This window comes from Amblyomma americanum, chromosome 10 (genome assembly GCF_052857255.1).
Source record: "Amblyomma americanum isolate KBUSLIRL-KWMA chromosome 10, ASM5285725v1, whole genome shotgun sequence".
Lineage (NCBI taxonomy): Eukaryota > Metazoa > Arthropoda > Arachnida > Ixodida > Ixodidae > Amblyomma > Amblyomma americanum.
In genome coordinates this window covers 66216006-66288094 of record NC_135506.1, presented here as the reverse complement: position 1 = coordinate 66288094, position 72089 = coordinate 66216006, and the positions used below count along the sequence as shown (strand labels likewise).

At 47.2% G+C, this 72089-nt stretch overlaps 1 long non-coding RNA gene across 1 annotated transcript; it reads right to left on the bottom strand.

Moving 5' to 3' along the window:
* Positions 1-37112: 37112 nt before the first annotated feature.
* Positions 37113-55050, bottom strand: LOC144108791 (uncharacterized). The gene is made up of 3 exons (XR_013309507.1): positions 55031-55050; positions 51787-51813; positions 37113-37168 (listed from the first exon to the last, which is right to left on the bottom strand). It is a non-coding gene; the product is annotated as an uncharacterized LOC144108791 (long non-coding RNA).
* Between the last annotated feature and the right edge of the window lie 17039 nt (positions 55051-72089).

Here is a 72089-nt window from a genome sequence, read left to right as displayed (position 1 = left end):
GTCGAAGAAACAGCAGAAGCAATGCATATTTCTACGATGTAAAATGCGAGCGTATTTATCTTGATTGATCGCATCCAGGCAGAGCTGATTCTACGTTGTTCCAGTATAGTCTAGTAACTTCCCTCGTTTTATCTAGAAAGTTCGCTATCAGCTTTAAACTGAGCACGGCCGACAGCGGCGGGCATTCTGTTTGACGACCCCCGACAACACTTGTTGCTATGCCGCCGCCGAGTGATGCAGAACATTGTGGGCGCAAGTTAGCCCAAATTAATAGTTTTGATTGGAAACCATTTTCGCAGCCTTTTTGCTTTAGGATTGCAGTCACCACTTCATGACATCTGGTGGAGGTTCTGCGTAGGATTCCATGTACAGGACACCCCTTTCAAGCCGTTTCGCCAGCCCTCTGCGCATCGCATCTCAGGACGAGCCAGCAGCTCACCGAGCCAACCGACGTCTCCAGGAAGAGCAGCCCGAGTTCAGCACCCTGCCGGACCGCACCAGAGAGTGAAAAGACTCTGCTACGAGCACCGCAACCTCGCCAAAGATGTCGACACCGATCGTACTGCAACAGACGCGGGTACCGCCTACTTTCAACGGATCCCTACGCGAAGACCCCGAAGAAAACTTGGACCACATTGAGCGCGTGGCATTATTCAACAAGTGGGATCATTCGGCAACAATCGCACACGTATTTTGCTCACTTCAGGCCTCAGCATGTACGTGGCACAAAAACCACGAGTCGTCCCTAAAGACAAGAGAGGTACTCAAGAGGAAACGTTTAAAGGTATTCACCAGTGTCGTGAGGAAAGAAAGAGCTGAACGACTCCTCGAGTCCAGGATCAAGCTTCCAAAGGAGCCCGTCCGCGGTTACGTGGAAGAGATGAAGCGCCTCTTTCGCCGCGCCGACCACCACATGACCGACGTAAAGAAAGTTCAGATTTTAATGCGTGGCGTAAAAGACCAACTCCTTCTCAGCCTCGTCCGCAAGCCGCCAAAAACCGTCGACGATTTCATGCAAGTGGCCTGCATGATCGAGGAGACCCTCGACGTCCGGGCTCGGCAGTACAACCACCCTTCCTATGTCTGTGCAATCCTTCCAGACACGACGACCACAACCAGCGACAACTTGCGGGACGTTATCCGCGTAATCGTCCGCCAGGAGCTACGACGACTGCTGCCATCCTCTGCACAGCCAAAAGCAGCGACTCTCATAGATGTGGTACGGGAAAAAGTGCAACAGGCACTTTGCACCCCGGCGGCCACAGAAGCCCAGGCCATGACCTACGCCGCTGCAGTACGCACTCCTCGTCCCCAAAGACACCCCCTACGCCCTCTCAGAGATGAGCCACTTGTTCAAGAACGCCGCCTTCCTTCCCCCGCCTTCTAACGACGCTCATCATCATCATCATCACAACCTGACTGCACCCACTTCAGGGCAAAGGCCTCTCCCATGTCCCTCCATTTATCCCTGTCCTTTGCCAGCTGCGCCCACCCTATGCCAGCGAACTTTTTAATCTCATCCGCCGACATAACCTTCTGCTGCTCCCTGCTACACTTGCCTTCTCTTGTAATCCACTCCATTACACTTAAGAACCAGCGGTTATCTTGCCTTAGCATCATCTGCCATTCCCAAGCCCATTTCTTCCCATTGATTTCGGCCAGGATGTCATTAACCCGCCTTTGTTTCCTCACCCATTCTGCCTGCTTCCGGTCTTTTAACATCACACATATCATTTTTCTTTCCATGGCTCGCTGCGTTGTCCTTAAAGGGACACTGAGGAGAAATTGAAGTTGGCTTGTATCGATAGAATACCAGCTCCTGATCGCAAAAGCACCGCTCTTACTGAAAACAAAGCTCTTGTAAGGTACAAAATAGCAAGAACCAAAATACAGGTATCGCCACCACAGGCCAATCTCGCAAGTACAAGCGCGGTGACGCCATAGGACGAGAGACGCCACGTTGGAGGAATTTTCCATCCTCCTTGGTTTCGCGAATCTCTGAGGCCGACAAAGGTAGGTTGCGCAGATCAATATTGAAGTAAGTTTTGTTTGAAAACCAATTGTGCACTTTTATCACACAAGGAAGGCAGGCAAAAGACAACCTGAATGTTGGAAGCAAAGAAAACGGATGCTTGGCGGCGCCACGCGGCCAGGAGAGTTTCGATTTGTTATGTCGCTTCGCGTCTATGAGCATTGCGTGCCCCGTGGTTTTGTTTTTGACGCGCTTCGATTTACAAGCGCCGAACAGCAGAGGAACTCCAAGTGCCGCTTCAAGTGCTAGTTAACCTTTGAAGGAGCCTGTTAAGGCTTGTCAGATGATCGCCACGGTCGATGAAAAGCTTTGATGACACGGCGGTCGGTGATCGTACAAGGCAGCACTTGTGTATTCGCACGCTTGCCCGGCGAAACATTCCCGGCTGTGCCAGTCAACTTCAAACTACTTAACGGAAATCGTTTATTAGGGACGGGAGACAAGGTACAAGGCAGTTCAGAAAAATTGCTGATGGCCTAGCTCTCTTAGGCCAGGATATACCTAGCGAAAGCGTGGAGAGTTCTGCATCAGAAGAGTGCATTCACTAGATGCGCCTTTATTGACTGCTGCAACTTGAGCTGTCGTGGCGGAGCGGCAGCGTTTCCGCCTCAAACGCCGAAGGCTCTGGTTCGATTCCGAACCTCGGCACCGGACTTCTTTTATTCAGTGAGTGGGCGGGGGGTTTCAGTGGCTCCCATGGATGCCGCCGCTGAATACGTTGGTTGTGCAGGCTCTGTTAAGGCGCGTTTATGCTGCGGCGAGGCGCGCGCGCACGCTGCACGGCGAAGTCACGTCGGTCAAAGCGAGACCCTCCATACTCCAACTACGCTTGACCGCCGAAGCGTTCGGCGGCTTCGGCGCACTCTGACCGCACTGGCGGGGAGATTGGAGCATATATCTATTTCGCGCCGAGTGCGCCAGCCGCCGCCGGCCCGGCCAGACTGATTTGGCTCTGAGGCGAGGTGCGCGTTATATTCAATAGCTGCGGCAGTTGGGCGGAGCTGTTCTTTTCGAGCTCGGCTATTTTAATCCATTCACAGTACATATCTGAAGGTACATGCAAGTTGGCGAGAGAGCCAGATCCAGTGGCCCCGTTGGATCTAGCGGAATCCGTTGAAGTGTCGTGCGCCGGCTTTGGTTTCAATCCGCAGACTTTAAACGCGACCGCCCTCGAGCACCCATTTGTTTTTTGTGGCAAAAAATGAAGAACTTGGCCCTAGCAACCGTAGGAGACCTCGACGCCACTTGCTGCGCCGTGCAACCGCGCCGTTCAAGGAATCACAATACGTTGGCCCCAAAGCCCCGGCCAGCCTCCGATGGGCGCAAGGCGCCGACCTTGTCCTGGCCCCTTGCGACTCCCCGCACTGGGGTTATGATACTTAGTTTGCAACGGCTGCTCTCTGAGGAAGCGGGAAACCACCCGCCGGCGCCTAACCTAACCGTGCTCCCTCAAAAGCATCGCACGCTCTGTGGGGCTGAGGTCGCTGAAATGCAGGCCAGAGTTTTTGCGAGAACAACGTCGTCGGGTTCGGGAACGGGATCCATCGTATCGCTGGCAAGACGCCGGTGCAAACGTAAACGAAGCGACGGTGGCGACCCCCGATAGATGCCTTCAACGTGCGGCGGCGGTAGCTTTCATTTCAGCAGCTGCTAGACCGCACCGCTAGCGGCCAGAAATCACGGAGTCTCCGTTTACGTCACGCTTCACGTCACTCCGTTCTGTGTCGTCATAAGAGTTCTCCGTGTCGTCATAAGAGTTCTCGAGTTTGAATCGGAGCGGCGCGAAAAAAGTTTTCAAACTTCTGAATCCAAATTTCTTCGAAATAAATGCATCTTTCGCTCCCGGACAAGTGTCAACAAAGCCTTGAGATGCCGAACTATCAGATATTGCTAACAAAAAAAAAATTTGATAGAGTTCTCCTCAGTGTCCCTTTAAATATTTTTCATGGAATATGACTTCGATGCTGGGAAGTTACGTTGGACGATTTGGCGGCAGAGAAAGGCGAAAATTCCTCACTGCGCCGCGAAGTACGTAGGAGGATCTACAATGCGACTAATTAAACGACCATTGGCCGTCACCTTTGCAATACACTCTAGTTTTGATCCAAACCAAGCAGCCTTCTGGGGCTACTTTGAGGCGTCCGGTACCATCGACATTCGCAACACCACACCGCCGCTTTGAATAGTGGTGGCGTGCCTCCGCTCTTCACAGGCTCACATTACGGAGCCCTCACCCGCCAACATTTTCTGGAGAGTTTTACAAACGCGCGTGAGTTTTTCAAAGACTTTCATAGTACAGCTCTCGCTGAGACGTTGTACCTATTGTGGGTGAAAGAGCGACCGTTGTATCCGCCAATTCTTCACATTTTGGGAAAGCGAGAGTACTGGGTGTACTCTCTCTCTATGGTTAAAATTCACCTTATGTTTTTCTGTGCCCTTATAAGTTCGCACATTTCTTAAAGTGCCCTCTCCATGTGCAATCAGTTATATCTGTTTACTTTAGTTCGGAGACTTAAGCTGGCAAGAAACACCATGTGTATAGTCTGGTGAGGGGATTTCATCTGAGTAAGTTGCCTAGGTGTCGTGTTAGGTCGAAATTGAACATTACAGCGTTCCGCTACTTGACACTGAGAATACTCCTCAGATAAAAAATAGCCGTGAATGATACGCAAGTAGGGCTGGAGCTGCTTTCGAGAAGCTCTCAGGCATACATATGTTAACTAGGCGTTTCTGGTGGCCGGCGCACTCATCACATCGACGGCTGGGCAGCAGGGGCATTTCCTGACCTCAAGCAAGAGAGAAAAGGAATGGTAGAAGCATGGGAAGGTTTCCCAATCTGGCTAAATTTGGCCGTGCCCAAGTAAGACTACAAGAAAGATCCTGACATGCGCGGCGGAGAGCGAAACTTAGTAATACCCAGCGCGATACACCAGTGTTCGTTTTTTTTTGTTTGCTGAGCTGTGGAGCAGTTACCAAAATCAGAGCCTAAGTGAAAAAAACATCCAGTTCAGTAGGTGGCCATTTAAATATTTCCACAGCTGTAACGCTCGTAGCACTACGTGCAAATATCTCTGTGCATCACAAAGAAACAGCAAGGCGTTGAATCCCACCTCGTCGCCGGGGAACGGTCCCAGGTCAGCGTCTCCGGCACCTCCTGCTCCCCCACTCATCGCCGAAGGAGCGGGAGGATGTGCTCCGCGCCGGCGAGCACTGCTGCCATCATCTTCCTTCGGCAATGTTGCCGCTGTTTCCTTGGAGGTTTCTTCTATTAGAAAAATCTGGCCACGGTAGAAAACGTAAACTGCTGTGCACACATGAAGATTTGGGTAAAGTGCGCACATTAAACAAAGAAGCTTCTCGTCAATGAACAAGAGAGGAACAGGAACCATCTTCACATGCAGGTTCAAAGCTAGACACATTCGAAGGACAACTGAGACTAATTGGTGTTTGGATGTAAAAAGGAAAAGCAATGTGCGAAATGTGAGGCAGCTTAGAGGAGGAGCAGAAATTTGGGCACTTCTTCTTCAAATGATAATGAATGAACTCGGATGTGCCCTCATTAACAAACTGCGCTTTCTCAGGCAGCCTGGAGTCACGTCCAATAGGATCTACGGACGCTTATATTCCCCCGCCGGTTGTAATATCGTGATGAGCTTTGAGTCTCACGGCCTTCAGTCAAATCTAGCAAACAGGGTCTAAAACGAAGCCGATTCGACAAAACAAGCGGAAATTTGCGCTTTTTGAATAATCTTAACAAATTTTGTCGCGGATAATTTTGCCAGAAAAGGTAATGAGACAATTTTCGCTAAACAATTCTTTAGAAGAGGGTTCCTCTAATTTTAAAATTACTGTCGGTTAGTTAGAGTAACTGCGTGTGAGCCTCCTTTAGTCTTATCTTCGCTGAGTAAACCAGCTCTTTAAAACATTATTCTCACTTTGACCAACCTTGACATGTGTGCATACATGCCCAATTTCTTTCACTGAAGGCAGTATTAATAATAAGATATATTTTCTATTGCACAATCTTTTGACTCGGAATGATGTTTTCACCGGTGGCAGATGTTAAAACGTTAAAAACCGTTTATATGGGTAAACAAGCAAATTGGTACAGTAAAATATAACACTTAATTTTAACCTGCTGCAATTTAGGGCGAAATTTGAGTTTTAATTTCACTTTTAGAATTTTCTAAAATACTTATGTTCATTGAAACGCAAGAAATTTTGTTTCTCCTTAAGCTCAACACCAAAACCTGTCAGCCGAAGCGTTCACAAAGCCGCAACCAATCCGCATATTATGAGATGGCATGGTTGTCACGTGACCTTTGGTCACCTGGGTTCTACCATCCTACGCCGGACGCTTCTCATGCTCATATATGACAGGCTCTTTGTTAGCTTGGTACACGTTGCAAAGTTTTGGCTGGCGTGAAAAGTGGACAACTTGAATGTTGCTTTCACTTAAGTTGTGATGGATATTGCCAAAGAGTAAGTCTGCACACGGTAGTTTTTTCAGAATATGCTATGTTCACAAAAACAGCGATCTTACGCCATGCACGTACTTAAAAAAATTCAACATATGATAACAAAATTTTAGGTTGAAAGTTAAAAACTTGAAAATGTGTACAGTTACCGGCATCGGCCGACTATTTTGTAAATGAGGTTGATAGCCTGGACTGGTGCGTGAAATTGTCATTTGTATTGATTGGTATTTTTAAGTTCTTTTTTGTTTCGTAGCTGCCTATTCTCATCAACATCGCGACGTCCGAAATTTGTGAGCCCTGACACCGTGCTTTTTGGCGCGCGTTCCTGCTTCCGTGCGCCGGTTCCTCGCTACGTGTGCCACCCGGCTGGTGCCACACCCACCGATTTGATGCCAGCCAAGATGTTTTGGGCGCCTGGAACAGAAAGCACTGAAGCGGCAGCGCTTGCTATCTGCTCGGTCCCGATGAGGGCAGCTGGGCTCGTTGCGTCGCTCGATAAAACCTCAGTGCTCACTGGGCTTCCTTCGGGCTGCAGGGGAAGACGCGAAGGGCATCACTGAATTGCACACGTCGAGCTGTAAAATGCGCTGCACCTACTTCATTCCTTCCTATCATTTTCCCTTAGCGTGGAGTGGCAGACTACGGTCGCGTTCCCCACCGCCGTCCTCGCCACATTTCCTGCAATTAAAGATTGATTTCTCCGTTCGTAACGGATGTATAATTCATGTTTCCGTGGACGTATTCTCATTTAGAGCATGAAACAAGTGATCACTGATGGCTCCCTTGTGTCAGGGAGGAGAACCAACAGAAACTTCGGTCTTCACCATGCGGCTTGGAAACTGCCTTAACTAAGGACTCGTGACTAATTTCAGTTGCTGAATAAGCGTTACAGACAATACTTGGTCCACAAAAAAGTGCAAACATCTAATTATCAAACACTTCTGTTTGCTGCAGCAGCGATAGATTGCACGTATTTAGGTGGATGGAGGGCGGCGAGCTGTAAAGACTTAAATTCGACCTTTACTTTATGAACCGATGCCTGAGCAGCCCTTAAAGTAGAAAATTAAAAGGTACTAATAAATAAAAAAAATTGCACACTCAAGGGCGCACACTTAATAATACAGGCACCTTTTCTACAGGATTAAGTTTTTCTTGTTATTGGGAAAAGCGTGCGCTAAGCACGCCGACACCGCTAGTGCACCTATGCACCCTTCAAGGGTGCATGAAAGGTAGGGTGTTGTAGCTCCATACATTGCAATGTCGTGTGGGAAGTCTTAGAATTTTGAAATAGTTTTTCCATTGTTCATAAAGCCCGCTTTTAATATTATGTGAGCTAGTCTTGTTTCTCAAAAAAAGATATCACAAGTTTTGATGCGTGCAACTATGACTGACACTTTCAGCATTGTAATTTAGGAGTTAACTGACTTATTTTAGCACGAGGGCTAAGCGTCGCTTATTGAAAATGAGGGCTTTCTAACAGCGAGCACACTGAGCGGAGAAACCACGCCGGGCAAGTGGAGGCCACGTGGCCGCGGTGTCACCTCACTACCATTGTATCACTGCGGATAGTGAGGCTTTAACCTGGCTGTATTCTTTCGGCAGTAATTATTTGGTATATGCAGTACGCGAGATGGGGCGCCTTTTTTTCTCCGAATATATAAGTAATCCAAAACATGCCCTGACCATTAGGCTGACCTGAGAAGTGTAAGTTCACTGCAAACACGTGCAGACACGCTGGGAAAGACTTCTGGGTATCACAATGTTACTAGTGGATGCCACTATTGTATTGCGTATAAGGACAGGTCATCGGGAGCTATTCGTATGAACTGCGCAGCTTTCCTCTCAGATTGCACTCATAACCGAAAGAAACCAGTGAGTTTAGACGCAGGAGGCACTTGTTCAACTGTAAAGCAATCAAAATACGTAACGCGGCAAAGCAGGCGGCAAAGGGTGCAACTATAGCTACCACATGGTACAGAATGTGTCAAGCAGCCCTACATTATATTCATTTTGCAGGGTGCAATGTGCCAGTTATAGAAGAAACGCACCCTTAAGGGTAAGACTGCAAATTTCTGTACAAAGTCAGATAGTTCGGTTTGAGCAAGTCCCACTAATACCGCTAACTGAATTCATGCACTCCCCCCCCCCCCCCCCCCTGCCGCTTAGAGGGCACGAAATCGGATTCATCAGCCCGCGCTTGATTCAGTTTACCTTATACATTGTGAATACTGATTGTGTGTTATGAACAGTCTCACTACGGTCATTTTCAGCTCAAAGGCCAAATGATAATTTATCCCCTTCATCACGCACGGCTTGCTTCCCACAAGGAGCACTGAGCAGGCATTCAAAGTTCGCTCCTATCGACAGATTCCCGCGTTCTAATCACACAAAGATGACTCTCAGCCAAAACGGAGCATTTATAAGTAGGAAAAGACCGAAAGAATAAATAAAGGTGTCGCCATAACCGGCCAATTTCGGTATAAACTGCGTACGTCGGCATCTAATTTTTGCACGTATGCCAAACGCTACGCCACACCCTCAAATGCGAATACACCTATATGGGAGTAAGAAGGGGAAAAGCTGTCATCTAGCACACTCAGTTTTATAAACTTTAGTGCACTAGAGGACAGCTTGCTTCTTTTTACTTCTTTATTTTTTTTTACTTTACACCACGAATCACTTGAACACTGCGATAGACAGTCCTCGGGGTAGTTCACACGAGTTCCAATACAGGGCCAGGAAATGTTGTAGTGCGCTAGCACTAGAACTCTCAGTCCTGAAAAAACCGGTTGTCTGTTTTTGTGAAGCCAGCTAGACGTGCAGAAATGAAATAAACATTGATCCCGACTTCGCCAAGGCCGGGTGTCGACCCCACGGCGAGGCGAACGGATCTGCGTCATTGGCCACTGCACGAGAGCACACTACACTATCGCTGCAACCGATCGCGCCTCATGTTTAACTGCCACACTCCCGCGCAGTTCATTGGACGTCGTCGCCTTCATCAACAATACAATAGGTTCAGAGCACACCGCTATCGCAGTGCCCTCTTAAGTTCCGTTAAGCAGCCCCAATATATTCTTAGGCGCTGCCAGTAAGCCCCCCCCCCCCCCCCCCCTCAGTCGCTGATTTCGCCTTTATTTACCACAATTCTGACCTTGAAACCCAATTCGAACCGAAAGCAAAATGAAACGCGACGTACTAGCACACATACCTCACATTCCGCCAAGTAAATTAAATAGGCTGAACTTTTTTAATTCAAACTTCTTAGCCATAAATAGCTTTTTTTCCCAGCCGGAGAAACGCTAACTCACCAAGAAAAGGCTGGAAAATCGTTATTTACTTGCCACAATAATTTTGTGGCGTTGCGCTCTGTGCCGCATTAGTACTCGTTGTAGGGCTAGTTGGTTCACGCTATAAATATGAAAGGCGCGAAGGACACGATCACAGGAGTACAGGGGAAACAGGAAGCCGTTCTTTCTTTTTCCCTGTATTTCCTGTGATCGTGTCCTTCGCGCCTTTCATATTTATTGCCTGAATACGCCTCTAGTGTCCGGGCCCCAACACGTTTTAAGGCTGCCATAGTTATACTGTTTTCGTGATGCCGTCTGCGTCTCCAAAACGCGCTAAAAGATTCTTTCGCGTGCTCCTGTATTGTTGTTTAATATAAACAACAATACAGAAGGATGGAAATCTTGAGAAAGCTCTCGGAAGGAGACAGCCCTAGCAGAAGCCTTCCGACGCGCCGCATAAGCGCTTCTCGAATATGACCGCCCCTCAGGGCCGACGTGCCACAAGGCCATGGAGATATTCACAGTTTGAGAGGTCATAGTAGTAGCGCTAAAAACAAGGACGAAAGGATATAAGAAGACAACACAGTCCTTTCGTCTCTGTTTTTTGCGCTACTACTACGTCCTCTCGATCTAAACACTCACTAGCCCAGGTTTCTGCCTTAGACATTTGCATTCCATGTTGGAGCGATTGCGCCGCGTTACAAATATACACATGGATAAAGATTTGCGAAAGCCATCAACGTTTGTCAGTTTGGAACTATTCATTGCACGTTACTTGAGACAGCACGAGTAACTGCTGCGTTATTCACAAACCGTGTTAAGAATAGCGCCGAATGAAATTCAATTTTTGTTCTCCACATTCTGCACGCTACCGTTCTCTAAGCTCGCATGATGACCATTTCGTCCTCAATGATGTGGCGGTAAAAATGTGCAAGGCGGCAAAGGATATTTTTGTGAGTTCGCTTGTGCAAGCTTTACTTCACTTTTTGCATGCTTGGCAACTCAGCTAGCATCGCACTCACCGACGCGCTGAAGCTGCCTTCCATGACAGCCGCTCCTACGGCATCACCACCCTTGCTAAGACCCCCTCTCCTGGACGGCGCGTTGGCGGTGCGTGGCATCCGCCGGTGTCCGGGAAGAGTCGCCGTCGTCACAGTGTTGCTTTGCACGTGCTCTGAGTTTTCTGAGCTATGGTCGATGTCGCCACTCCGCCCAGACTGTGGGGAAAGGTTAAAAAAATGTGGCAGGTGTTAGCACCGCCGCTTCTTGCTTTCCCCTCCATTCCTCAATTTCATGAGCTGAAATAATCACACCCACGAAGCTAATTACCGTTCCCTGCAGGACAAAGGCCCCTACATTTCCAAGTAACGCTGCCCAGTTCCAGGTGCGACAACCTTATCCCCGCAAAACTTCCTGAACAGAACCATCCAGATGACTCTCCTGCGCCCTTCTACGCTTGACTTCTCTTGTAATCTATTCCGTACTGTAAAGGACCGATGATTGTCTCATTCGCATTACATGACCCTTCCCATATCCATTTCTTCTTTTTGATTTCCGTTAAAATATTAACTCGCGTTTGTTCTCTGGATAATTCTGCTGCCTTCCTACCTCTAATTCTTACACCTTTAAATTTCCTTCCCACAGCACGCTACAATATCCTCAACTGAACTTTATTTCTTTTGGTTAGCCTTCACGTTTCTTCTCCATAGCTTAGTAGCGGTAGGATACAAGTGTTATATACTTTCCTGAAAAGAAGTGAGGGAGGAGGAGGGCGGCGGGGGGCATTAGTGAACTGCCTTTCGTCACCTCAGACTGCCTGCCAACTTCGCTCCACCCCGTTCTTATTCTACTAGCCACTTCCCTCTCGCGGTTCTCTGCTGTCGTTATCTGCCCTAAGTAGAAGTACTTCCTTACAACTTCGAAAGTTTCGCAGCCAATTTTAAAATATTGTTATCTTCTGAGACGTTAGAATGTTGATACCCAGCAAATTCTGGACAGTAGCATTTTTGAGCGGGAATTCGTTCATGAACACAATTTTTTCATATAGTATAAGATGTCACTATAACAATCAATACATCCACAAGTCACCCGACGGCAGTCATTTTCAGCGTAATTGGTAAGCTGCTGTACAGTATAAGCACCGCATTGCATTAGGTTCAGAAAAGAACCGCAAATATTCGAGTCCTACCATAACTAAGGAGTCTGAATATTTGCAAAGGACACCATAGCGTGTGCTTATCCGGCGTTTTAAACTAAACGCGCGGGCTCGAGCAACATGGACAACATGGCGTCGTTAAGGAGCATGAAAGAAAGAGATTATTTTAACGATAGGACGCTATATTTGTCACCTTTAATGTATCAAGTGAGGCATGTCCTGTATACAACGCCACAACATGATCCAATAAATTTTCTTGCAGAGTCACAATTTCTAAAGTATACGGTCCACAGGCTGACTGTAAAGAGGAATATTGGCGCTTCCACAGTATTCCTAGTACACCTAAGATTGATATTCGAGTTTTATATCAACTTTGAGAGCTATGTAGGTAAGGGTGTGAAGGGCTGCACATATTAATCCCAAAATGTGTAGGCTAAGTGTTGTGAAGGCAGCAAACAGACGCATTTTTAAAGAAGAAAACACGCAGCAATAAGGTAAATCAAGCTCAGATATGGACCCTGCAGTTGTCACTTTAAAAGTTTTTATATCATGACATTTCTAACCGCTTGGCAAACACGTTGTCGTTATCAGCTAATATACTTCGGACGTATTTTTCAAAAGCATCCCTTAGAACGTCCAGGTAGACAACAGCATGAAAGGTTTAGCCAACAGCACTGAGTTATAAGCATATCCACCCAGAAGCATGCTATAGGGTGTGCTCTTCTCCGAGGTTTTTTGCGTGTTCGAAGCTTAGGACCATACAAACAGTTATGCAAAATCTGCCATGCTTCAAAGTGGCACCCTCATGACCTCTGCCTCTCCCGTGTCAGGCGGTAGGACATGCCTTCGTTCCGCACGTGCTCTGTCTCTTCTGATCTTTGTTACCTATCCTTCATTCTTTCAACCTGCTCTAAGCAGTGGGAGATAGCCCTTCAACGTTCTGGGCCATACTTCGACCTTCTAGTGCATTCAGGCAACTTCGGTCGCTCGCACAATGACTAGTGCTGGGGTCATCGAACAGGAGGAGTGTGCTACTCAGCAAAAAGGATCTGGCAATATCATCCAGTTCCTAGATTTTACGTCACGGACCACCATATTCATTTAACCAGTAAAGATTTAACTGATCACTCCTCCTGGAACTCTACCACCCCTAAATACGCGTTCAGTCTTTGTTATCGACCTATATTGCGATAGACCGGTGGTTATATTTCGGCGCGTTACATGCCCGCCCGTACAATTTACGGACTGCTTAAGGAGCTAATGTGCTGAAACCCTGACGTCGGCTGCCGTCCTGCGTCAGTCGGAAAAAATCCCAAAGGTTTCCAATGAAAGCAATCAGCCGGCAATGGGGTTCGAACCGAGATCCCCTCCTGCGTGCCAGGCGGGCACGCAGAGCATAAGGACATGAAGGGTCGTTTTTTAGCGAGTGTTGAACGGGCACTCAATGAAGGCGTTATGCTGTTTATGCCTTAGTAATATGTGAATGTGTGTTGGGAGTGTGTACTGGTGTTGGAGTAATTTAAAAATAAAACCAAAATAAATATGGTAATTAGGGGTCAGAAATTGCGTGGAATGAAAAAGCGGTGTTATGGTGCTTAATTGATTGTACGGAAACAAATTGTGTGTATGTGTATGAGTATCCAGCGCGTATTATTGCATCATGCAGTTCAACCTAAATAGTGACTGATAATTGATAATCGATACTTTTGATTGGTGATTGCGTTTGTAATCGATGACATTGATCAGTAATGTTATTGTGGATTGGTAATTTGTGATAAATTTAAAATTAAATAAATAAAAGAGGACGAGGATGAGAAGGCGCTATCGCGTCTTTTCTTAAGATGAATATTAAGCCCCCTGCTATATTTTTGCATCAGTTTTATATATATAATCTTAAGTCGGTTTTCATAAGTCCAAGAAGTTTTTTTTGTCTATCTCACTGTAAGGATACACACAATTTTTCTTTCCTTGGTTCGCTGGGTCCTTCACCTACTCTTTTGATCTCCCTTTTTTAACCAGCTAGCTTCGACGCCCAAGTTGTTCCTGGCAAGGTTTCTTGTTTATAAAGGATGTTCTACTATGATGGTTTAGAAGTTTTAAAACTAGCCTTTTTAGTTAGAAGAGCGCTTTAATGGGCATAGCAGTGTGAGCGGCATAGTGCACAAAACTACGGCTAAGCAATGCTACTAGCTGACTTGTAAACTGATATTGAATAGTTACCTTTTAATTATTACTGTTAGGCGGCTTATTTATTCTGAGGCGTGTAGCCAGTTGTAAATGACATACATGTCAGTTTCTAACATTTCAAATTTCGTCTTAGCTGTATCATAATGCACTACTCTGCGAAGTGCGCTATAGTAAATAGAGCGCTCTTCTAACTCAAAGAGCCAATTTTTTAAAATTGCATAAAATCTTAGATAAAGCACCCTCTGCAGTTCACTTTTCAATAAAATGGCCATGAGTCAGTTCATGAAACGAATGCTTGTTCAAACACAGCAGACAGTCCATACCGCCTCAACAGTGCAACAAGGACAGGACCTAAGCGAAACACAGACAAGCGCAGGATACCAACTGGTTTATTCAAGAGACAACTAAGTATACATACAGTGAAAAAATAAAAATCTAACAAATCGGGTACGTGGAAAAGAAGATATCCCAATTCTTTTTCTGACAAGGCCGTGGATGGCCTGCTGATTAAAGGTGCACCTTGCTTATGAATATAAAACGCCTCCAAGAATTCGCGCATCAACCTTTGTATTGGAACAGAGTGCGTCTGTTCCTGTAAACCGGCGTGGGGCCTCAGTTTCTGCAATGGAATATTCTGTGGGAAAGCGCATAAACAATTTTTTCTTTCTTTTTGTACTCCTTTTCGTGCTCAAATTTGCATAATCAAAAATATATTCACAAGCAAGGCGAACCTTGCCTCGGCAGTCTGCGCGGCCTTGTCAGACAAGGAATGGGATATCTCGCCGCCCATGTAACATTTTCAGCAATGTTCAGGCTTTCTCATCATTTGTTTTTTTTCACTGTATATATACTTGTGCTGTTTCTTTAATGAACCAGTTGATGATGAGCGCTTCTCTGTGTTTCATTTTGTCCCGCCGTTGTTCTGCTTTCGGGGAAATATAAATGCGTACAGTCGCGAGTAAAAAAACATTAGCGAGATGACGTGATCTGAGGGGCGAAAATCACACGGCATGGCTTGCATACAGCCGTGCTTTCCGAACGCACCTGGCACTTCTGTCATCGGCGTGTTCGTCTCCGCAGTGCCGAGCGCTGCTATGTTCAGTTCCTGTAGCACGACACTAGTGCTAATCTTTTTTGCTCGCGACTCTACCAACTCACCCAAATTCCAGCTTTACTTAATAGCAGAGAGTTCCATGAATTCTTTCCTTACCGCGGGAAAACAGACGATTTCAAGGAGGTCTGCAAAATCTTTTTGCGCATTATTTTAAAGATATTTTCATTGCAGCACGCCATAGTTTAGCTAATAGAATTCTCTTTTCAATTATGGAAAGAAAAAGTAGTATACGTTGCTTGTGTAAGAAAAAATGTCTTATTGGCAAAACGCGAGAAAAGGGCACAAAAAGGTACCAAAATATTAAGCATATTCAGTCGAAAAAAAAGAAAACAAAACATTTTTTATATATGTTTCATGCCCATCTTAAATGTCAGAGATGCCACAGCGACAGAAACCAAGGAGCATACGGGATTTTCTAATTTGTGGTGTTAATCAATGGAGATTTTTATATAATATTTTATCGATCAAAGGTGATTCTTTAGAAAAGCAGAAGAAAAAAAAACCACATGCCGCCGGTAGGAACCGAACCCGCGATCTCTGATCTACGCATTCGGTGCTACGCCACCTGAGCTATGGCGATGGCTGTGGAGTCTCTTGATTTTGGGGGTATTTTAAGTTTACGTGTGACTTAACCTAGACAGTGTTCACCAGCACCATCCTCGTCATTTAGCCACAGACGTAGTACATCCTGTATTACCGCTGGTGTGAAGTGGAACGTCTTCAAACGGCGAGGGCGGAAGCTATGTGAGAATTCTCTTATGCTTCCTATGGCACCAAGGCTGCCAAACTCGAGTCCCTCGTTATGCAATTAAGCAGACAAGGGAAGGAAAATGAGGGGCTCGTACACATGAGAGAAGTTAACAGCCAGGGGAACCGAAGAGCATAGGGGATTATTTTCTAATTTGTGATTTTGATCAATGGAGGTTTTCAGTGAATATTTTATAGCTTAAAGATAATTGGTTAGAACGGCAGAAGAAAAACAAGCATGTGCCGCCGGTGGGAACCGAACCCACGACCTCCGAAATACACCTCCTGTGCTCTTCCAACTGGGCTATGGCGACGGCTGTCAGATTTTTCGCTTTCGGGGGTATTTTGAGCTTACGTGTGACCTAACCTTGACAGTGTTCACGAGCGCCACCCTCGTCCAAGGCATCAAGGCTGCCAGGTTCTGGCGCACGTACACTTTCTAGCAAATACAGGTGTGCGCTCAACGACAGGTATGGCAATCGCGCTGAGCATCGCCCCGTATGCAAAGATAAAGAGGACGAAAAGAAGAGAAGAAAGGAAAGTGCACGCATTTATTTGCTAGAGCAACCAGCCTTTTCAGACTTCGTGACCAGCTAGACCGTGAAATTATGGAAGCCTACTACATACCGAAGAATAATTTTTACCCGCCGAAAAAAGACGAGCGACAAGAGGAGAACCTACAACTACTCTACTCACAATTCAGCCTTGCTTCAATACTACATATGGTTGTCTCAGTGTACCAGCCAGCCCTGTGTTGCCACGGCAAATTGTGAATATATTTTTTTAGTCTCCGCCGCGAAAGGGTATTGATAAGGTGTCTGTATGATAATTTCTCTTCCTCAAGAGAAGAGTGACACGTGCTATATGCGTTTCTTGTTAACCTTCGACTCGGCTCCCGAGAGAGCAAGTTTGTTTCATTTTTCTCATCGAGCAATGCATAAATTGCGCAAATTCAGCAATAAACCTCAGTTGCGAGCTAGCGCTTGTCGTCGTCGTGCTCTCTGTCTTTCGTGTTTCCTTCGCGCTATATTTTACGTCATGAAACTGCATTTACTCTACTGGTGTTGCGTGCGTTTAAGTATTCCAAAGCGTGGGAAGGGTACCATGCTTTGCTAAGCTTCAGGGGAGCGAAATTACTTGTGCAGTATTGAATGGGGAAGATGCATCTTTTTCCCCGCACTTCCGATCTGCTGTTTCGTTCTTTCCCCAAGCCTTGATTTTTCGAGTGTTTGGCAATTCATCCAATTGGTTGTTGTCCCCACTGAGGGCTCGGAAACAGAAATTAAAAGAGGCTGTTTTGGAGGAACCAGGGGCTGGGGGAAACAGGAAGAGATCTGTATATAGTTTCTCCTTGTTATTCTGTTTTGTTTTATTTGTTATTTCAAGTGTAAATAAACAGTTAACTCTCCCGAAGTTGACTTCGTTGTGCAATATTTACCATTATCATCATTCCTTCTCTCTCAAAAACATTAAGACAGAGGGAAAGAAGACTACAACTATGCCCAGATATGCAGAATTGGTCATTCTATAATTACAATTAAAAGATTGCGCTCAGTCCTCATACCACTACCAACGAGTGGCGCCGCGGTTAAGTGAAGCGCCACTACACTGGCAGGAGGCTGTTTCTATCAAAGCTACCGGTTCGGATTGTGCGACCAATGTTGCCCTTCCCGAGCGACCTCTCGCAACCAGTCAATAAAGGGCACGTCATAGACTTAAAAAATCGATGAGCTTCAATTGGTCGAATGTGTCAAACTTGCAGGTAAAGCGCACCAAGTCCTTTTGGGCTAGCATTTAAAATGGTGACGCAGTCGACGATTAAAAAATTGCCTGTGGTTCAGCTCTGGTTATACCTCGAGTGACGCGAGAGCTACATCTAGCCGAGTGGAACTCGCTCAGTCGAATTGCGAAGTCAGTCTTTCGCCGCTCCATTCCCCTGGGTGTTCCTTCTTCATCTTCGACCCTGGACGTGGCTTCACTCTCTCCCCATCTACCCCTCTCCACTCCCTCCCCCCTTTCTTGATACGGCGCATGCGCACAGCTGTTGCAGCTCGGTCCCGCCGGCGCGCCGTGGCGCCGGCAGCAGCAGCTGCTCCACACCACGTGACCAAACACGTGGCTCAAGGGGGGCCGCGCTGAAGGCTCGAAAAGCTGGCGTAGTGTAGCTCTCACTACAAAACTTGATGGCCTTGAAGTTCCTCCGCAGAGCGCAGAGCCAAGAGTGGGGTGTGCATGATGACGTCATTGAAGGTACCGGTACATTTCCAAGGCATTAGCGCTGACTTTTAAGAAAAAAAAAAACAAACGCTACCGAAGGCAACGCCCGCAGAGAGGTGTTTGGTAGCATCAAACAAAGCACTGCGGGGTGTTGTTGACGGCAGCGGTAGTTTGAAATCTCACCTTCCGTGACATCGCATCGAACTTGCCCTCACTCCTCCGGTGTTCTGAAGAGAATCCTAAACTTTAATCGACGCTTACGTCATTATTGTAAGCGCTAGAGCAAACACACTTAACAGGCTTTACCTACAGCCTATATAGATTTCAATACTTGAATTTCGCGGAATTTACAAAAAAAAAGCGGTGCAATTACTCTTTAATCAAGCCGCCACCTGCCAGGGCAGGCTGTTGCTAGGCCCGGAACTTACCCGAGAATCCTCCTATCGGCTGCTGCCAGAGCAGCGCCCCTCCGAGCTAACCCAAGATTACCCTCGGGTAAGCTCGAGTTAGCTCGGAGCACAAAACGATACAGGATAACAAGATTCCTCGCCGGGGTCGGCATGCCTAATGTAGCGCTTTTGTACAAAAATGTGCTCCGTTCCTGATAACGTACTGCAGCTGTTAAATGCTGCTAGGTGTGCAGAGAACTCCTCTTAAAGGAATAGAGACACCTAACTTTTTGGTGCGCATTTTGTTCTTTGTTATATTATACGTAAGTCATTATTATACATGGATTATTACGTGATATTCTCCTTGGACCGATACATAATTTATAATGAAATTTCTTTTTCATGCTCTTTCGGTTTCAACAGCCGAACGATGACTGTTACGTCAAAGTGAGGATATTGGTCACGTAAGGCATTAAAACTGCATTTTAATTGAAAAAATTGAAAATTGGTTCTTGAAGAAAGAAATTGGCGCATTATCTGTCTCGCATCTCGGCGGACACCTGAACCGCGCCGTAAGGGAAGGGATAAAGGATGGACTGAAAGCAGAAAGGAAGAAAGGGGTGCCTTAGTGGAGGGCTCCGGAAAAAGTTTGACCACCTGCGAATATTTTACGTGCACTGACATCGCACAGCACATGGGCGCCTTTGCGTTATCGCCTCCATCGGAATACGGCCGCCGCGGTCGGGTTCCAAACCGGCAACTGCAATATAATCGCTACTTCCACATTCGTTGTCATTCCGGCTCTTTAAGAAGGCTGGCTTCAGCACTGTAGTGAATTAATACGATGAAGCAGCGATTAAATCTCCGTTTTTTCCATGCCTCAAGTGGCATATAACCACACAGACGTCAGAGTCATCGTTCGCCTGTTGAAACCCAAACCGAAACGGCATGAAAGAAGAATTCGATCATAAAAACTTAACGGTCATAGGCCAATACCACATGGTAATTCAAGCATAGCTCTGCGTTTGGCATCCTCGTACAGATGAAAACATGCCACCAAGAAGAGGCGTCCGTACTTTAGGCTGTCTTGTTTGCATGTTACATAAACTGGCTTGCCTCATCGGTGTTCATTGCACCCGCAGTACGTCGTGGAGTCCGTTTAGGAGGACGGCTGGCAGGAGGGCTGCCCCTGGTGGGAACACCACCTCGCCTCAGACGTCGCGCTCTGTAGTCGCTTTGCATCCAGGGCCGCTTATCGGCAGTCGGCGATCTGCGCGGCCTGCCTTCACGAAACGTTGGGGACAACGTGGCTGTGGGGTGCTGGGATCTGCTCGAGTGAAGCGACGACAGCGGCTCGGCGTTGTCGGAAAATTCAGCAACTGCGCAGGCAGCGACGCCCAATGTAGCACAGGTCGCGACACGAGGAGTCTTGCGTTATTCTTCAGAGAGAGAGACAAGCACTTTTATTAGCTGTCCAAAGAAAAAGCATTTTCTGTTTGTGCAGTAGGAACATACCGAATCATTAACTCTACTACGCTCAGTAAGCGAACGCGTGGACGTCATTGGAGCACACGGCTTGTAACCGTTCCTAAAAAAATTCTTGTGTCCGCTTTGTTCCCACAGAAAAATCTCATGATCATACTGCGCTAATTTTCACCTTAGGTCATAACCAGTGTTGGCGGTAAAGCGTTACAAGTAACGGCGTTACCGCGTAACTTTTTTTCGGTAACTTAGTAACGTACTCGTTACCATTTCGGAACTGTAACGGGTAACGTAGTTACGTTAACATTTTTCGGTAACGTGAGGTGTCACGTTACTAGTTACTTTTTCTTCCAATTGTCCCCGACTCCGCCATTTTTCTAAGCAAAAAAAAAATGCGCTGAGCAAATAACGTGATGTTGCAAATAAGCAGAATGTACAAGTGCTCTAGACGACCATTGTTGCAGCTCGCACGTATACAGAAAACACCTGCCCTTGACGATGCACCCAACTAAAGAAACACATAATAGCCACAAAGCACAAAACACGTGCACTAACACGCATCCACGCACTTGCCTTCACCTACCTCCCCTTCAACCACTCACACAAACACACAACTCTCTAAAGAGTGGAAGCATGCCGAGCATTTTGAAACACCACATTTTTCAGAATTACTGTATTTGTTGAGAGCTCAGTGATGTTTTATTTGTGAAGTTATAATTTTGGATGAAATGTCAGTTTGTGTTTAATGCCGCGTTCAGAAAATGGCTTCACCATGTGCCACAGAGATAGAAGCCATCACATGTAACTCTACAGGCAACTTTAGGCCACTGTTGGTCAAATGTTTAAGGGAAACCCCCAAGGTGGAGTAGATCTGTAATAAGGGAGTAATTACAAATTGGCACCCACCCGAGCGCAGCCAAACTGCTGAGGAAGCTGTATAGCTTTCCTTTGTAGCCGGTTGGCTGTGCTTGGGTGGATGCCAATTAGTACTTACTCCCTTATTACAAACTTTAGCCCACTATAACATTTCTTAGCTCCTGCACATTTGTGCAAAGTTTTCTCGTTAATTCAGGATTTCGAGTAAAATTGTTGTTTGGGCCAGAAGTTTTATGTGCAATATGAGGTTTATGAAATTCTTACCGTGAGTTAAGGCGAAGACGCCCTGATTAATATTTATGACTATGAAGTAAAGGGAAAGTAACGTGTGGTGCTTTTTCTCGGTAACGGTAACGGTAACGCGTTACCTTTTTTGCAGGTAACGTAGGGCGGTAACGCGTTCCTTTTTTTAGGGTAACCAGTAACGCATTTAGTTACTTTTTTGGTAACGCCTCCAACACTGCTCATAAGTCGGCTACGGGAATAAGGAGATCCAGCAGCATAGCGTCACAAATTGACACCTTTCAGAAAAGTATTGCTGCACAGCAACATAGAGAAATATGAAAAGATATTGGCTACTTAATAATTTACTATTGTGGGCACATGATACAGTGCCATTACTGACGGCGGACCACAATTTCACGCGTAGGGCACCACATAAAAAATACAAAAATTTTACCTTAATAGTGTTTTGCATACGAATAATTCATTTATTCAAAATATAATTGTGTCCGCAGCGGAAGTGTCTGCAATGCTCTTCAAATAAATATTATCTAAGAAGGCAAGATGGACGTCATTTCAAAAACAGGAAAGCAGTCCCCAATCACTCAGTTAATGGTGGGCGTTCTCAACAAATAGAGGTCCTTTTCCTACAAGAAAAATGGCAGAAGAGTCAGCGGTTTGATGGATTGACAGCAACAATTACTCTTGCCTGGAATGGCCAACAACCTGTCACAAAAACCGCACAGCATTGCCGTTCTTCCAGCCAGGCTGTTACACAGTTGGCCCACTTATAACAACAGCGGTGGAATGCTTTTATACCTAACAGATTTAGAACTATGTACCAACTGGCCTCTATACCCTACTAACATTTTAGAATAGCATTTTGCTGGTGATTGAAAGCTGTCACCAATTTTTTCCCACGTGCACCCATTGGCTCAGCGCAAGTTACCCAACAATGTTCGAGCGGGAGAGAAGAACACCAGACGGCGGCGTTTCTTATCCCAAACTTAGTGCCTAAAATGGTTGTCGCCTTGAAATGCAGCGATACTTTTCTTTATGTTGTACGTTTACTTTAAAATACGGACTCATGGAGGCGCACTGAGACGGTTGATTGGGGCCTTTGTTCAATGGAGGTCACATTTAATGCCAGACCCGCTGCAAGTTTCGCTACAAGAACGATTGTGAAATGGTCCCCAGGCTGGCCCTAGCCAGCATGGGCCTGGCTTTACGGTGCGTGAGCTTGGCTTTGCGTACCTGGTTTCCTTTGAGGCTTTTCAGTGTGGCCCGGAGAAGTCTGCCGATCAGGCGATCCCCCATCACCACTACTGCCGCTGTCAGTCTCGCTGTCGTCCTTTTGTTCTTGCCGAGACCTTAGAGCTGGGGCCGCCGACATGCCGCTTCAGGTGGGCCGCAGTGATTAGGCGAGAAGCGGTGACGTCTTCAAAAAGGCGTTCTGAAAACCAGATACCAGTATTACGGCTGGTGGGAGGGGAGACGAAGGTCGCCCTATGTCCAGGACACAAGCCTAACACATGAGTGACCGCATTTACGTAGATGTCTTGTCAGTGGTGTCACAAGCGAAGGTGCAAGGCCTCCACGGGGAATACCACCGCCCGGATGGCTGCAATAATCAGTATTGTTTCGAGAGCATTTGCACAAAAAAAGACTCACTGTGCGAGGATGCGGCTCGTGGACGGCTTTCCGGGAGTACTAGCCTCAGTGCGGACAGGGTGTCGCTCGATGGTTGCAAGATCTTCTCGATTAGATGCGACTGCGGTTTCGGAACGTCAGCTGCTTCCTCTTCATCTCATCACGCGCTCTGCGAATGCAACTATATCTACCAATTGCCATCCAGGTTACGGTTACGATGATGATGAACAATAGGAGGCCACCAAGCGCTTCGAATAATTTTAGGCACACAGATGAGGACGCTAAGCGAGCGAAATTCACGTTTGGTGCGACACAAGGCGAAAGTATAGCCCGAAAAGCCACCGCCAACACTAAGATAGGGGTGCATGCATTACATTTCAGTGCAACGGATACATCCACGGAGTGCGGCAATATAATCGAAAAATAAATAAAAACGGTGTGCAGATCTTGACCTGTAAGCACGCAAATTCTGCGCGCAATGTTATGCGGCTTGGAGTCAAAAAAGTACTCGAATGAACTATAGATCAGATGCAGACACGAAACAAAAGGCCCCTCCTCAAAAAAAAGGGAAGAAAATTGAGGACACTGGATGAAGAGCAGACCAATCCTTCTCTGCACTGTCACCCTTTTCATTCCCTTTCACCGTGTGAACGACTATTGATGCTCCGTGCTGTAATCAGGCACTCCTGACAGGAAATCAAACGAGCAGTGAGAAGCAGGATTTAGGATTCACGGCTGAGTGCTGCCACAAATATTCTCATGGAAGCCTATCTCTCGATCAACGGCAGAAAAAAAATTGAGGGCATTTAAGCTTGCTTAGGTGGAGGATGCGAAAACATGGAACTTTCTAGAACACGGATTTTTCCCACGACGCCAGTAGGCGTTCTGTTTAATGATTTATTTTTTATTTTTGTGTTGTTCTTTAATTTGGTTTCGACGTCCAGGTGCTATGTCGACGTTCATGCCTGTTTCGACATCCAGGTGCTATGTCGACGTCCGTGGCTGTTGTGACGTAGAGGTGCATTTTTTTCGTTTAATTAAGTAATTACAACTAATCAACCAAATTTCTCTCACAGCAAGATCTCATCACGCATTATGTAACATAATGAAAAGTCTTGCACATTTATCTTCTCGGAACGCCGTGATCGTGCGCACAGTTTTACTGAAACGAAACACGGGGCTATTGTGACGTCAAAGTGTGATTTGCACGTTTAAGCACAATTCATCAACCAAGCTTTTCTCCTAGCAATATCTCATCACGCACTATGTAACAAAATTAAGCTTTTTTTATAATTATCTTTATGGGACGACACCCTCATGCGGAGAAGGTTTTGCTGCGCGACAAAGCGATCTATTGCTTTAGCATTAATAAAAAAAACGACGTTCCCGAAGAGACATTTCCACTACCCACCGATGTTTTTACACAGGTTACACAGTGCCGCCGGCCATTCGTAACCCGAGCACCCGTCATCATAAAATATACTGAACAGAGCCCCGAGGTACAGAACGATGACGACGCTGGTGTTGTCGCGGCGTAAGAGTCCAAAGGCCTTGCAGCCAAGACCGCGTCATATCGCGCAACTCGAAGATGCAAGGCGCAAGAGTGGACAGGACAAACCAAGGACGAACACGGCAAGGCGCTTGTCCGCTTGTCCACCTTGTCCGTGTTCGTCCTTCGTCCTGTCCACTCTTGCGCCTTGTATATTTGCGTTGTGCACAAACTCCCGCAACATTTGATCCTTCTGCACATCACGCACACGGCAGTTCTCAAGCACAGTGCCCGCCACCAAAATCGCTAATGGGTTGCAGACTTCGCGTCAGAGCCCTCGCTCCGCTCAAAAACACTTTCAGTACGCGGACACTTGTCACTGTGCTATTCAGCTTATACACGCCTGTGGGCTCGCCGCTGTCCGTAATGATCCTCGCAGGAATTAGGAACCCTTCCGAGAACAACCAACAGCTCCAAATGAACACTTCGTGAAGCGGCCTCCGCGTAGGTCTTGCGTCAATTTGAAGAAGCGCTCTGTCAACTCTGTCAGCGTAGACGACTGGAGTGTTCTACTAGAAGAACTGTCGCTTGCCGCTGCTTCATTCTGCGAAGTTCGCAGTCGCTCTTTACACAAGTAATAGGATCAACACTTTTAAAAAAACACATGGCGCTACAAGTACATACACAAAATGACGATGAGATGGACAGACTCCACCTTCCAACTGTTTATTCCGAAAGTGAAGCACATGTTTGTGTATGTACTTGTAGCGCCATGTCTTTTTCAAAAGTGTAAAGCCAACTAGCCCGGCAACATACGTTACTGTAATATAAACATATGGCCAATATGATATATTTCGCGGTACAGCTGCTTCACCTACTCCTCGCTCCCCATTTCAATCGGCGGACGGCCATCTTGCTCTGGAAGAAGCGAAGAGGAGGGCCCGAGACATCACGTAAAAAAGTAGTCTGGTCGCCGGCCGGATCCACACGTCCGCACAAAAGCTGAAGTTGAACCAACTTTCCCCCGGTCGCCGCCCGACCGGCAGAGGCCTATTGTTTGGCCTGTGGGCTCCGTCGTCCGTATGCTTGCGGATCCACCCAAAAGACGATCGTACGATGGCATTGAGTTGTAGCGGCAGCGCTACGCGCCATTATAAAACTGTCAACATTTAGCGTAACGCGTATTGCTACCGCCTCCGCGTATCGTTCCCTGCCACTTCCCACACACTGATTGGGTAAAACTGGGGGCACGTTCCCGTCAACAGCGTTTCCTCCGGAAGCTGACCATGTACACTGCTCAATCTGGAAGGAATGACTTGTTTGTTTGCGTCCTTCCTTCGAACCTAAACGAACGCTTGTATAATAAAATGGTTCGTTCAGATCACTTCTGCCAAGGCGTTCTCAGATACATTGAGTGTCACCAAAAGCGCCGCGTGCTACGTCATAGATGTGTAGAGAGAGGTGTAAAGTCCTTCGATGCCAAACAACAGCCAGAGCCTCTGATGGCGATTTTTTTTCGTTCTTTGCTTGCAGTGCTTCTACATAAGGAAAGCATGTTGGTTTTGTTGATATAGTGTAAAAAGAAAAAAGCGTGTCAAAATGTATCTTCATTTATTAACGCAATATTTACTGTTTGTCTAATCATCAAGCTCGCACCCACAGCTAAAACCGCTGCTCTGTGGTGACGCCATCAGCGTCATGATTTTGTTTTCGCGAACTAAATAAAAAATTTAAACCGGAATATACGCGGTACGACCGATGCTAAAAGCATCGCTATAACTAACTTTATGCAAGCAATACGTAAAGAAATGTACTGAAATTTTGTTCCATCGCCCCTTCAATGCCTTGGCTGTGCAAGACGGTTGACTGTTATTGTTCGGCTGGCTAGGGCAACAAAGATGAGAATGATTTCGCAGCTGTGAATTAAACATGAATTCAAGCAGCCGGAGGTAAAAGCAAGCTTAGAATTGTCAGCACCACCATACCTAAGCACTCCATGTGTGTTCTACACTTGTTGGCAGTCAAAGAAGAGCATTTTACGTTTCGCTAGACTTGGGCACTACACACACGACATGCTCTGTCATCCAGATTAGGTATTCGAAATGCGCGCAGGCGCTCACAGAAACATACACACATTTTCGCCGTTTCTACTAGTGAGAGGCACTTCTTGGGCAGCTTGCCTGAAATCCGGTGGAATTACCTTGCAATCATATCGCGATGGGGTAAGAGCCGCCCATCGTACAGTTGGTTATGATTGGATGACGCAGTTCGGTTCAAAGCAGAGCGCATACACCAAGTAAATTCAAGAACAGTCTGAGAAAATTATCGCACTCTACAACGCGGAACAAACAAGACGCTTCGATGAGCAGAGCGCTCAGACTGGAGCATCACACTCTCCGCTCCGACAGGGCTTGTGTCATGGCGCCCGAGTATTCGCTCTCTGAATGAAGGGCGTCATCACTCCGGAAGACGTGCTGTCTGACACGTTTAAAGCTTCAGCCGTGGTGGTTTCTGGAATAAACAAAAGGTAGAAATGCATGAAACGACAAGTTAAAGACGTGACGGTGTTTTTTTTCAGAGAATTTAGTTGTGTTAGGAGCTTCTGCACAAGAAATGCATTGAAGTCGTGATCTGGTTGCACGTGCGTAAGGTGCGCACATGTCCGTTTGTTGGTTTGCAAGTTTTTTTTATTCGCAAAGTACGTCAGATAGCATAGCTTAAAAAATGGAGATATGTGATATAGGAGAAGGTCAGATGAATTATTGGAGACACGGTGTGATCAGAAAGCTTCGAAGCCTATAAAGGCACCAGATGTCGAACTTCACTTTTTTAGTCACCATCGCAGTTCCATGGCAAGCCCGCCTTTCTAAGGAAGTGTTCGCGCACGAAGCCGTCGCTGGGCACGTCCGGACTAAGTGGCATGCATCAAACATGTCCGGTGAAGCCCCTTAGTGAGGACACTTATCAGCCGATGGCAGCTGTTCGCCACCTGCTTGAGACAAATGGAGTCGGAGCCGCCCAACTGGCCGCGCGGAGGCCTCCTCCTCCCGTAACACTATGAAGGCGAGGGTACGAACACAGTTATTAGTGCCTGCCTCCGCCTTTGGAGTACTTGTGGTTCGGGTATAAATGGGACAGGAGCGTATCTGGGGGAAGTGGGGAAGGTAGGAGGTCGCCTCTGAGATGCGCCAAATGTGTTATACAAAGTATTATACTTGTAATTATTATGCAGATCTTGAGCATGGCCGTGAAACCCGTGCACGTATGTACTGTTAGCAAAGCTGAATAATGGCTGCGTAATTTTGGATGTGAGACCAACACTCTTAATTGCATAATTTAAGAATCAACAAACAAGACATGGTATTTCTTCGCGAATGGACGCACAGCTGTTTTTCTGGGGTGTCCACATTATCCGATCCCTGGCTCACAAGAGACAACTCTCAAGACAGACATCCAATGTCTGCGTCAGCACTATTAAGACTGCGGCTAGAAAAGAGCACGAGTATCAGCATAGCAGCTCTGCAAGTCGCGACTGCCCCAGTCAGACACTTCTTGTCCGGCGATCTATTTCTATGGTGACCACTACGCTGAGTTGGTAAGCGAAAAAAGTGCTGACTGAATATAAGGTCTCTTCCAGGTTTCGAGAAAGCTCCCCAGCCGCTTGCCAGCTGTAAGAAATTTGAAAACTGCACAACATGCCGAGGTTCACAAAGCCGTTTCCAACACTTCTCGCAGCGTTAGTTGTACTAAACTAGCTAAATAGAAACACGTTTGCAGAACAAGATGGTCGATTACGGCGACGAAAGCAGACCACAAGGAAAAAGAGGTAGCCTCTTTCATCATATTGGTACTGAAGAGTCAAGCTTGGCCCCCGACTAGGACGAATTTTTCTTTAACTATGAATTTTCTGTGAAAGCTGTATATCTTTTCTTTGTAGCTGTATCGCTGCGTTTGGGTGGATGCCAGTGAGTTATTGCTCCCTCATTAAAAGTCTATCTCCAGCCTTCTCATTCTGTTGAACTGAAAAGGAATGCTTGAAACTTGCAGAGCGTTGCAGTACATAACTTCTATCTGTCGGAACTTGCGATGTAAGTAGTATAGATATATTCGCATTTAAGAAGATCGCTAAATAACGATGGTGATGAAGATATAGTGGGATAGCTGGTCACCTCGCCATTATCATGCCTCTGAAAGCAAATATTTTAGTTGGAGAACAACGTACGTGAACGATTTTGCTTTTCGCTCCAAAGTGGTCGAACTCTTGACGCAAAGGTGGCGGCACCACTGTGCCTGAACGCTCTCTTCTTTTTTCCGTAATTTTATGATTGACTTGCTTTGAACTTAGATATATCAGGATATCTGAATATCTATTAGGTGTACATTGCTAGTAGTCAGGTATGGAGCAGAGATTTGACGGCTAAAGAAAAGGGATAAAATTATGTTTACGGTAGCGCGGCTCGCTACGGAAAACAAAATGGCCAAGGAACAGAAGTGTTTTTAGAAATCTGGCAATAAAAATAAAGAAAAGTTAAGAGTGGACCAAGGATAGAAGGCGATTAAGGGCACCTCAGTGAAATCAAGAAATCAAGAAGAATAAATGGGCTTTGGCACTGCGTGTAACTTGAAGGCTATATATTCGATAGTCGCTAAGAGCGACATACTGGATTACAAAAGGACCGCGTAGGAGGGGGCGGCAGAAAGTCAGGTTGGCGGATGAGATTAGGAAGTTTAATCGGGAGGGAGGGGGGGAAGGGGCAGTTTAAGCGCCCTAACCACAGAGCCTTCTTTGAAAGTCGTTTTTTTGTGAAAGGCTTATATTAACATCATTAGTGCTCTTTAAAGCTATCTAATAATCTAGGCAATGGCTTTATCGTAACCTATGACTGTTGGGACGCGGTGTCCCTCGCCTCTGTGCAGGCGGTCGGCTATGCCGGCCGCGGATAGTTGTGGCCGTGTTCTGACGTTTGTTTGTACCCATCTGTATAAAAGTTCGTTTCTCACTAAATCGCTTCGCCTGCAAGTCATATCATCGAGAAGCCTTCAAGCAGTGCATCCAGTTTCTGGAAATCACCGGACCAACACCACCGGAAAACCTTTACTTGGGGGTCTTTTGATACATGAAGGGACGGCACGGGTGGTCTAGCCACACTTTAATCTGCTTTCTAGAAGCCACTTATCTTAGCATGTTTGTCAATATCTTCGCAGATGCCGTTATCTCCGGCTCTGGTCAATGCACGAAATCCTTCGCCATCGGTGGGAAAACCATGCTTGGCGACAAGGTCGTCACGTCCCTTGCGAAACTCTGAATAATGCCAAACTAGGTGGTACAGGTCAGCACGACACACACTGCCACAGTACGGGCACTTCACAGCGTCAATATTACCCCCTGGATGCCAGTAAAGACCAGAAAGCCATTTACCGATGATGTTTAGCGTGTAGGCGGCATCGGCCATGATCTTATTAATGAAGATTGGCTCATGCCGTGTGAGAGCAGCTGAGCTCGACGCACCTAATTGCACAGCAGTTTACTTCTTATAATCAGAGCCCCCTCAGCGCGCAACGTGCGCAACCGCCTCGCGTGGATCCTCGGACACACGGGCGATAACGACGGGAACCAGTCCGCTCGCAACGCGGAGTCTCATTTTCCCCTCCGTTGGCCCATCCCGCCGTTACCGATGACCATATTGATATGTACAAAAACATCGTTGTCCTTACGTGCAGACAAGAGCGTGTCAAACAGAGCATATCGTGCTCGACTTGAGTGCTACACCGCTGATTTACCTTGCTACCCCTGCTGCTCTCACACGGCATGAGAAGAAAATTTAAGGCGACGCAGTGAACGTTTCCAGATTAATGTCGACCACCTGGGGTTCTGCACGTTCATATACATCGCACTGTATGCGGTTATCTTGCATTTCGCCTCCATCGAAACGCGGGGCCCCGCAGCCAGGATTGAACTCGGACCCTCAGGGTCAGCAGTCGAGCGCTCTAACCATTGCGCTATTGCGGCCGGTAGACCGCATTCAGAACCCATTTGGAACGCAATACGCTTGACACATTCAAGAGTTCAAAAATAAATACATATCTTCATGCGTCATCCGACCACGTGTGATCCGCTTTGTAGGCGCAACTTAAGGGAGACCCGCGAGAGATGTGGCTGGTGACGTCAAGCGGCAGGTATAGAAGAAACTACGACCGGGAGGGGAATGGCGGGCAAGAAAGATGTGAGGACGGGTGCGAGGAAGGTTTTATTGCAAAGCATTATTAGTCGCATGGATTACGACATAAGCCGGCAGCGTATGTGAGTGTGCGCTTACTCACAGGTGGTACAGAAAATCTTACTTGATAGCAAAAAAAAAATCAGGTGGCGTCATCAAGCGGCTGTATGACGAAATCAGCAAGCTCAGAAGCGCCACTTTTGAAAGTCCTATACATGTCTACATGTCGTTAGTCAGTATACGCTGCAACTGGCCGACCTCTATATGGGCGATAGGAGGAGGGGAGGGGGATAGTAAGAAAGGATAGCGGTAGGGCTGCAATATAGAGTGTGTACAAAATACAAGATATTATGATGCAACCATTCTTCGTACAGGATTCCGGGTGCTGTCATACAGGCGAATGTATTGTGGGTGTGTGTGGGTGGGTGTCAGGGCACCCACGGACAGCAGTGCTTTCGCATTACTGCGCGTAAGCAGTCTTAAGTGTGTCTGCCAAATTTTTTAGACACACGTCGTCGCCTGCATTGCGCATTTCCCTAGATGTGGCTTCACACGATACTCCGAATCACTTATGTTGAAGCCGATATTGTTACACACAAGCGGCACGTCAATAGACGGTATTATGATCATCGCTGAAACGCATAGTCTAATCTAGCTATACTGACGCTGTGCGCAATGCTTAGAGACAAAGTAGGGTGAGGTTAATGAAACACTGAGGTCAAATAGAAGTTCGCCTGCATCGAAGTGACACTGCGTTCTAAATCAAAGATATCATTTTCGGCTAAAACGGGGATTTTGTAAGGTGGAAAAGACCCAAAAGCAAGAGACAGGTGTCGACATTATCAGACGATTTTTTTTAAGACAAATACTTGACTCGACACCGATATTCGGGCTCGGACTCGGGACTTAAAGCTTCAATTTCGTTCACTTCGAAACGGTGGCAACCCGTCCTTTTGGGAAACCGTGTCGCGAGTTTTACTCGGCTTGAGGAGAGATTTTTAAATACAGTTTTTCTGGCTCATAGCTATCTTTTCCAGCCGGACCAACCTCAACAAGCCATAAAGATCCACGATATTGCTACGGTTGTGCTTGTGCTTGGAACGCTCGTGCTTGGTGCGCTCGCGCTTGGAACGCGAAGAGGACGAAGTGCGTTTCGGCGGCTGGGCTTCGCGTGCCCGGTTGTTCGGCTGCGTGGCTGTAAGCTGTTTCCCTGTAAATATATTTTTCCCTTTTGGTGTGCACATCTTCACGTTACATTATTGGTGGAGGTGCGGGGTACAGCCACAGCAAGCACGGAACTCCGCAGCGGTCGTCAGCTCGCCGGCTCTTCAACCATGACCAGCGAAGGGGCCGCTCCGTCGGCGTCCGCCAACCCGGCGTTCATCATTGCCCATCCGAGAGATCCTGGGACCTTCAACGGAACGGACGGCGTCGACGTGGAGGACTGGCTCGCAATGTACGAGCGCGTGAGCACACACAACAGGTGGGACCCGACCCTAAAGTTGGCCAACGTCATCTTCTACCTGACGGGCACTGCCGGGGTATGGTTCGAGACCCACGAGGATGAACTCACCAGCTGGGATCTCTGCAAGCGCAAGCTTTGTGACCTGTTTGGTAAGCCCTTCGGGCGTCAGCTCGCTGCGAAGAAGGAGCTCGCATGCCGTGCACAAACGTCCACAGAGTCCTATGTATCATACATTCAGGACATATTAGCTCTCTGCATGAAAGTCGACGCCACTATGTCAGAGTGCGACAAAGTAGGTCACGTGCTCAAAGGCATCGCAGATGACGCCTTTAACCTTCTTGTATACAAGGACTGCGGAACGGTTGACGCAATCATCAAGGAATGCCGCCGGTTCGAACAAGCGAAGAGCCGCCGAATTTCTCCGCAGTTCACGCGGTTGCCGAATACGACTGCGACGTCGTCCTGTGTAGACTCGACTCCACCGAGCCGTCTGCCGACATCTGAGAGCCTGACACGACTTGTGCGCCAAGAAGTAGAGGCAATGTCCCCCGTTGCGTTTCATCCACCCGCAACAGACAGTACTCCAGCAGTATCCCTTATACAGGCTGTCGTTCGCAAAGAATTTGCCAATCTTGGGATTCAGCCTGTTTGCTCAGTTAGTGCCCCATATGCTCGCCGCATGTCCCCGGAGCTCGGTTCTGAACGTGCATACTACCCTCGACGCAGCCGCAATCCAGATGAATGGAGAACACCTGATGACAGGCCCATCTGCTTTAACTGCTCCCGAGTTGGCCACATATCTCGACACTGCCGAAGCCGTCCGTCCTCGACCTACAGCCGCTACCCGCCGGGTTCTGCATATTCCCGCCGCTCTCCCTCGCCCTCGGAAACGACCTCTTCTGGCCACCACGCTCAGACCCCGCTTACCAACCGTTCGTCGTCACCTCAGCGCCGTCGACCTCCATCGCCCCGACCTCGCCGCCCTTCGTCGCCGGCCCCATATGCCCGCTCCCGGTCGGAAAACTGATGGCTGCAGCGTCTGGGGGTGATGCTGCTCTGACGACCCGACCAGAAAACCCTCCTTTAACTCTTCATGCTCATCGGAACATCCTTAACGTCGACGTGGACGGGGTCCCTGTTACCGCTCTGATCGACACTGGAGCGCACGTCTCAGTCATGAATGCTCGTCTTCGCCGTCGCCTAAGGAAAGTGCTCACTCCTGCCCCCTCAACTGTGGTCCGTGTTGCAGATGGCGGTATGTCTATTGTCGTCGGAATGTGTACTGCTCGTGTTTCAATAGCCGGCCGCCATACTTCTGTGCTCTTCACTGTCCTCGAACACTGCCCTCATGACATCATTCTCGGCCTTGACTTTCTCACCGACCATTCCGCCCTTATAGATTGCGCCACAAGCATCGTTCAACTCGCTCTACCTGTTCCTTCAGAGCCACCGGATCCAATTGTTCACCGACTGTGCACCGCCGACTTTGTCCGCCTGGACCCCGATGCCGCCACTTATGTCCGTTTCTCCTCTGTCCCGCCAGTTCCCGATGGTGACTACATCATTACTCCGGTTCCTGATGTGCCCTTTACACGCAGTGTTGCCCTTGCGCATACAGTTGTCACCATGTCGGCAAATCAAGCGTCCCTTCCGGTTCTCAACTTTGCCTCTTACGTTCAGCCGCTCCCACAAGGTATGTCGCTCGCCACGCTGTGCCCTGCTGCCGAATGCGTCGTATCGGCGGTGAGAAGCGTCCCACCCTCGTCGAACTGCCGCGACTCTGACGTCCCACCGCCTGATGAATATGCAAAAATGATTGCTGCTGACCTCTTACCAGGGCAAGCTCACGACCTTCGGTATCTTCTGTCGTCTTTTCGCGACATCTTTGACTTCGATGACCGCCCTTTGGCTCGAACATCTGTGGTCACGCATCGCATCAACACCGGTGACGCAGCTCCTATTCACAGACGACCCTACAGAGTGTCCAGTACAGAACGCACCATCATACAGCAAGAGGTGGACAAGATGCTCAGTAAGGACATCATAGAGCCCTCGTCGAGCCCTTGGGCCTCACCAGTTGTGCTGGTTAAAAAGAAGGACGGCAGCTGGCGCTTTTGTGTTGATTACCGGCACCTAAACAACATAACAAAAAAGGACGTCTATCCACTCCCAAGAATAGACGATGCTTTGGACTGCCTTCACGGAGCCAAATTTTTCTCTTCAATTGACCTTCGGTCCGGGTATTGGCAAATCTCTGTTGATGACAATGACCGCGAAAAGACGGCATTCGTCACACCGGACGGCTTATATCAGTTTAAAGTTATGCCATTCGGTCTCTGTAATGCGCCAGCTACCTTCGAAAGAATGATGGACTCCTTGCTTCGCGGCTTTAAATGGTCCACATGTCTATGTTACCTCGACGATGTTGTGGTTTTTTCGCCCACGTTTACCACGCACCTCGAAAGACTGGCGAGCATTCTTTCTGTCTTCCGTAGAGCCGGGCTACAGCTCAATTCGTCGAAATGTCAATTCGGTCGCCGCCAACTCACCATTCTCGGACATCTAGTCGACGCTTCTGGTGTCCGCCCGGATCCTGTTAAAGTTAAAGCCGTCAAGGACTTCCCTATTCCCCAGTCGTCTACGGATGTGCGCAGCTTCGTCGGCCTCTGCTCGTACTTCCGCCGTTTCATCAAAAATTTTGCCGGCACCGCTCGCCCCCTGACCGACCTTCTAAAGAAAGACACCCCTTTTACCTGGGGCCCTGCCCAAGAGGAGGCCTTTTCTTCGCTAGTCGACTTACTCACCTCCCCACCTATTCTGGCCCATTTTGATCTGTCGGCTCCGACTGAAGTTCGCATAGACGCCTGCGGTTATGGGATTGGCGCCGTGCTAGCCCAACGTCACCAAGGGCAAGAACGCGTTATTGCATATGCCAGCCGCCTCCTTTCTACAGCTGAGCGAAATTACTCAATTACAGAGCGCGAGTGTCTAGCTCTTGTTTGGGCTGTAGCTAAGTTCCGACCGTACCTGTTTGGCCGTCCATTCTCCGTAGTGACCGATCACCACGCCCTTTGTTGGCTGTCTTCACTGAAAGACCCCACAGGCCGGCTCGGACGTTGGACGTTGCGCCTCCAAGAGTATTCTTACACTGTTCATTACAAGTCAGGGCGTCTCCATCAAGACGCCGACTGCCTGTCTCGGCACCCTGTAGAGCCGCCTGATCCTGGAGACAACGACCTCGGCCCGTGCCTCTTCGCTATCTCCGATCTGGTTAACATCGCGGACGAGCAGCGACAAGACTCTTCCTTGCGTATTCTCATTGATCGCCTCAACTGTGCCAGCCGAGATCCTTCATTGCAACTGTTCGTCATTCAGGATGGCGTCCTATACCGCCGCAACCTTCGTCCTGACGGACCTCCGCTCCTGCTAGTCGTTCCCCACCGTCTCCGTTCATCAGTCCTAGCGGAACTACACGACCTACCGACCGCAGGCCACCTCGGCGTCTCCCGCACATACGATCGGGTCCGACGCCGCTTCTTTTGGCCTGGTCTGTACCGCTCTGTTCGGCGTTACGTTGCCTCCTGCGACCTCTGTCAACGCAGGAAGAGACCATCAACGTTGCCTGCTGGCCTTCTACAGCCTATTGACGTACCTCTCGAACCATTCTACCGTGTTGGACTCGACCTTCTCGGACCTTTTCCGACGTCCTGCTCCGGCAACCGTTGGATTGCTGTCGCGACCGACTATGCGACCCGGTACGCTATCACGCGTGCGTTACCAACAAGTTGCGCAACCGATGTCGCCGACTTCCTATTGCAGAACGTAATCCTTCACCACGGCGCTCCACACCAATTGCTGACGGACCGCGGCCGCTACTTTTTGTCCCGAGTAGTTGACGATATCCTCCGGTCCTGTGGCACGCAGCATAAGCTCACTACAGCTTACCATCCCCAGACGAACGGGCTTACCGAGCGCCTCAACAGGACTCTGACCGATATGCTGTCCATGTATGTCTCGCCCGACCACCGCGATTGGGACGTTGCCTTGCCTTATGTAACATTTGCTTATAATTCGTCGCGGCATGATACCACCGGCTATTCTCCTTTCTACCTTCTGTTTGGTCGGCATCCTGCGCTGCCATTGGATACATTACTACCGAGTTCTACTGCCTCGACCTCAGAGTATGCACGTGACGCCATCTCCCGAGCAACTATGGCCCGTGAAATCGCCCGAGACCGGCTCACCGCATCTCAGACCTACCAGAAGTCAGTTTACGACCGCCGGCATCGCCCAGTACACTATCCGCCGGGCTCACTCGTCCTCCTTTGGTCTCCTCGCCGTGTAGGTCTCTCTGAGAAACTTCTACGTCAGTACAGTGGCCCTTATCGAGTTCTCCGTCAGGTGACCGACGTGACCTACGAGATTACACCTCTTCATGCTCCGAGGTCGTCCACTAGCCCTTTGACTGACGTCGTTCATGTAGTCCGTCTCAAACCGTACCACACGCCTGCTACATCATCCACTTAGCACCGGGACGGTGCTTTTGCCGCCGGGAGTTATGCTACGGTTGTGCTTGTGCTTGGAACGCTCGTGCTTGGTGCGCTCGCGCTTGGAACGCGAAGAGGACGAAGTGCGTTTCGGCGGCTGGGCTTCGCGTGCCCGGTTGTTCGGCTGCGTGGCTGTAAGCTGTTTCCCTGTAAATATATTTTTCCCTTTTGGTGTGCACATCTTCACGTTACAATATCAATTTTATCTCACTACAGTAATTGGACGGAGTTCTCTTGGGTGTACCTCTAAGATAGAAGTGCCTGTTATAGCCACTGGTGCATCCCAGTGGCGCTGTGTTTGCAGTAAATGGGGAAAAAACGGCGACGCAAATTTTTATCGCCTCTGTCCCTTCAAGGCTGCATTGCCTTGGCAATTGTTTATAGCGATATTTTCCTTATCTATCCACAACCAATCACTAAACGAAAGCAGCAGTTTTTTGCTGAGTAAGACTTTGCTGTGTAAGACTGCAAGGTGAACTTGGGGAATATTTATCGTGGAATTTTCGTCGCGTAGTAAGAAGTGTTCACTGACCGGTCAAAAGGATCGACGTGTTGTCCGGTATCCGCTGCGCCCCCTCGGTGTCCTCAGGAACGCCAATCAGCAGCCTAACTGCGGACGTAGTTTGCGGCGATTAGCATCACAGATGAGGGAAATGGTCCAAGCTTGTATACAAAGCATTAGAGCGTATCCGAATGAGCCGGTGAGTGTAGCCGGTGCAACAAAAAAAAAATCGACTGCCCTCACACGGCGTTCTGTTTACCGACAAGCTTAGCCTCACTCCTTTTTAACGTGACAGTGTTAGAGCGCACCTTCGGAGGAAAATCCACGCACATTGTCACACTAATTCAGGATTGGTCGGGAGGGTTGTTACGTCACAAGCTGATACTTGAAATGAAAGTTATTGAAAGTCGAGTTAAATTGTGACTGTGGGGTCGTAGCATGACTGAAATCAAATTACGACAGATAAGACTGGAAAGCAAATTACAATTAATAGAAGACTGGGGAAATCAGTTGCGAATCGAGTTCATGAACCTCGGGTTACGAGTTATATACGCTACCCCTAGGCCGTTGAGGCACGTTTGTTCGACACGTTAAAGGGACACCTTGTGTGTCCTGTGCTGAATAAGGCGATCTAGTGTGTGTGCCTACTTATTACGCTACTGAGTGGGCAGTTTAAACAGGTACTAATTAAGAAAAACAGTATCAAATAACCATTAACGCTGCCGCGTCATGCCTTTAAGGCGGAGCTTAAGTGTCCCGTTAAACTTTTTTCGTCTTCTGCGTTACCGAGGGATCACATAACATTACAGGCTCAGTAGAGCTAAGTACGCCTTTCCCCCCCCCCTTCCCCTCCGGTGAAGAATTATTAACAAAGAGTCAGGCCACCTCTCGACGCCTCCGAACTCATACATTCCCGAACCCGGTTATGTGTAGTGTATATTATCCGGAACAATATTCAAATGAATGCAAGCTATGTCACCAAAAAGCGGATCTCAAGCATATTATTTGCAAATACCCTATTGCCCTCCTGGAGAGAGAACAAATAAAGTCGCTTGACCAATGGCAGGCTCGCCTACTCAGCTCCGATCCGCAGATTCAGGCAAAAGTCGTCCAACTGGCCGAAGACGCCGCCAGAAGCCAGGACCTTCTGGCCGTCGTTTAGGCGAGGGGCGTACAGTTCCTCAAACTGTTGGATATAAAAGTTTTACAATCGAAAAATCAGCTGCCATCGAAATACTCGTTGTCTTGCTCTGCGCACAGTTTGTGACATGGTTTCATTCACTGCATCACATCGTTCGCGTCCCTCAATTACATTTTATGTTATATTTTGGTTCTCTTGATACAAGTTACAAGTTCACCAAAACGCAGGGGCGGCCGCGTTTCGATAGGCAAAATGCAAAAGGCACCCGTGTGCTGTGCGATGTCAGTGCGCGTTAAAGATTCCCAGGTGGTCGAAACTATTCCGAAGCCATCCACTACGGCACCTCTTTCTTCCTTTCTTCTTAAACTCTCTTTGATTGTAGATATGTAATCAATTTTCCGCTTTTTTCTTTTTCTGTCAAGAAGCCCAGAGCCGCCCTAGTGTCATGTGCGCATGCGATGCGTACAAGTATATAGTGACATCTGTTACGGAAAATAAAGCCAGTGTTAGTAGCGTTCGTCCTTGTCGGGTCTCCCTCCCGTGCTCGTCTCTTTTGCGCTACATCTTTTTTTTCAAGTATGTGCCACCAACTCGCCCAGCAACAAGTTTTATTCATCCGTACTCCTGGACGTATTCCAGTATCTTTCCCAATTTGGTAAATCCGTATCGTCACCTGTGCGGCGAGCCTGCCACCTTACCCCACATAACCTGGGACTGCACGGAGGATCCACCTCCGACCGATCTAGTCATATCTCTCACGCTTGAAAACTGGGAAGCTGTTCTCGCCAACCCGGACGCAGACGCTCATTAATGGGCGAAGGTAAGAGCGCAGTAGGTCGCCGACACACTTAAACTGCCGGCCCCCTGGAGCGGCTGAAGTAAGCCTAGAGGATCGCCATGTTCTTACTGAGAATAAAGTTTTTTTTCTCTCTCTTAATCTCTCTCTTCCTCAAAACCAAAATCAAAACCAAACCCCAGTGCAGAGAGTGTGCATTTAACTCGCGGTTGCCTTCAAGGCAACAAGCTACAGGTTTTTACACTGCAAGCGTCTGTACAAGAAGGAGAAAATTTCTATCATGAGCTTGGTATCAGTTAGGTCGCTCTTTACTGTTTAATGCCCATTGTGGGGACTTTGCCTCACGACATTTCCTTTGGCTTGCTTTCCCGTTATGCACCCTCCCTGGTTAGTTGCTTCAACTTGTTAACAGGGGAGGGCACCGGCGTCGCTGCGAGACGAGCGCCACGGATGACGTGAATACTGCTGCGCGAGCTCGGGAGAGGACGCTCTCTTCGGCTTGGGATTTCGGCGCATGCGCACTGCTCTACGCGCGCTCCTGTCTTCGCCAACGGGGCGAGGAAGTGGTGGGAGAACGTCGTTCGCATCTCGTCCTGTCCGGTTTCGGAGTATCCCCTTGCCTAGCGTGGGCGAAAATCCTCTTGTGACCTTGCTGGTGAGTCGGATGACCTCGATTCATTTGCGCATTTTGTTGCTAGCTGGCGTTATGGTTGCTGTAGCAATAAATGCCTGTGTCAGCCAGTGTGTCGGCGTGCGCTCGGTAGCGTACGCGATCAGTGTTGGTGTCCGGGATGATTTGAAATGGCTCAGCCGCGATTAAGCGAGGAGAACGTATTTATCTTCCGCTATTGAAACCCCACCCCATAAACACATTACTTCAGTTGCCCAGTGTACCGGCTGCTTCCATTTCAGAAACGGCGCAACCAAATCCCCTGCTCAACCTTTATTTATGAGTTCACTGTACGGGAAGGTTGCTCTCAAGTGAGCATGGACGATAATGTTTATTCCCCTGTATCTGTGTTTTTATTAACTGTTCTTGCGTTCTAAACACATATGCGCGTATGTTCACTTCGGTTCGAGGGATGTACGTTCGCCAGCGCTCTTTTCTGCAGACGTAAATCGCAGGAAATCAGGAGGAAGCAAAATCCGAAAGAAAAAACATAGAATTGGTCTCATTATAGGCCTTCGAGGAAAGAGCGAATTTCACGGAAGAGGCAAATTTTGCACCTGAAACAACGCCCATTGGCAGCTATTTTCTTTACGAAGCGCGCGTGAATTCATACGCATCAATGCTAAAGGAGTACTGTGAAAAAGAAATTTGGAGTACATTGTGTTACAAATGAAGTTATGGAAGGGCGTGCGGGGGTTTCTGTTACAGTGTAATCAGTTCCAGAAGAGGTAAATCGGTGATTTTCTGTTTTCCTTTTCTGGCTTTGTTTTGCGCCTCTGCGAAGAATACTCTGATTGAACTTCCCATTTCAACGTGGACGTCGTGACGTCGGGTATAAATTAACAATGCCTTCGCGACCAGTAACACACATTAAACTCGGAGGTGCTTACAGGTGCATTGGGCGTGTGTTGAACAAGCCTTAACTTCTGGTGCCTCGAAAAGCGAAACCTGAGCTCACTGCCTTTAACGATGATAATTGAAGGACCAAGCAGAGACCGGAACCGCAATAGCGCCCTTATTGGGAATAATTAAAAAGCTCGTGCATTATCTTTTTCTCACATTATCGCAGAAATTGCAAATGCAGGAGGATGTACGCAGCTGTCTCTTTACGTACCTTCCCGGTGTGTCTGATTCGTGCTTCGCTGGAAGTGCCTTGTCTGGAAAGTTTCCATCCTAAATTTTGCAGCGAAACGATGTTTGTTTTCTTGATTCTTAGTTCACTGCCGACGGTGCCCGGTCACATTGGTCAGGAGGTGAGTGGGACAGATTTACGTGAAACGATTTGTAGAGACGCTCAACTTTTCATACGATGGTCGTTATTTATGTAGGTGCTTTCACTGCCTTGTCGCGAAAGTTTGTCATGTTTCATTTAACGTGGCCGAAACTGAGCATGATGCTGGTGTTCCATGCCGTCGAACTGCTCAAATATTTTGAGGGCACAGGTTTTCCCAACCAACTGATTCATTTGAAAGCATTCGGCTGCCATAACCACAGGGTGACACTAATTTTTATAAGGAATTATAAATAAATCGAGAAATGTCAGTGCTGCAGTTAAAAGTTACCGTTACACGTTAACAACTGAGCTTAAATATGCACTTTCATGTGGAGGCATATATCTTTGTTCGAGTCGTACTGCAGGCTTCTTGGTCTCAGAAGTTGGTCTATTGAATCTGGCATACCTCTTGAAATATTCTACATACGTGCAGGCTGGCTGAATGCTCGCTCGAGCCATTGCGTCAGCAATATATCTGATGTCATAACACGCAATATGTGTAAGCCTGCATCAGTGTTGCACACGATGATTCCACCGTCTCTGCTTGCAGATACCCAGTTCTATACCGTCGCACAATGACGGCGAAAGTTCGAATTAAGTGAAACGTAGTTAACCACATAGAAGCGCGAATGCATGTGTTTTGCGTAGTTGGTCCATGGTTTTGCTTTGCTGGGTCATCTACACGTCTGATGGCGATGTTAGTTCGACAGCAGTATTAGTTGATGAGGACGACCATTTTTGTATAGGACAACAAGAGTTTGTGTATTCGTTCGACAGTAGTATTAGTTGATGAAGAAGACGATGCGTACTGGACAACACGAGAGCGTGTCGCAGTTTAACACGAGGCACCATCTGCTGCGGCGATAGCACAGTGCTGTCGAGCAGTGGCCAGTGGAGCTGAACTGTTCGTGTCACCGCGGGTTTGAATCGTAGTCGCGCCAATATTTATATTTTATTTATTTATTGTTAAACCAACGTTATCCTTAAGGTTGAGCTTCACAAAAACTGGTTGAGCCGGTTAGACCTCATGAAGTAGTGCTTCCGCGCGTGAATTTGTTTCAGCGATACGAAATGAAGCTTATCGTTCTCACGCTCGCACTGATTTGAATGCGTTCTCATGCTTGAATGCTCGCCAGGAGCGGTAGAACTAGCTATCGCTGCCGCCCTCCTTCGCACAGTCGTTTTACAATTCAGCGTAGCGTTTCCTCTTGGCGGCACTTTGAGAGCAGCAGCACCCTTGTGTCTGCACCCAGGAAGCCCCATGAATCGCGTGTTTGCATCGTCAGGCAGACCATAGATTGTGAAGACTGCAGCGCTCGTAGACACGGATACGGTTAAGGAGGCACCACATAGCACATGCGGCGTCTCCTTCATGCTGTCCGTGTTTCCCAGCGCTGCAGTTTTCATAATGAACAACCAACTTGCCCAATCAGTTACTCTTCAGACCATAGTGTAGTGCCCACATGCATTCGAGGGTTGTATGCTTCGCCGCTCGATTCTGATGCAGGCCTTCGCCAAGCGAGCGTAGTATACACAGTGCGCGATGCCATTTCAGCGCCATCCCAGACCCAGACACATTTAATGCTTGCTCTAATATGGTTTCTGCGTCGGTGGTGCGTCCAATTGCAGGGTGCTGCGACCAGCATTACAGAACCCTGAATTATCTTTGGGTAGGGAAGTAGTAATTAACGCATTTTCTTGCTTCACTTCAAGTAAGGACAACAAATATTGTTAGGAATGGATTGGAATTGGGCTGTAAGTGGACGACGTCGGCCAGCAGAAGGGGTCACTGTTAAGGCACCCTTTTGACTCGCCTTGGCTTACATCGCACTTATTTCATTCACATCGCGTATTTCTTGTGCACCAAATGTTGTAATTTGTGGATGGTTTCCTTGCAAGTGAGTTGACAACGGCGCTCCTGCACCCAAGGAAACGCAAGCCTGCATGCATAGAAACATGCGTAAATGTCGGTGCTGATGCACATTCCTTTCCATACCTAACATTGCAGTATAATGACACGCATAGATATTTCATCTCTGCAGCCGCCGCTGGTGGCTGAATGGTTATGACGTTCGGCTGCTGGCCCGAAAGACGCGGGTTCGATCCCGCCCGCGGCGATCGAATTTCGATGGAGCCGAAATTCTAGAGGCCCGTGTACTGTGAGATGTCAGTGCACGTGAAAGAACCCCAGGTGGTCGAAATTTCCGGAGCCCTTCACTACGGCGTCTCTCATAGCCTGAGTCGCTTTAGGACGTTAAGCCCCATTACACCTTAAACCATTTCATCTGTACGTTCCTTGATACCTGTACATGACTGATACCTGTACGGCCTGATACATTCCGTGATACCTGTACATCCTGTACATGACTGGCTTATGATTAATTTCAGAAGTATGTACAAGTAACTACTCAGTAATTCAATCGGGCCTAGCTGGATACATAGGTGCCCGTTTATGAATGACGGTAAATGCTATCTCAGCTTATATTTCCTCTCACAAGCTCGCAGAGTAGCGGGAGCTATTAGCGTGAGGTGATGCCTTCAAGACCTGTCAAGCTGGCCTGCAAGCGTGTGGTTACAGCACGCCTATGCAGTCTCGCCTTTTGTCATTCTTATGCACATGGATTAAGAAGTATAGCACGTTAGTACGCCGTTCTTGAGGGCAAGCTGTTGTTCTTGAGGGCAAGCTGTTTCTTCTCAAGCAGCGTTCGCACTACACGAAAAGGACAAGCGGCAAATACAACCTTCGTCCGTAAAGTTCCAAGACTGGGTTCATTAAAAAAATGCGTTTAACATTGAAATCAATTATGCAGAACCCCTCCGAAGTAATCTCCCTTGCAGTCTATACACAGATTCCAGCGCTTCTTGAGGACTTGAAAACAGTTATAAAGCGCTCCTTTTGGCAGGGCTGTCAGCTCCTTTGTCGTGGCGTCTTGAATGGCCTCCACGCTCCCCCTCCAGCGACCTTTTAGGCCTCTCTTCACAGGAGGAAGCAGCAAAAAATCGCATGAGGAGAGGTCAGGCGTGTATGGCGGATAAGGGAGTACAGCAATGCTGTGCTTGGCGAGAAAGTTCGTACCGCCGTGAGCAGTGTGTGGCCTTGCGTTATCGTGAAGGAGGCTCCGTTGTCCAGATGCCCTTAAGTCAGGGCGACGGCGTCGCAGTGCATCACGCGTGTGTTGGAGCACGCGGTTATAGAACTCCTGATCCACCGTCTGCCCTTGTGGAACGAACTCATGGTGTATGACACCTCTGGCATCGAAATAAACTATCAGCATCGTCTTTGTTTTAGTCTTATGTCGCTGCACCTTTCTCAGTGCCGGAGTGCTTGTGGACCGACATCCGGCGGAATAATATTGCATTTGTTTAAGTTCGCCTTGGTATAAAAAGAAGGGCACAAACAAACCGCAGAAGCAAGGTGATGTCCCGTCCTTTCGTACTTTCATTAGTACAGGTACGGACAGCAGTGAACGAAGCGCGCCGCGCAAGGAAAAAAAAACGTGTAAGTGCCACCTAGCAGAGCCAGACGAAAGCTCATAATCCTAACGCACATGTGCGCGCCCCTAACCTGCGCCGTCCTGATCCTCCAATTGCTCTGCTTGTCTTGCATTGGACCGGCGTCAATCTCGCGCTGACGATCATTATAATTGTGAGTCTATAGAGTCGGATGGTTGCGCGTTTTGTAGCGAGCGGGCATTTCGGAATGCGCAAGCCGCTGCCTTGATACCGGAGAGGCCGCGGGGGCGCCGCTGCCATTATGCCGCTTCTTTTGAGACAGCTGTAGGCTCATTTTCCCCGCAAATTTCCCGCGTGCTTCGAACTTCTGTTGCCTCTGGGACTCAAATGTCTCGCTATCGACGAAACATGCTCGAAACACTACGTACCGCCGCATTTTTGGGTATATTTAACTCAGCGCTGATTTTCGCCTTTCTTCTACGAGGCGCTTACGCAGCAGCAATGAATTCGCCCTGTATGTCAGTCCTGCTGCACATTACTCCTGCACTGCAACCTGGCCTAGTTTCTCAGATTAATATAAGCGGAAACCGCCGATCTTAGAGCGTTTTCCTGAATTATCCAGCTTCGCAAGGATAGCGAGTCTGGCACCGAAGGTTCTGGATGGTTCTCCTGGATTGCAACGCAACGCGAATACTATAAAACAGACCGATCTCTAAAAGATAACCCGCAGAAGTGAAGCAATATAGCTAGGACAAAACAGAATTGCCGGCTGAAGTCTGTCGTGGTTCATTCTGCAATCAGCGGACGCACACTGGTATGCAAGCCGAATTTCGGACAGGCAGCGCACAACAGTGACGCACTGCTGCCGCAGCATTCGCGTGAGGAAGAGAGACTGCGGCTGCTTGTAGTCACCACAGGATCCGAAGTGGCACGCACCTAACCTTTGCTCCGCACATGACAGTGCGAAACAAAGCGCGCTGTCTCAGTGGCGATAACAGCAGGTTCCAGTACAGGGGCAGTGTGCTGCACGAGAGACCGACAGGGTGCACGCATTGGTGCTGCTTCGGCGCCTCGAAGGGGCAAGGCGAATCATCAGCGCATGGCAACTAATGTAGACGGAACCGAAACAGCGGCGGTACGTGGAGTGTTTCGAAGGCGATTGGTTGCTAGCGATACGCAGACGGGTTCTGGCGGCAACGAAAGTTCGAAGCACGCCGGTTATTTGTGGCGGAAACGCGCCTACAGCTGTCTCAAACGTTGGCTGTCTCAGACGAAGCGGCTTAATGGTAGCCAATGTCCTTATCTAAAAACGTTGATGGCAGCGCCGTCCCCGAGCGCTCTGCCGTATCAAGGCAGCGGCAAGGTTAGATGTAGAATGGTAGCGCTGCTGCCATAGAAGCCCATGCGTTCAAAACATGGCGGCTTATGGTGCGTACCAGCGCCCTCTGCGATGTTTGCGGAAAACTAATTAATGACCTCATAGTTAAAAGCATGACGTAATATCAATGTGATTTTTGGCGGGAGAAATAAATCCACGACTGTCTCGATGTTCAGCGCGACATACGACGCAAAGACGAAGGAAGAAGACGCGACGAGCGCAAACTTCCGACGTTATTTTTAGTAGACCGCGCTCGTTGTGTCTTTCTTAGTCTTTGCGTCGTGTGTCGCGCTGGAGCTCAATCCGTTAACATACCAACCGGCCCAACTATTTCTGTTTGTGCCCGGGAGTACAGTTATATCAATATTGATAGATTCTCGTTTAACAGCTGCTTTTGAGTATCCGAGTTTGTGAGCATTGAGTTGTGACAGAATTGTGTCAATTGGGTTTGGCTCGCATAAAGAGGCAACAGAGAAAATATTTAGCCGAAGTTAATTTACTAGTTGGAAACCATAACGCTCACAACTCGGTACAGTGACACAAGAGGTTGCTGCACTAGCCTACGATAGATGTTCAAACTTTGCACGAGCTGCGAACGAGCTAGTTGCCTCCTGACATATATAAATGACACAAGAATGCATATTGTTCGGCACTTTCTCGGTGAAATTAGGGCCGCTTTATAGAACACGTGGAGGACAGGCATTTTTGGCTGGTATAGGCACTCAGTGGGAATGGCATATCACAGTACCAAAGGAACTGTAAAACCCTACCGGTGCAGTGCGATGCCAGGACAACAGTTCTCACTTTCACTCATTCCTAAGAAGCGCCAGTCCTTCGCTTGCAGTGCGTTCTTCGTGTCAAACTGCACCGCCTTTCCGAAGAGGCAGTGACAAAACATACGGCTAGAACTGCGGCTGCTGTGGCATAAAACAAGCGCGCTCACGTAGGCGACAAGAACCAGGGCAAAAAGTAAGCAAGCGCTTGAAAAAAACGCTGATTAAAGGCTAGCAGCCGCCCACAACGAAGTGGCAAGATGAAGAGATACGCCAAGCAAGCAAAGTTGGAAGCAAGCCGCAGAATAGTAAAGGTGGATCGCATTAGAGCGGCTTGGTGATACTTTGAGGAAATGCAGATATACATATTATTTTATGAAAAAAAGCGCTCTTATTTCTAATGATATGAACACAGCTTAAATAATGTAAACGAGTAATTGAAATTGTGTATTAAACTGTTTCAAATTACAAACATGCAGCCAATTATTTTTCTCTTTTTTGGGCATGTCTGCACACATCATTTTGGCGCTTCAGTTACGCAGTCCTACTGATGTCGCTGACGCTTGGTACAAGACTGCGTTCGAGCTCCGACCTCGCGACCTATGCAAACTGACCTTAGCAGCCGTCGCAGCATTCCGAAATGCCCGCTCGCTACACAGGGCGCGGCCGTCCGATCATCGTCACTTGCGACCACGCGTGGCAACTACTGAGCGTATGTTCTTTTCACTGTTATAGCCATCAAGTCAACTACCACACGATTGACAGTTCTGATTGTTGCAAGGTGGCTGCTCCGTCATAACTGCACTTACCGTTATGAACAGCGCCACCACCAGCTATACGAGGACGGCATCGCCTCTGCCTCCCTGGCATTTGCGACCACGCCGGGTAACTACTGAGCGCCTCTTCTTTTCACTGTTATAGTCATGACGTCTTAATCACTGTCCTTAGTACTGTAGTCGATTTTATGTTGTGATCCCCATTGTGGTTCGCCTTGCTGTATTTGAGTAACGCTATAGGTATTGAAGTAAACACATACAGGGCCCGCATCGGCTTCTTTCTAGCGTTTCGACGAAGTGTGAGAGGCAACATCAGCCCTTCAGTGCAGAATATAACTTCATAAGCGGTAATTTTCCCAAACCTACTGCAATGTTGGCATTGATGTGCATTGCTGCTCTTTTGCTCTGTGCTGGTGATGTCGAGGCTAACCCTGGACCGAAGTGGGATGATGTTCTGACATTGCTGAACAAATTCCATAAGGAAAATGAATAGTACTTTAGCAGCACCAAACAGCGCTCAATGAAATAAAGAAGGGAATTGAAGACTTAAAAGACAGGGTTGGCGTCATTGAAAGGAGTGTGAGTAGTGTACCAAAATTAACGACGACGTTTGCACTGTCAGCGGTGCTGTCAAAGATGGTAAATGCTCATTATCGCGAACGCAGAGACTGACTAATGTCGTTGATGATTTGAATAATCGAATGAGAGGGAACAACATGCTCATTAAAGGTGTTCCAGGACGTGACAAGGAAGACAACACGGAAACAGCGCGAGATGTTCGATAGTTCCTCTCACCTCACCTTCAAGTCGAGATAGGCGAAATTCAACGCGCGCACCGTATAAGAAACGACGCGCTGGCAGTCAGTGGCCAATCATCAAATATTAAACTTCAAGGCAAAAAATAAAGTCCTCCTCAACGTCCATAAGTTGATACTTGTGTCGCCCAAGCTATGGCTGGAAGAAGACTATTCTCCGCCAGTTCAGTTAGAACATAAAAAGCTGCGGGACTTCGCCAAAATCAAGAAAACTGAAAATGAGCGCAATGCTGACAATTTTAATAAGGTCAAAGTTCATGACAATTTGTAGCGTTACGACGCTGCAACTGACCAAGTTATACAGATTTCTACGCTGATTTCTACTCTTGGCGACCGCCCGTCGGCGTGACAAGCAGGTCAAAATGAACACAAACAAAAAACCGCTTGCAATGTTTCCATCCTCCTGGCCAATTTCCGTAGCTTACTAAGCTTGGTGTGACAAAAGCAATGATGCACCCATGTGCAGCTCATATTGTTCTTGGCACTGAAATCTGGCTGACAGGAGGACATACCGAATGCTAACCTATTGTTCCCAAGCCATTTATCAATATTTCTTAAAGATAGACTGACTTCGAGAGGAGAAGACGTCATGATCGCGGTAAGAAGCGACTATCAGCCGCCCCTGTTTCCTCTTAACACGCCTCTTGAACTGATGTTTGTGACGTTACGGTTTAGTGGTATCACCTACGCAATCGGTGTTTGTTATCGGCCGCCTGACTACCCTGCTATTGACTGGCGTACATTATTTGGAGATTCCCAGGGAAGCTTGTCTCACTGTTAAAACTTTCGAACTACTCTTGACCTATGCAATCTAACTCAGCTTGTGTACGAGCCAACACGTGAGAAATAGATCTTGGATTTGATCTTCACTAATCACCTCACAATACAGAAGTGCATAAGTTAGAATATGTAAGTTACCATAGCGTTGTACACTCTTGACAACCGATACAGGCTCACACTAAAGCAGCCATTAAAAATATATCTTGAACTACGCCAGAACGGACCAAGACAAAATCAGCCAAATGCTGGCTGACTTCGAACCCGCATTCGAGCATAACTTCGAAGAACGCACACAAATGAAAACTGGGTAAGGTTTCACGACAGGTTGAAGGAAATTGAAGAACACTGCGTAACAAAATCTCACATCAAGACAAGAGTTGATGCTCCCTGGTTCACGAAGGAAATCAGGAAGCATCTGAACAGAAAGGAAAGGGCATATTTAAAGGCTACCCAGGATAACGCACCCCGTGATTGGCAATTGGTATAAAGAACTGTCACCTGTTGCGGGAAAAAGTATAAAAAAACAAAGGCTTACCTGTTAAAAACAAACCCAAAAATTCTGGCGTGTTGTCAACCCTAAAGATGCAAGCGAGTTAATAACACTAAATGACGTAAATGAAATATTGGTCCCCCTAGAAGCAAGCGCGGAACATCCAAACAGTCATTTCAGCAAAGTATTTACAGAAGAGACACCTATTCCTGAGTACATTCAGCTTCCCGTTGTATTCATTGCTTATCATTCTAATCCTATCACTATCACAACAGATGGGGTTCTTCGTGCGATTGATAGGCTTTCATTTCTCTTCCCGGTCCTCACGCCTTAAGTACTAAGCTTCTAAAGCTAACTTCTCCTGACGAGTCCGCATTATTGTTACCACTTTTATTCCAGAAGTGTGTGAACAATAGCTGCGTTCAGATGGTTCGCGATCTGCACTGATTATACCAATTTTTAAGTCTGGGAATATTACAACTCCCAACAACTGTCGACCAATTTCTCTTGCGTCAGTGTGCTGGCAGCTTACCTACTGGAACACAAAATGTTTACCCACATCTTGAAACACCTTAATGCAAATGACCTGCTACTTGAAAATCAGCATGGTTTTCGGTACCGGCATTTATCTAAAAAACAATTACTTGAATTAGTAACGGTTCTACATTGCAAAATTCCCAGCGCCTTGTACATTTACACAATTTTGAACGACCTCTCTAAAGCCTTTGATCGGGTAGCCCAGAAGCACCTCATCAAAAAGGTGCATAACTTGCAACTTGATCATATTACTGCAAAGTGGATTGAAGAATTTTTAGCGAAAAGGCAACCATCCGTATCTGCTAATAACATCATATATGAAACTGAACATGTTAAATAATGTGCACCGCAGGGATCCGTCTGAGGCCCACTTCTGTTTTTAATTCATATTAATTACATCGCGTCAGACATTAGCTCCTCCATACGTTTTTTCGCTCACGATTGTATCGTTTATGGAGAAATAGCTAATCCTAATGACATTGTTGCCTTGCAGACAGATATAGGTAGGTTAAGTACTTGATGCAGTGGTTGGCAGATGCAAATAAACACCGATAAAACCAAACAGGTGGCTTTTTCTGCACTCCATAAGACTCCAGTAAGAAGCTGCAATATAAATAACAGTGTCATTGAGCGCTCATCAACTTTCAAATACAAAGGCGTTGTTCTTCGCGCGCACTTAAATTGGCATAGCCAAGCCACATAGAGTATATTACTAGCAAATATTTTTAAAAATTAGGCTTTCTTGAACGTCGTCTATCCCTAGCTAACCCTGATATCAAACTACAGGCCTACAAACCTCTAGTTCGGGCATCATTACAACATTGTTCTGTGGTATGGCATTCCCAACACGAAAACCTACCCAGCTCTGTAGATTCAGTGGAAAATAAGGCAGCACGCTTTATTCTATGGTCGTACTTCCCATACCAGAGCGTTTCTGCATTTGAACAGTATCTAAATCTTCTGGACCTTAACATACGACGGAAATTCTTTCGCCTATCGTTGTTCCACTCCCTCTGCTACAACCATTCATCTTTCGCACGCAGGCACATCAGAGCAGCACATCACATATATTCTCGTACCGACCATGCGCATAAAATTCTAACAATTTGTGCCCGGCACAAACAAATATCAGAATTCCACATTAACCTTGGCGTGAGTGTAATCCTTTACCTAGTAACATTGTGGCTATTGACGACTCGTCATATTTCCTTTCATCGTTACTAACATTCCTTGAATCAGGCGCAGCATTGTAGTCTCTTTGAACTTGCCGCCCTGTACCTGTGCTTTCCTTTGTACGTGTACATATCTTTTTGTTTATTGCACACTATATTATGCCTACGATGTATAACACCGACCCAATTGACAATTCACGCTCTGTTCTTTCATTCTTGTTTTTCCTATATTTCTATTATGTATGAAGTGAACTCTTCTGTATTTTTGTTATCTACCCACCCACCCCCGGGCCCGCTCCTATGTAATGCTCAGCGCCGAGCCCTTATGTACTTACATAAATAATGAAAATAAATTAATAAAAATAAATAAATACGACTAGCGTGACACTGACTCCCGCCTAAGGTGTGGCAAGCGGAGCAATCAAACAGTCGCGCCGTTTGGGGGACCTGCACATACGCGAGGCGGTTTTGAGCTTTCGCACAGCTCTGCTAGGCGGCGCTGACACGTAGTGACATTGTTTTTTTCTTGTGCGGCGAGCTCTGACTACTTTTGTCCGCACGTACATGCATCAAACAGTTATTCTTATACTCCTATTTGAACAGAATGCAAAACACACGCTGGTAATTTGTATGGGCCGAAATAGTAAGGAAGATGTTTTCAAAGCAACCTACGTTTTTTGGTCAAGTCGTCCCAGAGATCTGAAAATGAAGACAGCAATGCAGTTTGTTAAATACAAACTCTGCTTGTTTCATGTCGGCTGTTGTATAACAAGCTTCAAGTAACATTTATTTCTAAAACATTCCTGGTCTTAACTAGCAAAACACAATTCCAAGAAAATGTAATGTATTCTTAGATTCAGAGCCCACTAATCTTTTTGCAGCACTTCTACATCACCGTGAGCCGAACTACGCCCACTGCACGACAAAGTCCTTTCCCTAGTCTCTCAAATTAACCCATTCTTTTACACAGCACACAGTTGATTTTTGCCTATTTCGTTTTGGAATACGTCCCCGTTTCTGATGAAACTCATGCTTTAAGTGATAACACTGATTAATTTCATTTATGATCAGAAAATAGGTGCACAACCTTCCTGCTCGAGTTTTTATTTCCGCTGTGCATTGCATATGGGTATTTCTGTGTAAAGTTATACTTAAGTTCATGTATAAGAATACCTGAAATTTTGCAATGTAAATCTTTGTCTCGCTTCTACAGCGTTAGTTGTTGTTAGCTCGTTTTCCAGTTTTCCGCCATCTTCGCCGGCGCCCGCAGCGACACCTGCCACCTCCTTCGATTGGAAAGTGGCAAAGTGGAGTGAGGGAAACTTCCTCTTCACTTTCATGGCAGATTAAGGAGCGGGAAAGAGAGTGATGAGTCGTCTAGTGGCTGGGGAAGTCATACTGGTGAATTAATTAACTACAAAGTCTCTGTGTTTACAACAATTCCTCATAATCAGCCTCACTACGTGCACTGGCTGCAGGACAGAGGTCTGTCTCACCTCTCTATTTCACATCCCAGCTGCGGCCATTATATCCCCGAAGACTTCTTAATCTCATCCGCCGTCCTAACCTTCTGCAGTCCGGTGCTCCTTTTACCTTGTCTTGGAATCCTTTCCGTTACTCTTAAGGACTGTCAGTTGCCTTGCCTTCGCATTACATGTCCTGCCCACGCCCATTACTTTATCTTAATTTCGACTAGGATGTCGTTAACCCGCGTTTGTTCATTCACCCACTCTGCCCGATTTAGGTCTCTTAACGTAACACCTAACATTTTTCTTTCCGTGGCTCGCTGTGTTGCCCTTAACTTAAGCTGAACCCTTTTTGTTAGCCTCCACCTGTCTGCCCCGCAGGTGAGTACCGGTGAGGTACAGTTCTTGTACAGTTTCCCCTTGATCTCTTGAGGAATATTGGTAAACTGCCCTCTATGATCTGAGAGAACCTACCATATGCGCTCCACCCCATTCTTATCCATCTAGTTATTTGCCTCTCATGATCCGGATCAACAACCTGTCCCAAGTAGACGTATTCCTTTACCACATCCAGCACCTCCCTGCCAATTGTGAACTGCTGTTCCCTTGGTAGACTGTTGAACATTAATTCGGTTTTCTGCATATTAATTTTTAAACTCACTGTTCTTCATTGCCTGGCTAACTCACTGATCATGCTCTGCAGCTCATCTCCTGAATGGCTAGCAATGCAATGTCTTCAGCAAATGGTAAATTATTTAGATATTTTCCATTAACTCTTATCCACAACTGTCCCCAATCCACGCCCCTGAATACTTCCTGTAAACAGGCTGTTAATAGCATTGGCGAGATCGTGTCCACCTGAGTGGAACTCTTCCTTATTGGAACTTTATTGCTTAGTGTATAGATGACTATGGTAGCTGTAGAGGCGTTATAGACATTTTTGAGTATTTTCACAATACGCTATTTGCACCCTCATTCCCAAACTTCTGCATAACTTCTTAGGCATCGACTGAGTCAAATGCATTTGCGTAGTCTACGAAGGCTATTTATAGAGGTTCGTTATATTCTGCACACTCGTCTGTCACCAGATTGACAGTGTAAATACGGTGCATTGTCGAGTACCCTTTACGAATGCCTGCATGATCAGTAGGTTTCATAAAGACTAAAGTTGTCCCAACTGTATTGGAGATTACCTTAGTAAATACGTTATGTTAAACGAGCAGAAAGGTGATTGGTCTGTAATTTTTTAAGTCCTGTACTTGTCCTTCATTATGGAGTAAAATTATGTTATGCGAACATTTATGTAAAGCAAAACGCTGTAACACTTCCTTATAAATATAAAAAAATAAATGTTGCTTGCTGTAGCCGTATTTTGTTTATAAGCGTTTTTACAACACGCCTTCGAGCCTTCTGTAAACACAGGCCGTTATATTACTAGACTTCGGCGGAACTGCAGCGCTTGATAGCATGTGTATCGCTCGAGAAATGCTAAGACTTGACTCTCATGCGACAGAATGTGCTAGATGCGACCACTCCGCTTACACACTGACTACTTCTTTCTCATCTCCGTTTCGTTCGTAGCTTAAATCTCAAGCTTTTTTTTTCTTCTGCTTAATTGCCTGGCTACTCTCTCTTCTGTTACAATTGGAAAAAGTTTCTTGGCGCAGGTTCCTTTGTTCTCTTGCTTTCTCGATAAATGCCAGCACGATTAGAAAATGGCAATATTGGCAAAGTTAATACAGGAGGTTGTGCCTCAAAGATGGGCCGTAAAAGCTAGATCAAAGCAAGTTTTCTTTTCACTTCTTTTGGCGGTTGTTCTGAGATGAGCTGGGCCTACAATCCCCAGTGGCCGCACAGCAGCTGCCTAGACAGCCTGTCAGAACTGTGGCCCAGTGTATCTGGAGACGCCGCCAGAGGGAAACAACCTAAAAAACATTATCGCCCGGGCATTTTCGAGTGAGCCTAGCCCAATGTTGCACGAGGTGCCAGAAGGACATGTAGAAAGAGGAGGTTTCAAGATTTGCTGGGACGAGGCAGCAGCGGCTGGCAGTGCAAAGAGGTAAGTGGACGCGGTTGGGAAACATAAGTAGAGAAATTCTGGATAAGGCCATTGTGCAACCGAAAGTTGTTTATGAACGCAATTTTTCGCATATCGTAAGACTGTACCATAAGAATCAATATATCCGCAGGTCTCCGCTCGGAATGCTTGTACTTTTCGGCTATTTTCTGTCAGAATCCACATCACTGGCTTTTATCACAGCCCTAACTACTCGATACACGCCCAGGGAAAACTACAACCAGGATTTTTTAGCGAACCGGAAGATAAGGAAATTCCCATCAGTATGTTGATAACGGTATCTTACAATATTCTCACAGCTACCACAAACTTAAGGGTGATGTCTAAGGAAGCTAGACTTGTCAGCTGGGGGCGACACTAGTCAGGAGCTCACCTGGGTGGTATATGAATAGGTACATAGTCGTCGCCATTGTGAAACCAGCTGCAGAGACGATCAGGAAAGGAGTGTAGTTGCACTGGAGATATTCCTTCTGCATAGCCCTGCAAACGTTGGAGGCTTTGAAGGACATGACTGCTGAGACTTCTACATCCTTCAGACTTCGCCTGGCTGATGAACTGTGCGTTGAAGCTATCTCTAAAAAGCGTGAATTTAAACGAATACAAGGCCGCAGAGAAACGGCTGCCCCCTCATTCGCAAAGAATTTTTTAATCCAATAAAGTGAAAGAAAAAAGCATTGCGAAGGTGATATCATCCTGCTATGCTCTCCGTTTCATTATAGATGCCTTTCCTTTGCTATTGGTTTTCATAACATGCTCGTTTTATTTTAGGCGGCTCCGTTTTTATGGAGGAAAAACGCTAAAGCGCCCGTGTGCTGTGCGATGTCAGTGCACGTTAAAGATCCCCAGGTGGTCGAAATTATTCCGGAGCCCTCCACCACGGCACCTCCTTCTTCCTTTCTTCTTTCACTCCCTCCTTTAGCCCTTCCCTTACGGCGCGGTTCAGGTGTCCAACGATATACGAGACAGATACCGCGCCATTTCCTTTCCCCCAAAACCAATTATTACTATTATTATTTTAGGTGCCTCTGGAACTTGGTAATCCATAGATGAAGGTATTTGCACTCGGTCATTGGGTACCCAATACCCGTGTGTTGCTGTCATTTAATCAGTAGGTTTGTTAAGCACAACCAAACCTTATTTCCTTGCTGCAAAATTAAGGCTGTTAAGCACACTTTCTTCCACACGAAAATCTGCCCTGAGCTGTATGTTTCTATGGTCGCCACCTCATTATATATCGCCGCGTCCATATGTTGGAACCGTAATACACTGCTTTACTATGCATGTCGTTTCATAAGAGAGGGTACACTCCTGCTTTCATTGACTATCTCTCATACACAGTGATTTTTTTAACTATTGGCGAGCGCTATTTCAGACAGACGTCAGTGCGGTTAAGTCAGGTGGATAGTACAGCAAGGCGGCATTAATTATGCGATTAATTAACTATAATTGAACAAATCATCTTTTGTCATTTTATAGGGAGAGATTGCAACATTTCAGGGCGTTCACATAGAAGGTGAGCTCTATTTAGAAATTTTGTTAATTGCCAATGTGGTCCGAAATAACCAGTCAAGCATAAGTATTTGAAAGCTCGTTGAGTTGGCTTTTCCGCATTGCGTTCTGTAAATTGGCGCTGTTCGCATTTGTTATTTATAAATACCGACGCCGTTCTTGTATTTGATGATATAGAAGAAGTTGATTCTGGCGACGATAACATACCCAGCGAGGACGTTATTTGATGACTATGTAATGCGGGATAGCCGACTCAATGAGCTCAGAGAATTTAAATATTGTATACCGGAAAAAAACAGCGGGTCGAACAAGGACACAGGAAGAAAGACGCGCCCACGAGCGCGTCTCTTTCAGTGTCCTTGTTTCACGCGCAGTTTGCTATTAGTACTCAGTGCCAACTGGCCCGACACCATGCTCTTGTTAAAACCGGGCTCACTTCCGATGTTCATCCCTGGCCTTCAATTTGGAATATCTTCGAAAAAAGAATTTGGCCCGGGCCACCTTCAAAAATTTACCTTGGCGGATTTGAACCAAAATCGACGTCCAACCATAACTGATCGTGCCCGACACGATGGAGATCTCCAAATTTGATCCGGGTCATTTCCAAAAAAAATTGGTCCAGCCCACCGCCGATAAAGTTGTTCACAACTTTGTGATTTGCGTCATATCATTGCTATGGTGTCGCTTGTGGCGTCAAAATTTGCGTCACCGCGCTTTCGCTCGTCACACATTTAAGTGGAGTTAAAACCCCATCTTTTCTGAACAATCGGTCGTTCATTTGAACGCGTCAGCCAACTTGCAGTATTACTGAGGTGATGTGTGTCTTCGATGGCACCGAGCTGTATTTTGATACAAATATATGCCTTCTATCAATATAGGCGGCGTTCAAAGCTCTCCTGTGGAGTTACGCTGAAGCTTTTTGCTGAATACGAAAGCGTCAAAGGGCCTCGACCTTCGTTCATTTCGAATACTACTGACGCGAGCCGTAACTAGCCAAACATTTCGAGTTTAGGAGCTTCCCTGTAAATTTACTCCAGCTGGCTTAATGGTTCTCTATTTACGATCTGCAGATTTCGGCAGTCACAAACAAGAATTCATGTGTTAGAGTTATATTCGCTATACTTTTTCTTTAGATTACCGATGTATGCACTGGTGCCCGCATTTCTTTCACATCGTTAGCCAAATGGGTAAAGTATTCTTGTACGGCACGCCTTCCATTATGGGTATGTTCTCGTGTTGTTACATATACATTACAAGTTAGGGGTCTTAACACGCTGTAACATTATTCTATTTCCGCTCCCGCGTCTCCCTGTTCACGAATTCACCTCGTATAGCATAGATGGAAACTGGGCCCTTTCGCCTTATCTGCGCTCTCAAACCTGGTTACACCCAAAATGAAGAATCGATCGCTCCTGTGACCCTAACAAGATTATTTTAAACCGCAGTCGCCTGACGGAGACACCTGTCGACCGCAAGGTTTGTTGGATACCAACGCAGGTCACAGCGTTTAGCAGGTGACTGGGATGCAAGCATAAGCTGTTTAGGCCCCGAACCAGCGGCGAGCGCGCCGGGGTCTCTAGACAGCGCGCCCGCGAACAGAAGAGGGAAGAGATGGGACTCTTACTTTTCAGCATGCTCCCCACAACATGACGTGATGTACGACAGCTCCCTGGCCACTTAGGGAATAGAACACTCCTCAGCTCGTGAGTGCCCGATTACGCCTACTTCGGCTATACTCGACAGGTTAAACCTGGAACTCTTGCCTGCCTGGGACCTGCGAGACCGAATGGAGCCCTCACTTCCCGCCCAGCCACGAACCCGACGTCAGTCAACGGCGACAGCTTCGTGACCACACCGAAATTGTATTCTATCGGCTACAACCTTCTGCCCCATTGTGCTTTACATAGTGTAAGGTTAATAAACTGTTCCCTAGTGCGCTCTGCCAGTGCATATTTCGTGCGAACCTGCTGTAGCGGCGACTCTTCGCGACTGGTTGAGGAAAAGTGTCGCGTACGAGTTAACGCCTGCGTGCAGCTGGCACGGGAGCTCGCCTTCCCGTCCGATCGGACGCAGAGTGGCCCCATATCTTGTCGCCCGAACGTGGGGCGAACTAGGCAACTGGACGAACTAGTTATTAGATAATGAACCTGCACCATTCACTCGCCTCGGTGTGGATTTGGTTGATATGTATTATTCACACCCACATGGCCAACTAATGGAGTATGTAACACTGACCATCACCATGTGTCACTGATCTCTCCGGAGAACACTCGGACCGAAAGAATGGACTAGGCGACGGGTGTACCCACACAAACGCACATTTAATGCACCCTACGTGACACACAAACTAGAACACAAAACTAACAAAACTAACATACAACACAAAGGCTATAAACACACACGACCCGGGCACACTGCTACCAGCGTCTACTTCTAGCGTTCTACTATTAGCGGTCGGCGTTCGTGCTCACGGTTGGTTCGGTGTGGCTGCGGCGTTGTATGGATCCCGTAGCCGGCGTCGAGGCGGCGTTCGGCGTGCTTGGGCTGGCGTTGCTGGCTGCGTCGTACAAGCTCCCGGTCCAAGCGCCCGTGGAGGTGATGCCGGTGTTGTTGGCGCCGGGGGCACCACCTGGATGGGTGGCAACAGCGCTGGAGACACCCCTGGCCGGAGCAGGTGGTAGCGTCCTCCGTTGACTCCCCGGAACGGGCTCAGGCACGGCAGGGAGTCCACGATTCGATGCCGTAGAACGGGAGCTCACCGGAGCAGTAGCCGGCGTCGCTCTCTTCCAGCCGATGTGTCCCTGACCCGCCGGAGCCTCCGCTTCACTGCTGTTCCCCCCCGTGCCTCGTTCTCACACGCCCTTTTATAGCCTCGGTGTTAGTTCACGTAAGCCTTGTCGTCGTCTTCTTCTCTTCTCCACCAATCATCTCTCTCCACCTCACCGAATGCTTCTTCCTCTTCTTTATTCTTCGGTTAATCGACGTCGTCTTCATCAGACATCTTTCCTTTAAAATTTAACTTAGGCTCCTTAATATATGTGACACCATGACGAATGCTAGTTTCTAAATAAATGAGGGATCACAACAGAGTCTTTTTTGGAATTGCTGTCGTTTTACCTTGACAACACTTACGTCGAGTGGGACGATCAAATTTTCATGCAAAAGTGCGGAGTGGGCATACGGACAACGGTAGCCGAAGTCCTCAGCATTATTTTCTTAAGTCAAGTTGATGACAAGATTGAAAGTGGTTTAGTTGGAGCTATTTCACGCATTCTCCGTTATTTAGGCGATTTTCTAGTGATTGCTGAGTCTCTACACGACGAAGATGTGACGAGGGTCCTTGAAGTGTTTGCAAGAAATGCTTCGGGACTAATATTCCCCCATGAAGTCCCGCAGGAAGGCGTCTTGCAGCTTCTTGATTTCAAACTGACAGTTCAAGCGACCCATTTTTGTTCGCAGTTTTCCCCTAGAAGCGAAAAGCCGCTATTGAACAGTAAGTCATTTCTCTCCAAGCAGGTAAAAAACTGGATAGTGAAAAGTTGTTTAAGCATGGCAGTTAAGAGGTCCTGTGTTTATCGAATCGCAATAGCGTCGGGCACGCAGGAGTGCCTTGAATTCGGCCTCACACAGTGTTGGGATTTGAAGTTGCGGGCTCCTTTTCCAAGCCATGTACCCTGAGAAGCCGAGCACCAGGCCGGGGAATAATAATTGGTTTTTGGGGAAAGGAAATGGCGCAGTATCTGTCTCATATCTTTGGACACCTGAACCGCGCCGTAAGGGAAGGGATGGCTTGTACCCATTTTGAGGAAACCGGTGGGAAACCGGCCGGCGGCGGGAGTCGAACCCACCACCTCCCGCAGCCGAGGCGGGTGCTCTACCACGAGCCCACGGCTGCGTAGCAACACAGGTTAAGAGGTGCAAACAATCTGGATACCCCAACTCTGTTCTCGTGTCGAGTGCGGACAAAGTCATCCGCACATTGAAGTCATCGGAGCATGATTTGGAACGGCGAAGGGCGTCCAAAGAATGCAAGCAAGTGGTGGTCATGCCATATATACATGCCCTATCACATAGATTGAAGAAAGAGGGTGCCAAGCACGGTGTGAATGTTCTTTTCTCGGCCGCTGACAAACTAGAAAAAATAGGTGCGGCCGTTCAAAGGAAGTGTGAAGGACATAGCAGGAACAGATGTCATGTTAAACATGTAAATGGATAAGTTCTGTGCAGGAAGGGTGTGGTGTATCACATTCCCCTTTATTGTGGTCGTACTTACATAAGCCAGACTGGCCGATGTGAGTATTGTGAGTGTAATGGAGCATGCTAGCTCGTTAGAAAAGATGGAAACTAATCTAGCCGAGCACTGCTTCACCTGTGAAAGCAGTCTGTTTTTGAAGATCAAGAGGTGCTGTATCGGCATACAGACAAGCGCACCAGGGAACTGGCCGAGGTGTTCCACATTATTACAAAGGAAAAACGGTGTGTCAGTGCTTCATCTTTAACGATATCAGCCAAGGAAATGAGCATACTGCGTAATAGACAATTCCTCTGTGTACGCACCTTTGATGTGCGGTGATTTTATCTGTGACAGGAACTTCTGGGTGTGATGCTTTGACTGACGATGCGCATGCGCGTAAGTAAGCTTTCTGGAATGTATAAATTGATGCGTGTTTTTCTAATAAAACAGTTGGAAGTTCAACGCCGTCTTTGTGTCACTTCTCGCTCTTGTGCTATTCGTGTTGCGCTGTTGCAAAAATATGAAGCAGTACTAACTTGCCCAGACTTCCGTTCTTCTATAGGCTATTGAGCAATGAGCTTTGTTCGAGCGAAATACTACCGACGCCCTAACAACGGCTGGCATCCGGTAGGCATGAATTCCAGTCTATATGTTCAGGCTCTCAGAGCTGGCGTCACAGAATCATGGCACCCTACTTGACGTTCCTTCAGAAGGAAACGAGAATGTAAATCTTGGGTGTTCCAAGAGGTATAGCCCAGTGACATCTCCTGGCGCGGTGGCAGGACATTGGCCGGGTACGGGGGGCTCCACGTCAAACACCTAATCACCCCGCGTCATGGATAGTCAGGCACCCAGACCACTCCATTCGACGCCAGCCGCAGCAGGTGCTCTTGCACAAAGCAACGCAAGTAATGCAGAGCTGAGCGGGTGTTTTGGAAAGCAATTGGAAAGCCCCGGTGCAGGCACCGGGGCAATCAAAATTCAATAAGGAAGGGCGTCAGGCAAGGAGACACGATCTCGCCAGTGCTGTTCAGCGCATTTTTCCAGGAGGTATTCCGAGGCCTGAATTGGGAACAGTTGGGAATAAGAATAAATGGAGAATACCTAAATAATCTGCGATTCGCTGATGACATTGCCTTGCTCAGTCACTCAGGAGGTGAACTGCAAATCATGACAGGCAGAGCAGAACGATGGGTCTAAAAATTAACATGCAGAAAACGAGGTAATGCTCAACAGCCTAGCAAGGGAATAACAGTTCACAATTGGCAGCGAGACCCTAGAAGTTGTGACGGAATACGTCTACTTAGGGCAGGTAGTGACAGCTGATCCGTATCATGAGAGGGAGATAACTAGAAGGATAAGAATGGGGTGGAGCGCATATGGCAAATTCTCGCAGATCATGAGTGGCAGTTTACCAAGTTCCCTCAAGAGGAAGGTGCACAACAGCTTTATCTTACCGGTACTCACGTACGGGGCAGAAACGTGGAGGCTAACGAAAAGAGTTCAGCTTAAGGACAACGCAGCGAGCCATGGAAAGAAAAATTATAGGTGTAACGTTAAGAGACCGGAAGCGGGCAGAGTGGGTGAGGAAACAAACACTGGTTAATGACATCCTAGTCGAAACCAAGAGAAAGAAATGGGCTTGGGCAGGGCATGTAATGCGAAGGCAAGATAACCGCTGGTCCTTAAGGGTAACGGAGTGGATTCCAAGGGAAAGTAAGCGTAGCAGGGGGCGGCAGAAGGTTAGGTGGGCGGATGAGATTAAGAAGTTTGCAGGAAAAGGGTGGATGCAGCTGGCACAGGAAAGGGTTAATTGGAGAGAATGCGAGATGATCGCTAAGAGCGAGGACAGAGAGAAAGAAGCCGTGTCAGAAAACTGCTCTGATGTGCAGGGAAGGGCAGCACACCCCTCGTTGTCGGAAGTGAGCAGCGTGTCGGAAAGGGAAAAGGCACTGCAGAAGTACTTGCTGTTGGGCTAGTTGGTTCATCATAAAGTTGAATGGCGCAGTTTCTGTCTCTGTGTCTTCCTGTGTTCGTTCCCTTGCGCCATTCAACTTTATGAGGAAAAGGCACGGTTGTCATCGCTGCTCTACGAATGCAACGCGACATTCGCTGGCCGTCCTGGCCTCTCTACACTAGACAGGCGCAGAATACGCACGGTTAACACACTGCCTTGGAAGTGCTGTCCTACACCAATCAGCTAGACTAAGAGAAATGATTATACAGCGCCTTAGACGAACTTATTGACACTGGCGTTATTGATAAGCCTAACAGACCCTGGGGCTACCTGGTAATCTTAGTTTCAATGAAGGACGGTACATATCGCATTTGCATGCACTACCGCTGACTCAGTGAGCTTACGAGGATAGCCGTTTCTTTTCTAGCGGCCAACCTAGCACTCAACAGCGCCAGCCGTGGATACTTTCAGGTCGAAATGGATGAGCATGATAAAGAGAAAACTGATTTCGCTTGTCACAGAGATCTCTTCCAGTTCAAGCGTACGAATTTCGCTTAGTAGGAGCACCACTATTTATCATCGCCTAATGGGCCGTGTTCCAATCATGCGAAATTGCGACATGAGCTCGCATTTCTTGACTGCACCGTGGCGCAGTCGAAAACGTTCCAGGAACACCTGCACCACTTGATGAACGTCGTAGAAAGGCTGAGGTCCACGAGAATCACTCTGAGACCCAAAAAGCACCAGACCCCTAAAGGAAGAATGGCGCAGCATCAAGTAACGGGGACAACAGGAGAACACACACGCGCAGAAGCGCCAACTGTTTGGCTGCCACTACGCCGAATTATACATAGCAATACGCCCCACGAAGTAAACAAAACCAAAACAGCAACGCACGTGGACATGATGTGCGAAGCAACCAATCATGATAACGCGCATGGGAAACACCATGACGACCACACTAAGCTGAACACCAGCACGTCGGGACTCCGTGTCGGAGATGACAAACTGAACAAAACATGAGGAAAAAGACGGGAAGGAAACTGGCTGAAACCTAAACAAATCACAAACACATCATCAGAGGAGCTGACGGAAGGCCTCGCCGCAAAAAAAAAAAAACAGTAATGACGAAGAAAGACCAAAAGCACTAAAAAACTCGAGAATAGAACCTATAGCGCCCACAGAAAACGGCTAAAAAGAACTAAAAATGCATCAAATACCAATACGCATAAATAAAAACTATAAAGCTAACAGAAACACGGCTAAAATTAGATGACAGGTGAATGAAAGGATATTTCGAACAAAAGCACACTGAAACGAGCTCGGTACCCCGGAATGGCAATAACACCAGAACGAAACCCCGTTAGTTAGGTCTGCCCTCCAAGAGCGCTCATGTTCGGTAAGGAAGGCGTTTTGTATTTATTTATTTATTTATCTATTGAGTGCGTACATATCACCCAACTGGGCAATAGTGTACTGGGGTACGCAAAGTTAGAGGCGAAAGCACTGTGAACAGATGTAAATTCGTTCAAAAGACCCAGAAACACTGCTGCTAAAAACAGTAACAAAGACTTGGGAAATTCTGTACAAGGAATGAAAAGGTTAAAATATATATAAAGCGAAATAGTAGCATAAAAAACTGTGATAAGAAGAGCTGTCAATAGCTTATGGTGCATGGTACAATGATGCATCAGTTAGTCCCATTAAATGTGTTTTAAGAGTGGCTGAAAAGCTGTTGTCATCTAATGAAACTATTGCCTTTGGGAGGCTGTTCCATTCGCTTATCATGCATGGGAAAAAGCTGGTTTAAATACAGATGTCCTACAGGCAATTTCGCGTGTTTTACGGCTATGGTCTCTTCTACGGGAAATGAATGTGGGAGGTACAAGGTAAGCGTCACGGTTAATGCCAAATTTTTGGATATAATGTCATTTAAGAAGACTGATCTGAAGAAGGTACGACGGAGCTGTAAGGAATCCAATCCTAAATGCTTTTTTAACGCGCTGAGACTGTTGTGTTTAAAATGAAACGTGCTACATGATTCTATATCGCTTCAAGATTCTTGTTAAGGATTTTAGTAGCTGGATCCCGCACTGCCGTTGCGTATTCTAAAATGGAGTGCACGTTTGAGATATACACAACTTTTTCGCGTCATTTGGTCCATTACGAAAATTTCTTTAATAAAGTTAAGTACGCCACTAGTCTTCATTGCTGTGTAATCGACATGCTTGTTCCAGGTTAAGTTATGGGCAAAATACACGCCTAGCTACTTAACATCCTGATATGTGGCTATTTGATGACTGTTTAGAAAGTAACTGATCGAGGTGTTTACCTTTTTTCGGTTAAAACGAATATGGCAGCATTTTTTTAGGATTTAGAGTAATATTTCATCACACCACCATGCTGTGATCCGGCTGAGGTCTGGTGGTAGAGCGTTTGCATCTTCTTCAATTTCTATATTTGTAAGCAATCATCTGCATATAATATAATTTTAGAAGTTATACCCAAACCGATATTATTTATAAAAGTTAAGAAAAGAGGTTGTCCTAGCACGGACCCCTGCGGTACTTCAGATGTAACCGGTACACAGTGTGACTCTATGCCGTTAATGACGACTTTTTGACTGCGGTCGTGAAGGTAGTCATTTACCCAGTGTAATATGTTGTAAGAAAAACCTAGGCAATAAAACTTAAATAGCAGTAAATAGTGAGACACCGTGTCAAAAACCTTCTGAAAGTCCAGCAGTGCGTAGTCAACCTGTTTACCACAAGGAAAAGAGAAAAAAAAATGTCATGTGAAAATTCAACAAGTTGGGTCTCACATGACAACCGGCCAGCTCTGAAGCCATGTTAAAAATTGACAAATAATTTTTGATCCTGCCAAATACTAAATACGGAAGAGTAAAGAATCTGCTCTAAAGGCTTGCAACACGCACTGGTTAGCGATATGGGCCTGTAGTCTTCAAATTGGCATCGAGGACCATTTTTGTGTAGTGACAGGATGTTCGCTATTTTCCATTCACCAGGCAGAGCACTTGAATAGAGTGACACACTAAACACGACCACGAGAAATTTGGCTATAACGGGGGCACACATTTTAATTATTTCTTCTTTAACCAGACTGATGCCGCGCTAACGCAGGTTCGCGATTCGTTTAGGTTTTAGCCTGTTTTCTTCACGTCTTTTACCCCATGTTCTGTATAGTTTGTCATTTGCGACAGGGATGTTCCACGTGCTGCTGTTCAGCTTAGTGTGGTCGTGATGTTATTTCCCATGCGCGTTATCATGATTTGTTGTTTCGCACATCGCGTCTACGTGCGTCGCTGTTTTGGTTTGCTTACTTCGTGGGGCGTGTTGCTATGTATAAAGTCAGCGTAATGGCAGCCAAACAATAAAGTTTACAGTTGGCGCTTGTGCGTGTGTGTGCTCTCCTGTTGTCTTCGTTACTTGATGCTGCGCCATTCCTCCTTTAGAATGTCTTACCAACTTGCCTAATCTTACACGCTTCTCAACAGACCACCGCGAGCCGAAAAACACTTCGGATTCACGATCGGGAGGCCGCATTCTGCCATGCGATGATAAGCTCGGGGAAATGCTTATGTTTCCGCCGCCAACAGATCTAACCGGTTTCACACGCTTCCTGGGAATGGCGGATCTTTATCGCCAGTTAATTCAAACCAGAATGCGAAGCGCTGCAGGCATCTTTGACAAAGATTTTGAAGAAAGACGAAGGCTGCAGTTGGGACCTAACTTCAAAGAGTTGCGCACTGCCTCTTGAGTTATCAATGGCTGTCTGCACGCCGCCACCAACAAACGGCCGCTTCGCCTGGCTCCCGACTGGCTACACCGTGGCACCTGGCCACATAGCTACCTGGACCGAGCAGGAGGGCACGGAGGTGCAGAGGAGGTACGCGCCGTGTCGGCTGTGAAAGCGGCTGGAGCAAGCCAAAAAAAGGAACACACCCCTGGGGAAACATTTAGAGCGAGAGCTCCGCTCGATGCAAAACTCTATCTCCGATTCCATGCCTCCGGATGACCTTGAAATGCCATGTACACAAGGCTCACCACGGCCACTCTGGTCTATCATGGTGCCATGGTCTTTGAACTTGACCTCGGGCAACCCTCAAGTTTTCCTCTACCAACCCTTGAAATTTGACTTTGGCAGATTAGACGAAACTACGATTAGATGTCTGGCTATAACTGACCGCGCCTAATATGATGGTGACCTCAAAATTTTGCCCGGGCCACCGCCAAAGTTTGACCCAACCACTCCCGAAATTTTACCATGGCAGACTTGGACCAAGATCAGCGTCTAGCTATAACTGACTGTGCCCAAAATTATAGTCAGCTCCAAATTTGGCTCAAGAAATCCCCAAAATTTGACCTTGCCCGGTTTGGACCAAAACGATGTCGAACCATAGTTGAGCGTGCCTGACGCGATGACGGCCAGCAGATTTGGTCCGTGTCATTGCCAAAATTTGACCCTGGCTATTTGGCAATGCTTTCGTGCTATAAAAGTTTGAACCAATTTCAAACCGCGTTAATTTTTTAGCCTCTTCCGGGGGGCGACACCGTCGCCTACGCCTAGCAGCGGGCCGAGGGCGTGTTCCTGCTCTTGCCTGCAGGCGCTGGAGCTGTGACCATGTGTGGTCATGTTCTGGTAGAGGTCCCACAAGAGAGAGGAGGGGGGTACTCCATGAATGCGGGGATCGACGACGCCGGACGGCCAGCGGCGGCAGTTAACAGCGCGGTGGCCCAACGGATGCTGGAGTGCCGTGAGGCCGAATTCGCGGAGTTGATTGTGCCCGTGGCACCCGCACATAAATTCTATTCAATTATTTATCCGCTGAAGAGAGAAACAGCGCAGTGAAGCGCCGACTACTAATAGCTGTCACAGTATTCCGCGCAAGCGCATAAGCCCATTCTGCTTCTGCTTCATGGCGTCATGAGCTCTTCCTTGCCTGATGTATCGGTTGCGATCTTGTGGTCCCACGTACGTCCCGTCAGGCATCTTCAGCTTCAGCTTTTGGCGACGTTCCTCGGGGCAGGGTTGCTCGGGGACATCCTGGGGCTTGCTCACTCGGTCCTCGGACGGTGCTTTAGCGGGAGACGCGGCACCTGCGCTCTGCCGGCTGGCGCCATTTTTTGGTCCAGTGCCCTGCACGCGGGTACAAGTGTAGTGTGCATGAACACCTTTCTCACAGTTAATGCCTTCACTTGGCGTGCCGCGTTTGTCAAGTCAGAAGTCCTAATAGACATGATGCATTCGAGAGCAGTGACGACGTCTAACAAGCACGGGAATAACGCACACGGACCGCGATCATAAGTGAATCCTCGGCACCGCCTCGGAAACAACGATGGTATGTATGGCTAACAGTAAAGATTTTTTTCTAGTGTTGTTTGCACTACGCTGTTTCTATGTGGTCATCTGTGGTTGATTGACGGTCAAAAACTGGGCTCCTCTTTAGACTTGTGACCAAAGTGCCTATTTTTTTAACACTCCCATCTGGCACAATAACATAATAAAAGTTACAACGAAGACTCAGGATTGGAACAGTGGCTGACAAGCAGCACAGTAGAAAAACCTTGGCTGCCAATCTCTGCTGTGCGTTCTTGTATCTTGGCACATGTATCGAACTCCTTTCATGTAAGTATTACCAATGCATTTTGACGGAAATACATCAAAGCCTCGTATCGTAATCATCCAAAATCTTTCGAGCATAAAGCGTTTGGGTTCTCAACTTGGCGCGCAAAAGCGCTTCGTAGCCCTTTGAGGAGCTAAGCACATATTTGCAAACACTGCGAATTCGCGGCTTTTTCCTAAGGCGTGATACAGCTACCGGCAATAAGCTTGTTTCAGAAGTGTTTTCCGCTCTTCCTATCGCAGATGGATTCAGTTTTCACGTCCAGTAGCCAACACATTCAGTTTACCAACTAGCGTCATCTGTTGGCCTACAGTAGCGACTGCCGCGTAACTCAACGGGAATATTTTAAGCGTGTAATTTTGAGAAAAGTACTAAGTTCCGAGAATTTATCCGTGAAGATTGATGATTATGACCAACTCTTACTCCTCGTTGCCAAATGTGACCTCTAAAATGCTTCCTACGCTCATGCCAAGTATTCACGCTGGATATAGGAAATCACCCCGATGTTTTAAACATCCAAAATTCGCGTGATGATTTTGAGTGCTCAACGCCATGTGCCACGTAGCGGGAGCCGTGAAAACAGGAAGCGCTTGTGCAGATTCTACGGCTCGCATAACTTGAATCACATTAGTAGCACGTTCCTCGACATACTCAGCAAATTTTATCACTCCGAATATAATTTTTTTTCTGTGTTGCGTCATACGATTCTTTAAAAAATGTCAAAATATGTCCACGAAAATTTGAACATCCTCCTCAATATATAATACTGGGAGTTTTGTGCTACACATCTCACTGATTGGCTTCCTTAAAGGTAAACTGCCCCAAATTTTGAGAATTCCGGGCTATTCAAGGATTTAAATCGGTTCTATATAGGCTGCAGGTAAAGCATGTCAAGCGTTTTAGCGCTAGCATTTAAAATAGTGACGCAATCAACGATCAAATTTTACGCTCCTCCTCGCACCATAACCGCAGTGTGGAGAAGCTCGGTGTTACGTCACGGAAGGTAAGATTTCAAATTTCTATTGCCGCCAACCACACACTGCCCCGTCTAGTTGAATGCCTCCAAACAACGTTCGGAGGCCTTTGCCTTCGGTGGCGTTGGTGTATTTCTTTTCAAAGCAAGTGTTTATGCGTTGGAAACATACTTCTACCTGCGATGACGTCATGATGCGCCTCTCTCCACTTGGACCTGCGCGCTGCGAAGAAGCTTGATGGTCGTCTCTATTTCAGTCGGTCATTGCGTCACTGTTTCAAATGCTAGTCCAAAAAGGCTTCACGTGCTTTACCTGCAAGTTCCACACACTCGACCACTTTAAGGTCATAGACTTCTAAAACCTCTGCAACTTCCCTTTAATTTCTGCGTAGGCAATTTAGTTGCTTTTTTTTCTGGCGGCGAAGGGCAAGCATTACCTGATATGATTAAAAATGTTCCAGCGGAATCTGTACCGCACACAACCCAGGGCCGTTCGTCTTCCCACAACACCCGATTTTACCCGATCGTTGCACCCAAAACAGGTTTCTCTAAAATCGCGTTACACATGGCTCCTATCCATAAATACACCGTTTAGAGAACCTACGTTTTCAGTGCACACAAGGCACAACGTATAAAATTAGCGGATAAGATGTAATTATTCCTGACGGGTGTTTTCGGTCGACTTGAGATCGTAAGCCTGTTATAACGCATTAAGCACATTAGAAGACACGAATAGGGGACCTTCAGCGCTTCTTATTCATGACAATGCTTCTCTTGGGGATAAGTTCTTAAAATGCGTCTCCGAATATAGGGGCCATAATACAGGTACTGGCCGGACGTCTCAGTGGCATCACTTTATCAAGCACTGTCTACGCTAGTGACGTCCTGCTTCGAGGTTCTTGCATGATTAAAATGACCGTTGTGATGTTCGACGATTGTTTTCACAAGGTACCAACGAAGGCAGGTCTCCCACGGAGGCGAAAGCTCTGCGTACGAGATTGGCAATGTACTCGAAGAAAGAACTATGATCGCGAGGAAAAGCACCTCCTTTTGTTAGGAGTTGTTAAGTTCTACCGGCCACTTGTGTGTTGTTTTATGAAATAACGACCAAAAAAATAGGACATTTCATATCCACGGGCATAATCGACCCCCTGTAGTAGATCGCTTTTTTTTTTCAATCAAATGAGCCGGAAAGCTCCGAATTACTGATTATTTTATGCAATAGCTCAATTTTTACCTGCATTTCTTGTGAAAAATATCGCCAGAAATGTGGAAAAAATAGAACCTCCAAACAAAGTGCCTATTATATAAATCTTATAGCAGGAGTGGAAATTTTAGCGTAACTATTGATCATGTAGGCAGGCCTTTCCCCGCTATCTTTGCAGTAGAAGTGGCTAGATGGAGACCGTTTATTGGGTCGCTAGGCAGGGGGAGCTCTTTTTTGAAGTTTTGCCGGAATTCCTATTGTTGAACGGGTGGAAACAAAGAGTAGAATGAGGATGAAAAATAACTAATAAGAAAGATACCCTCCCCGTACCGCCACGGGAGAAAACATATATGTTAGTATCGACAAGCAGAAAAGAAAAGGAAACGTGCCCAGCCCGGCTGGCACAACGGGCTTAATCCAATGTTAAGATAAAAGGATGAGGGCTGGTGCCAAAAAGTGTTTTGCACAGAAGAAAAAAAAAGGGGTGGGGGGGGGGGGGGGGTTGATCTACCATCACAGCGAATCCGCAGCAAAGGGGGGCTAGGCTCAGGGGCATTTATTTATTTATTACAGGGCTTTGAGGTTGGAAAAGAAAGCTTGATTTGACCTGTGATTCTTGAAGAAACTATGTAATTTCTAGTTGCTTCAGTCTAGTCGCTTTGATGGGAGGAAACAGATTATATTGGGACTATAAAAATAAGAAAAATGCATCTCGGCTCAAGGGGAGGGAAGAAAGTTATTCTGGGACTGTAAAAGAATGAAAAATAAAGTGTCCCTGCCCGTGGTGAGAGTCAAGCGCGACCCATCGTCTCAATGAAGCCGAGCTGTACCCCTGCCTAAGTCTACATCCCACTCGACACGCCTTTCCGCCGGAAGGAAGAAACAGAGAAAATAAAAAAAGTTAAAAGTCAGAGACGGCGCAGACTTTACGTAGCAATGACGTAGGCTCAACGTTGCAACTGCTCTCACGTAACCCGAACCGAATGACATCCGACAAAGGAGTCTCGCCATGCGTAGCCATAAGGCACCCCGTAGATACCTTGCTTCCTGCGGTGTCTGAAGTGGGCTGCTATTTTCCAGGGCTGCCCTTGGAGTCTAAGCCGGGAGAAAGAATCGTGTGCGCTGTCGGCGACTCTTTGGGCGCAGAAACAAGAGGGCTGGTGCGGCTTGTTTTAGAACGACCATCGCTGTGTTTTCGAGAGCCCCTGCGATGGGAGACAGACAGTTAGCTTATCTCTTTCGACGCTGATTCATCCGACACTGAATGACATGCAGACAGACAGCTTCGACAACCCAGCACGCGAAATATTTTGTCGCAAAATATCGAGGTAAAATCTAGAATGACGAATGTTACGCTGTCATCACATAAATACAGCGTTTCTTGAGCCCGGCGAAACCCGCGGTAACATAACCACAAACAACTCCAAAAAAGGTCTGTATCCAGTCACACAGCAATTCAGGAAGCGGGCCACAATGCAAGGAGAACAGCCTGAAACGCAAGAGCTATTGATTGGTGAAATCTCTGATCTGAGACACATGTATCGTTTGACACGGGAGGCTTATTATCCCGTATTGACCTGAGTCAGTGCGGAAAACCGTGTCGGTTCGGTGTGTTTGCGATGTGGCTTTGTTAGGGCGCTGACATGTGGCTGGGTAATCTCTTGATACTTTTGCAATGCTCTCCTTGGGTAACCTATATTTAGACACTTGTTTTGTATGCAGGAAACGAGGCGGCGTAAAGGAAACCAATCAGGCTGAAATTTCCAATCTCATTCGTTGTTCTCCTGAGTTTTTCTTTCTGCGGCTGCGGTCGGTTCAGTGTTGACGATAGATCTTCGGGTCTCTGAGAGGAGCAACAACAAATAATATGATACAAAGGTAAGCGGAGTAAGTTCTTGGCGACTGCAT